At 34.4% G+C, this 70694-nt stretch overlaps 7 protein-coding genes across 11 annotated transcripts; 4 read left to right on the top strand and 3 right to left on the bottom strand.

Moving 5' to 3' along the window:
- Positions 1 to 4056: 4056 nt before the first annotated feature.
- On the top strand, positions 4057 to 5986 carry LOC126683396 (uncharacterized). The gene is made up of 4 exons (XM_050379272.2): positions 4057 to 4360; positions 4502 to 4645; positions 4728 to 4933; positions 5659 to 5986. The coding sequence occupies exons 1-4, from the start codon at positions 4119 to 4121 to the stop codon at positions 5820 to 5822; spliced, it is 756 nt and encodes a 251-aa protein (XP_050235229.1). The 5' UTR covers positions 4057 to 4118; the 3' UTR covers positions 5823 to 5986.
- Positions 5987 to 6421: 435 nt separating this feature from the next.
- On the bottom strand, positions 6422 to 9909 carry LOC126683464 (uncharacterized). Its single transcript, XM_050379371.2, has 6 exons — positions 9797 to 9909; positions 9608 to 9692; positions 9342 to 9413; positions 8847 to 9013; positions 8398 to 8509; positions 6422 to 6843 (listed from the first exon to the last, which is right to left on the bottom strand). Exons 2-6 carry the CDS (start codon positions 9647 to 9649, stop codon positions 6622 to 6624), a joined length of 615 nt encoding a protein of 204 aa, XP_050235328.1. The 5' UTR covers positions 9650 to 9692; positions 9797 to 9909; the 3' UTR covers positions 6422 to 6621.
- An 18199-nt stretch (positions 9910 to 28108) lies between these two features.
- LOC126680936 (sister chromatid cohesion 1 protein 2) lies at positions 28109 to 39574 on the bottom strand. 4 transcript variants are annotated; one of them, XR_007641301.2, is made up of 15 exons: positions 39238 to 39571; positions 38087 to 38351; positions 37961 to 37998; positions 37829 to 37875; positions 36963 to 37027; positions 35980 to 36773; positions 35629 to 35740; positions 35234 to 35370; positions 34493 to 34983; positions 34359 to 34395; positions 34235 to 34256; positions 33762 to 33894; positions 32426 to 32546; positions 29624 to 30980; positions 28109 to 29535 (listed from the first exon to the last, which is right to left on the bottom strand). XR_007641301.2 is itself a non-coding variant. In XM_050376240.2 (14 exons), the coding sequence occupies exons 1-14, from the start codon at positions 39350 to 39352 to the stop codon at positions 30952 to 30954; spliced, it is 2406 nt and encodes an 801-aa protein (XP_050232197.1). In that variant the 5' UTR covers positions 39353 to 39571; the 3' UTR covers positions 28109 to 30951. The 4 variants fall into 4 exon arrangements, 3 of the variants coding, with proteins under 3 accessions (XP_050232197.1, XP_050232198.1, XP_050232199.1); XM_050376240.2 differs by having other exon boundaries at positions 28109 to 30980; XM_050376241.2 differs by lacking the exons at positions 28109 to 29535; positions 29624 to 30980 and adding an exon at positions 32622 to 32687 and having other exon boundaries at positions 32423 to 32546; positions 39238 to 39573.
- Positions 28167 to 30949, top strand: LOC126681936 (probable LRR receptor-like serine/threonine-protein kinase At3g47570). The gene is made up of 3 exons (XM_050377493.1): positions 28167 to 28206; positions 28316 to 30906; positions 30938 to 30949. The coding sequence occupies exons 1-3, from the start codon at positions 28167 to 28169 to the stop codon at positions 30947 to 30949; spliced, it is 2643 nt and encodes an 880-aa protein (XP_050233450.1).
- A 1163-nt stretch (positions 39575 to 40737) lies between the features above and the next one.
- Positions 40738 to 44177, bottom strand: LOC126682205 (transcription termination factor MTERF5, chloroplastic). Of its 2 annotated transcripts, none has more exons than XM_050377803.2 (4): positions 44030 to 44177; positions 42713 to 42762; positions 42377 to 42589; positions 40738 to 42292 (listed from the first exon to the last, which is right to left on the bottom strand). In XM_050377803.2, the coding sequence occupies exons 1-4, from the start codon at positions 44101 to 44103 to the stop codon at positions 41187 to 41189; spliced, it is 1443 nt and encodes a 480-aa protein (XP_050233760.1). In that variant the 5' UTR covers positions 44104 to 44177; the 3' UTR covers positions 40738 to 41186. The 2 variants fall into 2 exon arrangements, with proteins under 2 accessions (XP_050233760.1, XP_050233758.1); XM_050377801.2 differs by having other exon boundaries at positions 42377 to 42595; positions 44030 to 44176.
- A 62-nt stretch (positions 44178 to 44239) lies between these two features.
- LOC126682207 (uncharacterized) lies at positions 44240 to 46395 on the top strand. The gene is made up of 8 exons (XM_050377804.2): positions 44240 to 44530; positions 44744 to 44887; positions 44963 to 45078; positions 45167 to 45258; positions 45469 to 45490; positions 45580 to 45648; positions 45989 to 46054; positions 46146 to 46395. The coding sequence occupies exons 1-8, from the start codon at positions 44335 to 44337 to the stop codon at positions 46227 to 46229; spliced, it is 789 nt and encodes a 262-aa protein (XP_050233761.1). The 5' UTR covers positions 44240 to 44334; the 3' UTR covers positions 46230 to 46395.
- An 815-nt stretch (positions 46396 to 47210) lies between these two features.
- On the top strand, positions 47211 to 49500 carry LOC126683069 (probable adenylate kinase 7, mitochondrial). Its single transcript, XM_050378895.2, has 4 exons — positions 47211 to 47637; positions 47882 to 48022; positions 48138 to 48299; positions 49073 to 49500. Exons 1-4 carry the CDS (start codon positions 47257 to 47259, stop codon positions 49223 to 49225), a joined length of 837 nt encoding a protein of 278 aa, XP_050234852.1. The 5' UTR covers positions 47211 to 47256; the 3' UTR covers positions 49226 to 49500.
- The last annotated feature ends 21194 nt before the right edge of the window (positions 49501 to 70694 follow it).

Below are 70694 nucleotides of genomic sequence, written 5' to 3' on the forward strand. Positions count from 1 at the left end.
TTAAATGTTTATTTTGATATATATCGATATATTTCGAATATATATTCGTTTATAAACGGTTACCGTATCGAATCGAACGTAAACGTATTAGTTTTACGTTTCGAACGTGAATATGGATAGATTGGAATGTGTATACGTGTTAGGGGCGGAAAAATGGAGTTAAAGCACGTCGGAAAGCCCGGGAAATCAACTTTCCCGGGGCTGTGCACTCGGGTGCACGAACGTGCACCATTTGGTGCACGAACGTGCACCATGAGAGGGTGCACGAACGTGCACCCAAGGTGCACGAACGTGCACCCAAGGTGCACGAACGTGCACCATCTGGGGTGCACGAACGTGCACCAATTGTGCACGATCGTGCACTGCCCTGGGGTGCACGATCATGCACCCAAGGTGCACGATCGTGCACCGTGCCGAGACGCTGACGGATAGGGATTTGTTTTTGGGGCTTTTTGCCCTAAGAACTTGACATAGTTTCGTTGATTCGAAAACGTTTTAAAACGATAACTTGTGTTAGAAGAAAGTGAAAAGGTTTTATAACCTAAACCTAAAGACTTTTAAAAGGAGATTTTAAAAGTTAAGTTAAACGTTTATAATGGACTTTAAAAGAGTTAAAGTCAATGTTTAAACGGTTTTAAAGATTTAGCAATCGCTTTTGCTAAATACTTAGTATATGACCGAGAATTGTTTTGACAATTAGGTCTATACTATAAATGGTTTTCTTTAGGTATTGTGATACCTAAAATAACTTCTAGAGAGAAGTTAGAACGTTTTCTCAAAACGAGAATTTATAATATGGTTTTAAAAGAAAACAGACCATAAGTGTTACGTGTTTATATGATTATATGTTTGACCTAGATCTGGGTTTAAGGACCTAGAAGTTTTATAGGAAACATATATTGATGTGTTTTATCCTGTTTGCTTTGTGTGTTTAGTCCGACCAGCTAGCCAGCAGTCTGACCACAACCACAGGATTAAGTTCCAGACCTAGCGGTGTTTGTGAGTTCATTTGTTTACTTTTGAATATTAGTATTCAATTGTTTTTAAATCATAAATCGCACTAAGTATGAAACTTAGCCAAGGAAGATCCACTGAAACGAGCTATCTATTGGGCAACAATAGGACTGTGTGATCACCGGTGTTAATGAACTAGATGAGAGGTAAATATTATAAGCATACATATTGAGATTAGGTTTTAAGCCAGATGCTTATAAAGCGGCTTAAACCTAATGGGTAGTCCTGAGGTGGCAGTGATTTAAGTTCCGGCCCAGCAACCCAATACAGAGTCAAGATGGCTGTGATACATATGTATACAGCACATCCTGTATTAAACAAGAGTTGTGCATATGCATTATATATATGATAGCACTATAACGTAATCAGGATTAGGGTTTCATTTGGATCGAGGACTGGTAATATTTTTATATATCGACATTTTGTCTATACGCGATTTTGGTATTTAACTGTAAACCTATCTACTCACTCAGAAATATTTATATTTCTGACTCCGTTGTTGTTTATCATTTTCAGGTACCTAGCTACCGGGTCTGGTCGAGCTTCCATCCTTTTCCATCAGGGAAGCTTATTCTGTTGTTATGTAAATAACACTTTAAACTCTTAGATGCTGCAATAGTGTATATAGGTTTGATATGCCTGTAGCCACGTCATGGTTCCTCTGTCTATATACTCTGATAGGAACCTGACTTTGTCTAGCTCTAATAAGTGGCTACTCAATAGGCATATGGTGTTTTATGGTGTCCCCTACGGGTGGCCAAGCTTCGTGTCTTTGGTCTGCAAAGACACTGTGTGTAGTTTCAGCTGGCCTTACGTTTGTGTGCCTGCTGTGCATGTTTTTAAATATGTTTGATACAACGCTTTGAAAAGGAAAGTGTTCGATATATTTTATTAAACATATTGTTCGGGTGCGCGGTTTGAAACAGGGCTGCCTGCGAGGCAAGGCACGTGAGCTAAGTCCCTGTACCACCGCACCGGTTTTCAGCAATGCGCGTGGGTCAGAATAACTAGGGTTATTCAACCAGCATTTCTGAAAGCGCGATATCGCCTATATGAATATTTTCAGAATGTGTTTTCCACGTTAAACGGAAAAATGTTTTAACGGTGTTTTCTGAAAACGGGTCGTACGCGATGTACGATATATATTTATATTTAAGAGGCGAAAAATTTATAGAGGTTTTAGGCTTGCTACGGGTTTCGGAACAACCATTCCCATTCCCTAGCGCCGGTCTCGGCTCGAGTTTCGAGGTGGAAATCGGGTCGTGACATAATCATATGATAATCAGACGTTTTTTTCTATAAAAAAACTTATTTCTCTTCAGTTTTATGATAATGATATGATAATGCAGTGATAATTATATGATAATCAGATGCTGTTTTTTTTGCAAAAATCGTTTTTTTATGCAGAAACTCATTATTTTCATCATAACATTGTTTCTTATGCAGATTTTTAGATCTAAAGTTAAAAAAATTCAAGATTATTTATAGATCTGAAAATTAAAATAAATCGTATTTATCACCACGAATTAAGAAAAAAATCGCTAAAATCAAATATGAAAGGACGACGAAACGATGACGGGACGACAGAGAAACAACGAAGAAAAAAGAATAAAAATAGAGAAGAAAAGAAGAAATAAATAAAAGAAGAAGAAAAAAATGGTGAAGAAAAATGAACCAGAGAAGAAGAAGAAAGAGAGAAGAAAGAGAGAAGGAGAGAAGAAAGAGTGAAGGAGAGAGAAAAAAAGAAGAAAAATGACAGGTGTTGCTTAGAGTAAAATAAATATGATTAGAGTAAAATAATAATAAGGAGTAGGTATAATTATAATAGGCCGAAGGTACAAAAAAACCCCTGAACTTTTCAAGAAAGTACAAGACAGCCCTTTTACTTTTTCCTGGCTCAAATCGACCCCTCAATTTTTTTTTCGAACAAAAAACCCCCTCCATCCAAAATTTCCGTTAAATAATGACGTGGCACATAAGAAAAAGGTTTAAAAACATTCTTAATCTTTAAAAGACTTACCAAATTTATATTAATGAACCTTTTTAATCATTTTTACCCTCTTCTTCACTTAAAAACTTCTAAAAAAAACTTAATTAATTGTAACAAAACACTAATAAAACTTAATTGAAAAAAACGAATTAATTTTAAAATCGCCGCCGACTACCGAATCTACCGTCAGAACCCGCCGCAACCATCCAATTCAATTTTGTGTTCATCCTCATTTGAGGATGAACAACTGTTCATCCTCTTTTGAGGATGAGCAAGATCTGCTCATCCTCAAGAGAGGATGAAGAGGATGAACACTGTTCATCCTCTCAAAGAGAATTAATTTTTTTTTAAAAAATTGATTTTTTTCGGTAAAATTCTAAAAAAATTAGTTGAATTCCGTTTAAGTTTTGACGTATCTAATTATATTTCTATTGGTTTAAATGGACTTCGATGTGTTTAATTAGATTATTACTTGTTTTGATTGTGTTTTGAAGTGTTTAATTAAGTTTCAATGTATTTAATTAGATTTCTATTTGTTTTAATTGTGTTTCGAAGTGTTTAATTAGGTTTCAATTGGTTTAATTGAGTTTTAAGTGGTTTTAACTTATAATTTTATCTAATTATAGATATTTAAAAGCAAAAGATGGTGAAATGTGTTAAAAATATTATAGGTATAAATTTGGTAAGTTTTTCAAATATTAAGGCTGCTTTTGAACTTTTTCTATATGTGCCACGTCATCATTTAACAGAGATTTTGGACAAAAGGGGTTTTTTGTTCAAAAAATAAAATTGAGGGGTTGATTTGAGCCAGGAAAAAGTAAAAGGGCTGTCTTGTACTTTCTTGAAAAGTTCAGGGGTTTTTTTGTACCTTCGGCCATTATAATATAAATATGTCTTAGAGTAAAAAAATAAATATATTAAAAGGGTGAGGTATTTTCTTTATTTTTTCCTTATTGAGGTAGAAAATCATATTATTTTCAAAAAAAGAGTATTTTTCCTAATTTTCTCTTAAAACAAGGCCCACTATTACATCTTAAAAACGAAAACAAAGCAAAAGGAAGAAGATTTGAGAATACTCAAAAAAGCTCAAAAACCAGAAGAAAAAGAAGCAAAAATGGGGGATTATCATTTTATATATAAAGATGTAGAAGGAGCATCAACACAATGGGATGATATTCAAAGAAAGCTTGGCAATTTACCTGAAAAACCACCTGCTTTCAAGCCACCATCCTTCACTCCAGCTCCTGATCAAGATTCCATCCCCAAAGATAAATCTTGGATTAATACTAAAACTGAAGAGGAGCTCGAAGAACTCGAGGATGATCTCGATGACGATCGATTCCTCGAACAATATAGGTGAATTTTGTCCCTTTTTATTATCAATTTAGCAATTACATTAAATTTCTTGATCCTTTGGATAATCTTTTATTAGGAATCAAGAAAATTAGGGCATACCATTTAATTATTAATCTGTTTGTATGTGTTATTTATGAATAGGAAGAAGAGGTTGGCTGAGATGAGCGTACAAGCTAAAGTTTTGAAATTTGGATCAGTGGTTCCAATTTCAGGGTCTGATTTTGTTAGGGAAGTTTCACAAGCTCCACCTGATGTTTGGGTGGTTGTTATTCTCTACAAAGATGGGTACTTTCTAGCTTTACATTGACTAGGGTAAAGATTTTACTTGTGATTGATTCTGATTGTATTTTGTTTTTGTTTTTGATAGGTATCAGGAATGTGGAGTGCTGATGCGATGCATGGAAGAATTGGCGACTAAGTATCCGGCTACGAAGTTTGTTAAGATTATTTCTACGGATTGTATACCGAACTACCCAGATTGTAATCTGCCCACTTTGTTGGTGTACAATAATGGTGCAGTGAAAGCAAATTATGTGGGCTTACGTAGTTTTGGCCGGAGATGCACTCCTGAGGGTAATTAATTAATAAAATGAGCTCCTTTTACTTTGTTATATAGCGTGATTGATGTTTTGCGATTCTTTACTTTTCTCATTGCATCTTATTGTGCTCTTTGTTTCCTAAGCTGAAAATCATTATCGAATCTTCTTAGTATGTCTCGAGACTTGTATGCAAGCATTAGTTTAGCAAAACCTTGTTAATATATGGTCTCTGCTAGTGTAAATATTCAAGAGTTGTGTTCTGGTCAGTGTATGATTCCAAAATGCTGAAATTTCATGATTGACTAACAAACCTGAATGAATGACTAGATGTTTTTGCATGGTTGACCATGACATCTCCTGTTTAAAACGGCATGAAGTTCTTTTAGGTCATGCTGAGGAATGTTGTACTAGCATGTTTCAGCTCTGCAGAAACAGTGGTTTCTGCCTTTCCAATGTCATCTGATCTTGATCTATTTAACTTGTTATTTGGTTAACCTTATATTACTTCAGACATGCATAATATGTAAACTATACATTGGGAGATTCTCTTGCCACAAAATATAGCTCCAATTTGTATTTCTGAGTATGTTGTTTGAATTTCATGCTTGACTGTTATTCAATCCTTTATCGAAAAAACCATAAATAAATAAACGAAAAGGTAAAGAAAAAGCTATTACGACAGTTCTTTCCAACTCTTTTAATCACCAATATGTTGTTTTGGCAAGTTCTTACATCTTTCTTCTTAAATTTTCTTATTAGGTGTGGCCTTAGTTCTCTGTCAATCCGACCCTGTATTAAATGATGGTCAGAGCGGAAGTGATGCATCGAGAGAAGCTGTCATGGATGGAATTCGGAGGAGGCTCATAGAAAAAGTTGTCAAGCAGCATGAAAATGGCAATGATGATGGATCCTCAAGTGATTAGAATTCTGGTAGTTCTTAATCAGAATTGCTTCGAAGACAGCTTAAGTGTACTTTATGTAATCAGAGTTTTTCTTTTTCTTATTTACTTTATTGTGGTTATCATGATGCTGTTTGTGCGAGAATTTTTATTATTTATTGGTACTGTATTGGATTGTTGTTGCTAAATCAGTTGTTTAGGGGGAGGGTTTTGTTAATTTCGTCATCATAACTGCTGCTGCTTGGGTTAAAAAAACTAGAAAATTTTGTTGCAATTGGAATCTAAACATAAAATTTTTGTAGTTCATTTTTTTTATCCAGCATATGTGGCTACTTTCTCTACAAACCAGACCAAATGATTTAGAACACAATGTGCACGAGGAACTAAAGATGACCAACGCCAAACTAACATCATATTCTTTAGAGATTATACTTTTTTCTTTCTAAAATTTTCAGAACTTGCCAATTTGCCAGTTATAAATTGTACATTTTGATACCTGAATAATATGCTTGTCGCAGATTAATAGGCAAACCCATTTATGAGGCCCAAGTGTTGTGTTGCAAATTGATATCCATGGACAGCATCTAGCATTGCATCATAGCAAAATAATTAGCTCCAACCAATGACCTAAGCAAATGCATTCACTATATGTTTGCAAAACTAAAAAGGAAATTCAAGAGAGGAATGTTTCAACTTCTAAAAAGGCTCCGTGACTGTCCTTATGGTTATTACATATTGACAATATAAATCCATCAAGAGATGCACGTTAGCTCTTTCAGTTTTGCGTTTTGTCATAAATTTCTTTTCCATCATCTTCCAATTTTCACTGTGCGGCTTCTACTTCAATTCCTTTCTTCTTGCCTTTCCGCGTATCATTAGAACCCTGCTGTTGCTGCTCAGCCTTTTTCTGAGCTCGAATCGTGGCTCGTCTGATACGTGGCCTCAATTCTCGAACTGATCTAGGAGGCATTATGTATGGTTCAAGGGGACGATCACCAAATGGGTGCTCACTCCCAGTAAATATCCTCAATTTTAGATCTCTATCCTGCAATCATAAGAAATCAACACTAAGAGAATCTCATTCTGGACTTGAAGCTTTATACCTAAATTAGAAAAGAATAGTGATTTTTTGTTGACAAAAAAAAACCTGATAATTTTTAAATCATAGATTTCAGAAATGTCAACATGATCAGGTCTTAGTCTAACAGGTAAAACAAAAGGAATGAAAAGAACATCCAATTGCAATTGCACATAGCATCACCAAATTAGAACTAATTTCATGGCCAGCAATCCATTTATGTCAAAGAAGAAACGATATGCATGAATATGTTGGAGGTCAAATCTAACAATTTTAGCATAGAAAAAGATAACGCTTTACATTTCACAATCACATTCAAAATACATGAGATGTGAAGATTTGTCTGTGTGCCTTGAATTCCATAAGAAATGCCCGCCTGCTTTCTATTCACTTGTTTTGATCCAAAAACTGAAGGTGGGGCAACTGGAATTTTCTGTGGGGTACATAGAGAGGGAGCAAAACAATACAAATTACAAATCTTTTCACCCACTTGAGTCAAGATTGAGAAATATACTCAACTTCCACTTTAGGTTTCACAAAATGTTATGAGAACTGTTCTGTTCTGCTCTCTTGACATTTTCCTTGTTTGTGAGGTCAAATCTATGAATCACCGATGTGGGTACGGGCACAGATACGGACACTGGTATGAGTACAGGGAACGGCATCTTAAAAAAAAATCCAACATAAATTCAAGTCATTCAAACTAATTCCAATAGGGTCTAGTTTAGGTTATTATCTAATTGTATTTGGGTTTGGGCTCATTTAGTTAAATTTCTTATAAAAAAACCCATACCACAAAAAACTTAAAATTAACTAAAATTCCACTAGAAGTGACCCCGGCATGTCGCCGCCATGTCCCGCCCTTTGACCAGTCAAAAGTGTCGGGACACGCCACGTGGCGAGTCGGGTACGTGTCCCCGTCGTGTCCCCCTAAATACGGCACTCCGGAGGTGTGTCGGTGCTTCATAGGGTCAAATGTAGTAGGAATTTGGAGTTTTGACAGGTTCTCCCTATTTGATTTACAGGTCAGATTTGTTCATTATGGATATCAAATCTCTTTCACCCGTGCAAGTAGGCAACTATCTAACCAAAATTTTGTGTTCTATTCTATTTTTCCATCTCTACAATTAATTAATTGTTTTGCACCAACAAAACACAAGATTTAGTCTTCGAACATATATGTGATGCTCAATAAAAAATTTGTATACTGTTTTTCTTTCAATCTTGCATCCTATGTTACCTGTGGCAGTTCTTCTAAAGTGGGGTGAACAAAAGTAAGAGGTTGATTATCAACTACTGATGTAACTACAGTTCAGCTTAGCCAATCTTACAAACCCAGGACATACAAACTACAATATTATGCAGTGTGTTGCAACCTGCAAAAGTAGATGTGAATATTGTCCTAATCTGTGCGGGCAAATGGGGCACTCGAGTCTGATGTCTTTATTGATAACTTTCTGTTCATTGTTCAGAGATTAAGTGCAGCATTTCAAGGCATATAATAAATAGTAAAGTACTTACATCACGTAATTTATTTCTAGGAAGCATGCGTAGGACAGCTTTGCGAATGACTTCTGTAGGGTCTTTTGCCATCTGGTCTTTTAAACTCCTTTCTTTGAGATGGCCCACATACCTGCAATAAACAGATAAATTAGCATCCAAATAGAGTTTCAATAAAAGCACAAGGTTATGGGCTAGGTTCCAGTTTGCATCAGATCATTACAGCACATTTCTCGTAGAAAATAATTAAAAATAAGTAAATGAACATCTTCTCTTTCTGAGACATAACAGTTCTGCATTCAGAGAACAAGATAGGGGTTTTGTGAGGAAGTATTTGAGAAAATGCCCCATTAGGGAAATGACCAGCTTGAAATACTAAAGCATCTAATTGAAATATTCCCTAGCAATATTCGACATTGCATAGTAAAAATGGTTATCATGATGCAATAAGTAGAAAAGATGACACTTGCCCAGTATGCCAGCGATAAAACTTATCCATCATCTTTCTCCCTGTAACAGCTATATCCTTTGAATTAAGCACAATGCACATATCCCCATCATCACGGTTTGGAGCATATGTAGGCTTATCCTTGCCTTGAATTACAGTTGAAATTTGAGATGCTAATCTTCCAAGGACCTACAAAGGAAACTATGTGATACTTATAGTTTGATTTAAGCAAGACAAGTATAAGTTAAAAGACTACATAGAAAACGTATAAACTTTATAAAACCATCCACCCACTCTTGGGTTTCGTTTAATTCGTAAACAACTAACTAAGTATTCTCTATTTTTCATTTTCCCGTATCAAAAGGAGAACAGCAGTACCATCATTCACATCTAACTAAACATAAAAGACTCTGTAGGTTCACTCCATTAAATTATCATTGAAGTTGGCTAGAATAGAAAACATTTCCTAAACTAATAGTCTATCGAATGAAAGAGAGGAACGGAAAGAGTTACCAACCTGTCCTTTGGCATCAAAAACCCTCCATCGCAGACCATCCAGATTGATGCGTTTGATACCAGCAAGAGCTCTCTGCAATCACAAAACGAAAATTTCTGATACTGATTAAAATCCATATTAATGAGTCATTGTGTAAATTTCACAAACAGTTGGAGTGCATGATATAAGAGTCTGCATATCACAGTGAATTTCCAGTACATGAATCTGATTTCTATCAGAAATGATAAAATGGAACAAGCAATGAAACGGGTAACTAAAGATCAAACCTTTATGTTGCCATTAAAAGAGGTAGCTGCTTGGTTTGCCATGTCTAGTGAGTTTTCTTTTGTTTTTTCTCCAAAAATCACTCACCTGTGGCAAACACCCAGATTAAAATTCTGAATATAGCAAGTTAATGAACAGTATAAACAGCATTTGAAAAGAAAGAAAAATAATTAAAGGTTTAAGATCAGGACCTTCGAAGAGTAGGGTTTGTTTGGGCAGTGGGGTTCAATGAAACTCTGCGGTTCGGGTTTAGCAACGATGGAATTGAAGCTAACACCTACCTGTGCTGCGTTAAGGTTACTATGCCCAAATTAAGGCCCATATAAAGAAGGCAAAACTCATTTTAGGGTTTTTTTAAAAAAAAAATATATAAATTAGTGATGGAGTCTATCTTCCGATCCGGTGATGTAACCTGCATAACAGGATAGAAGCTAACTGGACGGTGATTGTCTGATTAACTCTCTAATGCTAAAGTCAGTATTGAGTTTTGAGCAGCGTTTTGAGTATCTAATGTAGTTGTGTATTTATGCATATCTCAAGCTCCTTTTATAGATCGTATTTCTTGTAGGAATGTGAATCCTATTTTGTAAGGTTTGACCCTAATTAGGAGTGATATTCCTTATTCAGACATGAATCCTATTTAGGAACGTCTTCCTAAATACTCTTGTCTTCCTAAGTTGGAGGTTATCTTCCTAAGTTGGATTTTGTGTCCAAATAGGAAAGATATTTCGAGAATATATGCAGATTTGACGACCTGTCCGAATTCTGGGGAAGACGCGCTTTGTCCGGATCCTCAGGGATTCAGTCTTTATCCTTGCAGATGATATTATATTTCAGTCGAGGCTGATCCTATGAATCAGCCGTCGGTTTCGTCTGGTTTAGCCATTTGGGCGGGAGTCCGATATCGTCTGAGAGTGGATCTCATTCGACTCGGCTCTATTGTACTTAAGATAGGATTCGGTATCCATCAACCCCCTCCCCCCCCACGCACAAGTGAGCTGAAGTCTTGGTATTTATGCCTTGGTAAATTTTAGCTCTTTTTTGTAGGCGAGTCGTTTCATGTTTTGGCGATTCGTTTCGCTTCTTTAGCAAGATTCCTATTTTTCTCTTTCTTTCACGTGCCGTTTGTTGATTTCTTCGTTATATTTTAAGACAAGTGTCTGTTCATGTCTTCTTTAACTTCATATTTAAACTGTAGAGTTGTGTATTAGTTCCGCTTTCGCTTTCTTTGATATTGCATCTCTTGAACACTGATTTTGCTCCATTTCTTAATCTTCAAACTTGAACTTCCAAGTAATCCTCGTAGTTAACGTAAAGGTTTTCGGTTATATATATTTCCTTGTTCTGAGTAGCTTTTTCGTGCTTTTTACTTCATCATTTTCAATTTTCTGAGTAATTTCCTCTTGGTGTTCTGGGTTATTTCCCTTATTTGATCCTCTTCCTTTTTCAATCGTCTGTAATACTTGTTCCTATTTAAAATGGCAGCTAGGAGGACGAAGACGGAATATGCCTCAATGGTTATCACTGATTCCTGTCTTAGCGAAGATGAAGTACAATATCTATTTCAAATATAACTTCCCGTCTGAGTATAGAGTCAAGCTCTCTGGCGAGAAAGAAAGGAAGGGCTCGATCGAGCCCTTCAATTATGAAGAGGGGCTCGACCGAGCCCCATGAAGAAAATAGTCCACGGACTTCTCCAGAGCTAAGGCTCGATCGAGCCCTCCCCCATAAGTGAATTGCTCGATCGAGTCACATGAAAAAGGACCCAGAATTTTAATCTCAAGACAAGGACAAGACTCAAGGCTTACTTTCATTTTTGGCCCAACACTCTTTTAGTGGGTGTCTTTTGTTTCCTCTTTTGTGACACCTATAAATACAACATTATCTCATTTTTAGGATATGCAACATTTTAGCAAATTACTCTCTTAGTTGTTGCCTCTTTTTAGCTTAGTATCTTTTTAGGGATTAGTTCCATAGTTTCCTCCATTGTTGTATGCTTGGAAGCTTTTAATTTGGTTGTAAGAACAAGATTTCATTATTGAATGCAACTTATTGATTACTCTTCATTATCTTATGATTTATTGTTCTTCATATTCAATTAAGGTAACTTTTCTTTACTCTTTAATGCTTAGCTTAGTGTTTATTGCTTGTGTTGAGAACTTAAACATGAGTGGCTAAGCCCCTTGTTGGGGGGTTGGTATGATAGTCTAGGTTTGTATGATTGGTTGGGTTATGTTGTTGTTCACTCATGTTTCAATCTTGTTGCTTATTGCTTGTTTAGGATTAGCTACCTTATTCATGTTTAGAGTGTGATTAATGCACCGAGAGGTGGTTAATTAGATTGACTAATATGATTTAAAACCTAGGTTAGAGCACCTTGAGAGTGGGTTTGAACCTAGGTGGCCTTAGAATTGATTGATTAATTGTTAGTTGATGATTTGATTGTGCCTTGTAACACGAGAGTGAGCTCGGCATTGATTAGGTGAATAGGTAGCGGTTTTGTTATTCTTTGAGGCTCGAGAGAGCGGGAATGACGCATGAGGCTTAACTCGGCCCTTGAATTACTCCCATTTAACCAACTATGAATGCATGACCTAGGTGTAACTATTAATCTCTTAACGTTTTCTTTTATTGATTAAAACCTTTGTTAATTAGTTGTTTTAGTGAATTTGCGTAATTGATTAGTCGTTTTACTTTAGTCCTTTTAGCTCTTAACTACCAAACCGTTGCTTTTGTTGCTTTCCGAATTGAAATTCAAAGTCAATTTCGTTCACTTTAAACCTCTCATCTTCATGGGATCGATTACGTACTTCCGAATTATTGCAAGTTGGGTTTTTCCCAACAATGACCTAGCCATATACTATGTAACCAGAACAAATAGAAGTGGAGATATTGGATCTCTCTACCTAATTCCACAAATCCTTCTAAAGATACCATTAGGCTCACCATTAATCATAACAGAGTTGTTGGAAAATATTAAACATGGGTGTTAAAATGACATAATTATTTGTCATTTTAATGTTTAATTTTGAGATGGACCTACTGTCCGAAAGTATCGAATCTTGGTGGTTTTGTATTCTCTACCGTGAGTAGATCAAAACCGTATATTATATGCTCAAAATAGTTCAAAGGGTGAATGAGAATTGATGCTCAAAAGTCACACCTTGAAAAATGAATTTGAAAAGGAAATTATGCATTCCCACATTGGTTGGGAAACTTCACTTGATGTAGTTTATATTGAATTATTCATCAGCTTAGTTACAAGCTAGTGAGCCTAAGGGCTCACAATTCAATCAACCAACTTCAATGGACAATGGGTATGCGCTCGATCAGTGCACGTGAATGCAACGATAATACTAGCCTGTGCAAGTTTTGTTTTGCATTTTTAATTTTCTTTTTAAATTACATTACAACCCGTTGTTTTATTTTTTTTAACTTATCAATTTAAGTTTTGTAACTTGCTATTTAAAACTTGCAATTTAAATTTTGTAACATGTCTCCTTTATTATACAATAAAAGAGATGCATGTTATGGAATTTTGATGGCTATATAAAGCTATCAATTCCAATGCAAAAGAACATTCAAAAAAGTTTTAATTTTCCTCTCCAAAATTTTCATTCTTTGTAATAGAGTTCGGACGATAATTCTGCTTCGTTGAGAACAACGCTTCGGTGTTGTTGTGTTTCGTTTTATCCTGGGAAACAGTTGCAATTCACATACGGTGAGGGCAAATCTGTTTTAAGGAAAGCGTGTGATACACGAGACTCGATTCGATTTAGTTACATTTTCTATTTTCAATTGATTTTACTATTTTTATTTATTGTTTATATTATCAATAAATTAGTATTTCTGTCTGCGTATTATTTTGCCTAACAATCTTAAAACAGATTTTTCATCCATCGTTTATGGCGATTTGCTAAGCATACGCGTGTTAAATGATTTGTGTGCCGGTCATACGCAGTTACAGAAAATTGGCAGAATCAATTTAAAAACAGGATTCCATTTGTCTTGTTTGTTTGACTAACAAATTTATTAAGCTATTTTGCAGGATTTAAGTTTATATGAATTTTGGATAAAATAAAATAAATATTATTTTATGGACATAATTTTAGTATTATGGCAATTTCATAATTGAAAGTTATTTTAATTAGAATAATAAAAAGAAAAATACATTTTTTGAGGTACAAATAATTTCCTGAAAATGCAGAATTGATAAAAAAAAATTGCAGAATTATATTTTACTTTTATTTTGGAGATTTAATATCTTAATTAAAAAAAATAAATAATGGACAGTTTATTAACATAAGTTGTAGACAATTTTATGGTTAAATTATTATCTATATCTATTATAATTGAGAGGACCAACGAAGCCCTCTCATTGATTCTCACCAAATAGAGCATTCTCATAGTCTCCACATTTATTAAAATACTTATTTTATTTTTATTATTTTTAATGAGTTTTTGATAAACTACTTACCTTTAATATTTATCTTTTTCGTTCTAGGATTACTACGTTTAAAGTCTTTATATTCATATAAAACATTTAATTCTATCAGTATACAAACTCTCTTTCGATTTACACTTTATATAATTCTAAACTTTTTCAATAATTCACTTAAAGAAGTGAATGGTTGGAATTGGGGCTTATACCCTGCGCCACAATCAGATTATGAAATTCGTAATCTGATTTTAGTGCATATGTTCAATATAAATTATATATTTTTGTGGCATAGATTGATTAATGTTGTGAATTTGATAATTATTCATACAATTGTCTGTTAGTTTCATTAACAGCTTTATTAAGAGGTCCAATGCATCATGTTTTATAAAATCAATTTTTTTTTCTCTATTATGATAAGTTGTATTATCCCATTAGAAGGTCGATGTGATTCTCAAAATAGCTGACTTTGGTTTGTCAAGGTAAATTGTAGTAAATTTTTAAGTTGGATCATATATTTATTTTTAATTTATATTGATATGGCAGAGTTTTAAACATACCAATGTATTTTATCTGCATATTTTCTTTTTCTTTGTGATAGAAGGTTGTAGTGTAATACGAAATGATGGAAGTTGCAACTATTTGAAGACAGTTTGTGATTTTCCTTTGTATATGGCTCTAGAAATTCTACAAATCCAAGGTTGTGTAATTTGTGTATAATTACTACAGCGTTTTATTAATTAACCATGTATTTGACATGGCCGAAATATTTTGTTTAATTACTCTAAAATTTGCCTTCATGTTCTATTATCATGTTATATAATGAATACAATTGTATTTTGTTTAATTACTCTAAAATTCATTGTATTAGAGTAATATTAATTGTATTAATTAACCAAATTAACTACTCTAAAATTTTCATGTTATATAATGAATTTTAGCTAGATTAATTGTATGATTAATCAAGTATATGAGGTTAAATCAAACAAAAATCAAATTATATTTTATATACGAGTTTTATGCTAAAATTGTCGAAAGTTTGCATAATATGATGGATTGCTATAATCCATATGCTAAATATTTAGAATGACAAGAGATCGATTTAAATCAAATGAAATAGTTGATGTTTGTTTGCGATTTACTAATGCAACATTTAAAGTGGTTATTTATTAGCGATATTATTAATAAAAATATACGTAGAGACATTATTGTGGAATGTATAAGAAAAGATTTGCAAATACAAAAAAATTATAAGAATATTAAATGAAAAAAAATTATATATTATATATTATAGATATTTATATACTCTAAAATAATTTATTACAATATTATTAGAATACATTTTTATTTTATTTAATATTATTTGTTTACATACTATTCATCATTATTTTTTAGCACTCTATTAATTTTTGCAATAAATGTATTATTTATATAGAATATGAAATTGATTTCGCGCAAATGCGCGAGCTTACGACTAGTTTTTTGAAATTTTTAGGCAGTTTCGAATTAAATTTCAAAATGGTTTTATAACAGTTCTTATACATTTTAGAATAGTCATGGGGCTGTTTTGAGGAAAAAAAATCTGGATGGTTTTTTTTTTTTAAAAATAATTTTTTGTAGCATTTTTTTTAATTAAAAAAAATTATTTTGACTATTCAAATTTTAGTTGCAGATTATATTTGATTAGAAATTTGAAATTTTTGGACAATTTTTGTTAAGTAAATAATTATTTATTTTTGCAATATTGAATACAATTAAATTTGTATTAATATACGCATTTCTTATTGTTTTCAGAAATGGAATTCAATGAAGAAAATTCTGGGAATGCGACTTCGGGTCAAATTCTAGTTGTTCCCGTAGCACCGGTTTCGATTCCTTGAATCATGCTGAAAAACCGGAGAAATTCAACGGATTGAATTTCAAAAGATGGCAACAAAAGATGTTGTTTTATCTGACCACTTTGGGTCTGTCCAGATGCTTGATGGAAGATGCTCCAAAATCTGATGATGACAGTGACAACCAAATTCGTATGGCTGTTGATGCATGGAATAATTCTGATTATTTATGTCGTAATTATTTAATGAATGGTTTAGGTGATTCATTGTATAATGTTTACTATACTAAAAAGACAGCTAAAGAATTATGGGATTCATTAGACCATAAATATAAGTCTGAGGATGCTGGCGCCAAGAAATATATTGTTGGTCGATTCCTAGATTATAAAATGGTAGATTCTAAAACGGTGGTTAATCAAGTTCAGGAACTTCAGGTGATAATTCATGAAATTCATGCTGAGGGGATGGCTTTGAGTGAATCTTTCCAGGTGGCGGCTGTTATTGAAAAATTACCACATGGATGGAAAGACTTCAAGAATTACCTTAAGCATAAGCGAAAGGAAATGAGCATGGAGGATCTAATTGTTAGACTTCGAATTGAAGAAGACAACAAAGGGTCTGAGAGAAAACTCAATGCATTTGTGGCAAAAGCCAATGTGATGGAGCTGGGTCAAAACTCAATGAAGAAAGCTTCTGGAAAAAGGTTCAAGCTTGGGCCTAAAGGTGGAATTTCAAAATCAATGAAATTTCAAGAAAAGTGCTACAACTGTGACAAAACTGGTCACAAGTCAGCTGATTGCAGATTACCTAAGAAGAATAAAGGTAAGAAGCATGAAGCTAATGCTGTAGAGGACATCACTCGGGATGTGAGTGAAATAAGTCTTTCTGCTATGGTTTCTGAGGTGAACCTAATTGGGTCGAATCCGAAAGAATGGTGGATTGAAACTGGGGCTACTAGGCATGTATGCTCAAACAAATCGATGTTCAGTTCATTTGTACCGGTGGAAAATGGAGAAAAGTTCATGGGAAACTCGGCTACATCTGAGATTGCTGGCCAAGGCAAGGTGATCCTGAAGATGACTTCTAGAAAGGACTTAACTCTGAACAATGTGATGTATGTTCCAGATATTCGTAAGAATTTGGTGTCTGGTTCATTGCTTAATAAGCATGGTTTTCGCATTGTAATTGAGTCGGACAAACTAATTCTGTCCAAAAGTGGAATGTATGTGGGAAAAGGTTATGAGACTGAGGGGCTTTTTAAGTTGAATGTCATGACTGTAAAAGCAAACATTAATGAAATTAATAATTCTTCTGCTTACTTGATTGAGTCTTCTAATTTATGGCATGGTAGACTAGGACATGTTAATTATGATACATTGCGTAGATTAATTAATATGAACCACATACCCAATTTTAAAATTGATTCCAAACATAAGTGTGAAACTTGTGTAGAGGCAAAATTAACAAGGTCATCCTTTCACGGAATAGAAAGGAACACCGAACCGCTTGACCTGATACATAGTGATGTATGTGACCTAAAATTTGTTCAAACTAGAGGGGGTTACAAATATTTTATTGCTTTCGTTGATGATAGTACAAAATATTGCTATGTATATTTGCTAAAGAGCAAAGATGAGGCTATAGAAAAATTTATTCTCTATAAAACCGAAGTTGAGAATCAATTGAACAGAAAAATCAAAATGATTAGAAGTGACCGTGGAGGTGAATATGTAGAACCATTTGGTGAATTTTGTTCACAACATGGTATTATACATGAAGTCACAGCTCCATATTCTCCTCAGTCAAATGGTATGGCTGAACGTAAAAATCGTACTCTAAAAGAAATGATGAATGCGATGCTAATTAGTTCTGGATTACCTCAGAACTTGTGGAGGGAAGCCATCTTATCGGCAAATTATCTTTTAAATAAGATACCTCGAAAGAAAAATGACAAGACCCCTTACGAATTATGGAAAGGAATGAAGCCTTGATATAAATACTTGAAAATATGGGGGTGTCTTGCAAAGGTTATGGTACCGACACCAAAAAAGGTGAAGATAGGTCCAAAAACGGTTGATTGCAATTTTATTGGATATGCATATAATAGTACTGCTTATCGATTTCTTGTGTATGAATCTAAAAATCCTGAAATTCACAAGAACACGATTATGGAATCTAGAAATGCATCGTTCTTTGAACATATATTTCCTAGTAAATCCATAGAGGAAAGACCGAGTACATCCATACGTACTTATGAGTCAATGGATGAAGGCGAAAATGACCAGGGTGAATATAACAAAGAAAATGAATTTGAGGATGAACCTAGACGCAGTAAACGTGCAAGAATAGAAAAATCTTTTGGTCCAGATTTTCTAACCTATTTACTAGAAGGTGAACCTCAAAACTTCAAAGAGGCCGTGAATTCTTCTGAAGGTCCTTTGTGGAAAGAGGCCATTAAGAGTGAAATTAATTCTCTTTTGCAAAATCATACCTGGGAACTAGTGGATTTACCTCCAGGATGTAAACCATTAGGTTCCAAATGGATATTCAAACGAAAAATGAAAGCAGATGGAACAATTGATAAGTATAAGGCCAGACTTGTGATTAAAGGTTATAGACAACGTGAAGGCCTTAATTACTTTGATACGTATTCTCCCGTGACGAGAATAACTTCCATAAGAATGATACTTGCTATTGCCGCACTGCGGAAATTAGAAGTACATCAAATGGATGTGAAAACAGCTTTTCTTTATGGAGATTTAGAAGAAGAAATCTACATGAAACAACCTGAGGGTTTTTCTGCTTTAGGGCAGGAGAAGAAACTCTGTAAATTGGTGAAATCATTGTACGGTCTGAAACAAGCACCAAAACAATGGCATGAAAAATTCGATAATGTCATGCTAGCCAATGGTTTCAAAATAAATGAGTGTGATAAATGTATATATCTTAAAGACACGGAAAATGGCTATGTCATTTTATGTCTTTATGTTGATGACATGCTCATTGTTGGTAGTGATGGAAAAATGGTCAAATCTACTAAGGATATGTTAAGATCAAGATTTGACATGAAAGATTTGGGACTAGCAGATGTGATATTGGGAATCAAAATCACAAGAATATCAGAAGGTCTCATATTAAGTCAGTCACATTATGTTGACAAAATTCTTGAGAAATATAACAAAGATGATTCTAGCATTTCTAGTACACCGTTTGATATGAATTTACATCTAAGAAAGAATAGAGGTGAACGTATCTCTCAGGTAGGGTACTCAAGAATAATAGGAAGTCTGATGTACTTAATGAGTTGTACTAGACCAGACATTGCCTATACGGTTAGTAAACTGAGTAGGTATACGAGTAATCCAAGTATTGATCATTGGAAAGCAATTACCAGAATACTAAGGTATTTACGGAACACTCGTGAATTTGGGCTGCATTATACCAGATATCTAGCAGTTCTTGAAGGATATAGTGATGTAAATTGGATATCTGATATAAAAGACTCTAAGTCTACTAGTGGATATGTGTTCACACTAGCAGGGGCAGCAGTGTCTTGGAAATCCTCAAAACAAACCGTAATTGCCAGATCCACTATGAAATCTGAGTTTATTGCGTTGGATAAATCTGGAGAGGAAGCCGAATGGCTCCGTCAGTTCTTAGAGGATATTCCGAGGTGGCCAAAGCCAGTGCCAGCAATATGTATACATTGCGATAGCCAATCAGCTATTGGTCGGGCACAAAACTTTATGTATAATGGTAAGTCTCGACATATACAACGCAGACATAATACCATTAGACAGCTACTCTCAACTGGAATTATTACTATTGACTATGTAAAGTCAAAGGATAATATTGCGGATCCGCTAACCAAAGGGTTAAATCAGAGTTAGTTGATAAATCGTCGAAGGGAATGGGATTAAAGCCTATAGTAAAACGGGTTAATACAATGGAAACCCAACCTAGTTGACTGGAGATCCCAAGATCTAGGTTCAAAGGGACAACGTAAATTATAAAGACCCAACACGATCACTGTGGGGGTTACCCCAACCTATTCATATGATGCAAAACAGTGAAACCCGTAGGGAAAGGATAAGCTATTAGCTTTTAATGATTCTTGTATCAAATTCTTTGGGATTCGAATGAGTAGAGTAAGCGGGTTACTCATATGAATACTCAAATACGAAATCACCTATTTGAGAGAGAAGTGGGGCCGCTTTAGAGAAGAATTGTTAAAGGCTCAAATCTTCAGAAACTCTTGCAGAACCAGGCAGATGATTCATGGCCAAAATGAACATAACCATGAGAACCGAATCATGTTAGGAAGGATATTGTATGAGATATATTGTCGTTTACACAAACGGTTAAAATAGTTCAAGGATAATCAAATCTACTATTCCGCCAGTAAGCTAAGTATATTCTCTCGAGGGAAGGTTCAAAGGATAACACCTACCTATCCTATGCTATATCCGAACGTTGAACTCTATCATTTCCGTGTCAGTTTTCTACTTCATCAATTTCATTCATGTGGGGGATTGTTGGAAAATATTAAACATGGGTATTAAAATGACATAATTATTTGTCATTTTAATGTTTAATTTTGAGATGGACCTACTATCCGAAAGTATCGGATCTTGGTGGGTTTGTATTCTCTACCGTGAGTAGATCAAAACCGTATATTATATGCTCAAAATAGTTCAAAGGGTGGATGAGAATTGATGCTCAAAAGTCACATCTTGAAAAATGAATTTGAAAAGGAAATTATGCATTCCCACATTGGTTGGGAAACTTCACTTGATGTAGTTTATATTAAATTATTCATTAGCTTAGTTACAAGCTAGTGAGCCTAAGGGCTCACAATTCAATCAACCAACTTCAATGGACAATGGGTGTGCGCTCGATCAGTGCACGCGAATGCAACGATAAAACTAGCCTGTGCAAGTTTTGTTTTGCATTTTTAATTTTCTTTTTAAATTACATAACACCCGTTGTTTTATTTTTTTTAACTTATCAATTTAAGTTTTGTAACTTGCTATTTAAAACTTGCAATTTAAATTTTGTAACATGTCTCCTTTATTATACAATAAAAGAGATGCATGTTATGAAATTTTGATGGCTATATAAAGCTATCAATTCCAATGCAAAAGAACATCCAAAAAAGTTTTAATTTTCCTCTCCAAAATTTTCATTCTTTGTGATAGAGTTCGGACAATAATTCTGGTTCGTTGAGAACAACGCTTCGGTGTTGTTGTGTTTCGTTTTATCCTGGGAAACAGTTGCAATTCACATACGGTGAGGGCAAATCTGTTTTAAGGAAAGCGTGTGATACACGTGACTCGATTCGATTTAGTTACATTTTCTATTTTCAATTGATTTTACTATTTTTATTTATTGTTTATATTATCAATAAATTAGTATTTCTGTCTGCGTATTATTTTGCCTAACAAGAGTATGTTGGAGTTCTAACACAGGACATAATCCAATTTATGAATTTTTCAAGGAACTTAAGCCCAATTAGTACCTTTTTAATACATTCCCGATAGATGGAATCATATGCTTTCCTCAAATCTCTCTTTATATCACAATCTCCTCTCCCCTTTGCCCTATGATAATTGTAGACCAATTTATGAGCTAACATGATGTTGTCTCTAATTCTTCTGTCAAAATTAAATGCAGACTGAGATTTATCTACCAAATAGCACAAATATTTCCTTAATATTCTAGCAATGATCTTTGTTATGCACTTATAGAGTACATTACTGCAAGAAACGTGCATGAAGTCATTCAACATCGTAACATTCTCAATCTTTGGAATAATTGTTATGGTAGTGGCATTGATTTGCTTCAACAGTTTTCCAGAGTCAAAAGAGGCCCTAATGGCTTCACAAACATCACTCCCAATTATACTCAAACTCTTCTTAAGAAACAAACTACTATACCCATATGCTTTAGGGGCTTTACCATTCCCAGTATCAAACATAACTTCCTTGATTTCATTATCACTAACATTATCACACGGAAACATTTCATCCTTAAAAAATACATATTCACCAACATTCAACACATTATAATCAATACCGACATCCATATGCTTATACCTCCCAAAAATGCTTTTATAAAACTCGACAATGCTATTTGATATCACCTGTTGATTTCTGGTAATAACCCCATCAATATTTAGTTGTGTAATTTTATTACTGGATAGTTTCTATGAAAAAAGTTGGCATTTAAACCCCAAGTTCAATCCGTTGGATCCTAGACTTCTGTCTATAGAAATTTTCTTCCCATCTTAAAAGCTCTTTAAAGTCAATATTGACCCTCTATTCCTCCACCATTGGGCTCTGATTCATCGGGTCATTCATCTATTGTCCTTGAATGCAATTTAAATTCTCTCTCTATTCACTAACTTGTGTGGAAATATTACTCAACTTATCTCTATTAAGAGTTATAAGCTCTTTCTTCAACATTTTTAATTTGCTAACAATGTGAAATATTTTATGACCCCGAACTTGATTGTTCCAACAACTGCTAACAATCTCTAGGAATTCACTGCTCCCAGTTCAATAATTGAAAAATCTAAAAGATTTATTCATAATAATGATAGGTTCATTAAAAGTAATAACACTAGGGGAATGATCGGAAATAACTTGATGAAGTACTCTTGCTTCAGAGTTGTCAAACCAGTCCTAAAAAATCAAGGCTCTATCAAGTTTTCTCAAAACTCTACTATCTTCACTATGATTATTAGACCAAATATACAGGTTCCCAATCCACTTTAGATCAATCAGATTTGCCTCATCAATACATTCATCGAAGTCATCATAGTCGCTTTGGATCACCATATTACCCCCACATCTTTCACAATTGTTCAAAATATCATTGAAGTGCCAAGGATTATTGATAATTTTAGAGATCTCCTTTGAATTGTTCCATAAATATTTCCTATTAACAACACCATTGGCATCATAAATATAAGAGTATCAAAATACATTTTCAAACAAATACATCCAGCGAGAGACAAATCTGTCTTTAAAAATGGCGATGGACGCGACTTTCCATCGCTAATTTTTCAGCTACGCAGACTGCTTCCATTGCTAATTGTCGCTAAACTGTTTTAGCAACGAATTTTTCCATTTAGCGACAGAAAAATTCTTCGCTAAAACGTTGTTTTCTAGTAGTATTATATCTTGTCCCTTTTAGTTAATTACTAGATACTTCACTGCTATATATTAAATTAGGTAAACCACAAAACTACCCCAAAAATTCATTTAGTTTATAAAATATGTTTTAAAATCATTTATTTCATTAGCACATGAAAATGAAAAAAAAATACATTTGTACTCTTTAAATGAGAGAGTAACACGTCATCGCATGTGTTGGTCGTGCGTCAATTTTGTGTTAGCCTCGCCTCATTCTTGTTTCAGACTCGCATCAACTCTGCATCATCTCAGTGTTAGCATGAGTTAGCATATCAATCCTTGTATTAGCGCGTCAGTTTTTGAAATGCGTTAGTGCACCAATATGTCAACGCAATTGTCGGTGCATTAGAGATACATTAAGCAAAATTATGTGTATCATTTATAAAATTTTCATGCATATAAAAGGTATCTTTTGTTGGGTTTTCTAGGTTTATAGCGCAGCGGAATTTTAAAAAATTTATCTAAAACCCAAACCAAGATCCATATAATTCGAATAAATAGATTAACAACAGAATTAATACTTACTTGTATGTCGAATTCAACAGCAATGTCGGAAGGAAGGAGGTGGTTCACTTTGGTGATACCTGGCCTCAGATCAGAAACGCCTCCAAAAGCATGCGTCCTCTACGAGTATCCACACGAATAGACCTTAGCCAAAACTAGTGCTTGTGTGCTAGCACTATTGCTTCACAAGCAATTTCGAATTTTAGTTATTTAGTGAATAATGAATTTCGTGATCCTCAAAACCATTCCTTAATGTGTATTTATGGTCATACAACAATACTAGGGTTTGAGACAAATTCATATTTCAATCTCATTGTAACTCTTACAAGTTTATGCTTATCAAAAACTCCTTTTTGATAATCATCCATATATATTAATTATTATAATTATTATCTTCAAAAAATAATAAATTAAGTAAAATACTTATCCTTAAATTTTGAATTAATATATATTTATTATAATATATATATATATATATATATATCTGTATATCTATATATATGTATATGTATCTGTATATCTATATTATGTATATGTATATGTATATGTATATATATGTATATGTATATGTATATGTATATGTATATATATGTATATGTATATAATAATTAATCACTTAATCACATTGGGCTTGTACAACTCATAACTATTTTGAGCCTGTTCTTAGTGTGCGACCCTGTAGGTTCATATAACGTTGGCAGTAGGCCCACAATCCATATTTCAGCTCACAAGTCATAAGTGGCCTCTAGCAAGACATTATGACTACCCAAGTTATACGAATATCGACAATCCAATTTAACCATTTACAATAATATTTTAATCCCTTTGTCTCTCGATATCCAGATTGAATATAAGGCATAGTCCTGTCATCCTTATAATATTCAATCATTAGTTTTCTGATTCTAAGTAGACTGAAAATGATAACTCTTTATCAATTCATTTAGCATGGCCATGCATTTCCTTCAGTCTATCTTCTTCAAGGGGCCCATAGATATCTTACTCAAATAAATGAGGGACAAATTCCTTTTCAGTCACTCACATTTCTCACATAGTTACTTACATATCCAATGACAATCTATTCCATTATCCTGTTAAAGATAATATAAGACTGTATCAAAATATGAAATAGCTATGTAGAAATCCATGATGATTTCAAGGTCAAATGATTATACTAATAGAACTGTAATGAGAATTACTTATGACAATGATCTATGTAGTATTCTCAAAGTGGGTCATCCAGTGTCTTATTTCTCAAATAGCACCTATGATTTGACTTAATATCTCATATACATGATTAGTAAAACATAATCATCAGTCAACATCATACTAGTCTCAATGTTCTATTAAGACTATGGATAGATGGAATATAATTCTTTTATAAAATCTAAGGGTTCTACTAGTCACATACTTGATGACCTTGAAAGAATTAACCATTCAAGTATTTTAATCATTAATATAAAATGATAAAAACAGCCAATTAATAAATAACAAAATGATAAATTCAAAAAATGGTCAAACTTGATTGACCTAGTGCATATCACTAACATCTTTAAATACATAGTCCTGTCATCCTTATAATATATTTTAAGTAAAAAGATGCATCACATATTTCAAAAATATAAAAATTGTATATTAAAGATGAATCTAACATGTATCATAATTATATAATTATCTTTTCAACATATAAACATTTTAAATTTTATTATTTTATATAAAAATATTTAGATCTCAGAAACAGTTCAAAGACATTTTAAAAGTATCTCATACACATTTCAAAAATAAATACATGTTGAATAGAAAATGTGATGAAAATTTCACATTGAAGAAATATGAAATATATAAGTGGAAAGTAGGGGCGGGCATGGACCGGTTAACCGGTACACGAAGGTAATTTGTAAACCGGTCAATAGTAATACGGTTTTAAGATTAAAAATCTAAACTTAAAATTTTAGACGGTTAATCATTAAATCGGTTAATCATTAAATCGGTTAATCATTTAAACTGGTTCGGTTTTTCGGTTTTGCGGTTTTTAACCATGTAACTATTAGAAAAATTAGATACGAAAACGATAAAATTTATAAATAAAATTTCAAATATAGTCTAATAATTAAACTTTAATTTTTATTCCAGGTAAATACTTTATTAAGGAAGATGAAGTTCTTTCAAACCATTAACCATAAAAATTCAAAATCAAAACCTAAACCTAAATTTTTGGACCGATTAATCATATTTTCCGGTTCAATTTTACGGTTTTAGTTCGGTTAATCGATTTGATTGGATTTTTTGTCCACCCCTGATGGAAAGGACTGACCAACCCATTTTTTTAAGTTTTAGATACGCTATGGTGTTTGATCCACAGTTGTGGTTCCCATTTTGGGCTCAAAAATGTATTATCTCATACATTGTGCTCATTCTTGTCAACAATTGATATTAGAACCCGGTTCGGTTAGTGTTGCTAGCCACTCCGGTATATTAACAGTTTATTTTGAGTGAAGTTTAACGACTTAATGTGAAAGCATTTCACACTTGAAGGAGAAATTTAAGAAAGAAACTCCACATTGGAAAGATATGAAAATACATGGAACATATAAGAGAAGGATGGACTAACCATTGCCTTAAAATTTTAGATTTGATGTAATGTCTGACCCACTATTGTATTGACTCATAAATGTATTTTTATATAAATTATATTCTTTTGTCCAATAATATATATTTAGAAATTAATATATATAAACCCTATATAAGATGTATCAAAATGGGATAATTTTCATTAAATGACCTAAACTTTCGTCTTTCTCCCCCAACCGTACATGAACTTTAATTCGTATCACAGTTATCCCTGAACTTTAATATCATATCTCAAATGTCCCTACCATCAGTTTTATAGTAATTCTGTCCAATTTATTGACCTGAAAACTTGAATAGGCGCTTAGGTGGTGCAAATTAAAAATGGTGAGATGACGTTTATTTAGAGAAATAAAAAAATAAATTGGACGGAGTTATTATAAAATTGATTTTAGGGATTTTTGAGATATGAAATTAAAGTTCAGGGACGACTAAAATACGAATTAAAATTCAGGAACGGTTGGAAAAAAGAGACGAAAATTCAGAGACGGTTGGTAAAAATTACCCATTAAAATGTGATGCAAGACCAGCATCCTGACGCATTTGTAGGGTTAATGTGTGATTTGTGTCATTTATTCATGAAATAGTACAAATATAATTAAAGAGAAAAATATGTTTGAATGGAAAAAATTGAAACAAAACATCTTGGAAAAAAATATACGTGTTTGGTACGTAAATTCTTGTTATTTTTCCTATCAAATTGTAGTAGACTATAGTCATTGTAAGTGGAATTTCAGGGTGTAACATCTTGGGTCAATCCCAAACAATGAGATGGTAGATTTGAATTTCATACCAAAACTCATTTTAGAGTTAAACTTTAGCATAACAATTCATTTGAGTTGCAGAGTATATAACAGTGTGAAACATTCTATATTCTTCCTCTCGATTAGGGTTTATGAAAATTAAGCTCAATGGTCTTCTTAACCATTTGGGCACGTCTAAAGTACTTGCTGAGAAAAACCATACTTCATTAGGATCCTTCCTTCCACATATAATTTTCCACAATATCTTCCTTTTGCATTTATTTAGTCAAATTTCTTGACTTCTAAACAATGTTTTTAAAAGCGGGCCAGAGATTGATTCGGCAACACGATAACTAGATTAGCTAAGATTTTTTAATTTTCATTAATTACAAATTATTTAACTTAAAAAATAGTATAATATAAAATTTTTAGGGTTAAATGTAAAATTATGACCTTTGCACTAAGTTCCAAAAATAATATGACCTTTAAAACGTGTCAATCATAGACACCACCTTTTATTTCTTTTCAATTTCATCATGGGCACATTTTTCGGTGAAATTCCGCCGACTTGGATACCCTATGGATCTGCCACGTATCATGCCACGTCAGCAAAAATACCATTAAGAATTGCCGATGTTATTTTTGAAAAAAAAAAACGAAAGGTGGTGTCTATGATTGACACGTTTTAAAGGTCATGTTATTTTTGAAACTGGGTGCAAAGATCATGATTTTATATGTAATTAACCCAAAATTTTATAAATATAAAATATGGTAAAATATTAAAAAAAGTTTGTGTGAGATATAATTGTAAATGTTCAATATTTAAAAATATGTAGAATAATTATTTTATATGAACGAAAAAAAATTAACTTCTATAATTGTTATAAGAGTACGTCGAATAATTATTTTGCACAAAAAAAAATATTATAAAACTTATCACTATAAAGCTTATCACACTATTTTGTATGGTAGAAAAAACTCTATTTTCTTTGATAAAAAAAAATAAGAGAGCGCTTGTGGGAGGAATTGAACTCACGACCTTGACAGTTTGTTGTCTAGCGCTTATACCATTTGAGCTACAAATAGTTTCACTGTTTTAAAATTGTGAATTTACTCATGAAACCATCTAAATAAAAGGAAAGTTTAAATTATGCTATGTAAATATTTTAAGTGATTATACCTAAAATTATAACTTGAGTAACTATCAAAATCAAAGAACAATGGCATTTATGGTCAAAGTCATATACCAAGGTGGGAATGGTAATGCTATATAAATTGAGTGGAAGCACAAACACAAACTCAATTATCTTCAACATGCATCTCAAACTTTGTGTCAACCCTTTTATCTTCCTCACATTTGTTCTCACAGGCAGTCTTGCTTTTACAAATGAAACCGACATTCAGGCTTTGCGTGCAATCAAATCTAAAATAAGCTCCGATCCTCTTAAATCATGGAATGCTTCTCTTCATTTTTGCAAGTGGCAAGGCGTTACTTGTAGTACACGGCACCAAAGAGTGACTGTTTTAAACCTACGGTCACTCAAATTAGTGGGATCATTGTCTCCTCATATTGGTAATCTTTCATTTCTTAGAGAGATTGATCTTGGAGATAACTTGTTTAATGGTATTATACCGCAAGAAATTGGTCGTCTTTATCGGCTTCGGTTTCTTAATCTTTCAAGTAATTCCTTTGAAGGTGATTTTCCCACTAATATTACTCACTGCTCGAAACTCGAAAGGATCAATGTGTTGTACAACAATCTTGCAGGAAATTTTCCAGCAATTCTCGGTTCTTTGTCTAAGCTTACTCAATTGAACCTTTCGAAAAACCGGTTTAGTTCTAGAACTATACCGCCTTCGTTTGGAAATCTTTCAAACCTCGATGAGCTTTCTCTAGGATATAACAATCTTGTAGGAAGCATTCCTGTTGAGCTTGGAAGTTTGTTGAACCTCGAATTCTTACAATTGACAGGTAATAATTTGACTGGAATGATTCCTGTTTCTCTTTTCAACATTTCTTCCATAGAGTTTTTTTCTGTTAGTTACAACTTATTACAAGGAGAACTTCCTGCTGATCTGGGTCTGACACTTCCAAATCTCGAGCAGTTTTACGTTGGATTGAACATACTCTCCGGACCCTTTCCAGTATCTCTGGCTAATGCTTCGGAACTTAGCTACATAGGACTAAGCAACAATGCTTTCACAGGACGAGTGCCCACGAATTTAGGAAACCTCCAAAATCTAGAGTACTTAGAAATTGGGGGCAACTTTCTTTCTGATGGGAAAATAGATGGAAATGATGATTTAGGGTTTCTTAAATCACTAACCAATTGTACAAATCTGAGAGTGCTACGAACGACCCGAAACGGCTTTCGGGGAGCATTTCCTGATTCAGTCACAAATCTATCCACAAAGCTCACCATACTAAGACTAGATGAAAACCATATATCAGGAAAGATACCTTCAGGTATTGACAGGCTGATCAATTTGGTGTTTTTAGCATTAAACGGCAACCTTCTGTCAGGAAATATTCCATATTCTGTCGGAAAGCTTGTCAACTTGCAAAGACTGTACCTTTCCACAAATACCCTGTCAGGAAAAATTCCAACTAGTATTGGAAATCTTACTTCATTAAATGGACTTGTTTTAAGTGACAATAAGCTACAAGGGAAAATACCAATTTCATTGGCAAACTGCAACTTCCTTCAAGGTTTAAATCTTTCACACAATAACCTGACAGGTGCAATACCTGAACAAGTTATTGGTCTTTCTTCTCTTTCTCTTCTCGTCGACCTAAAGTCAAATGGCTTCACCGGTCATTTACCGGTCCAGACAGGAAACCTAAAAAGTCTTGGTGAATTAGATATTTCAGAGAATGGATTGTCTGGAGAAATTCCAAACACATTAGGCAATTGCTTGATGTTGAAGTATTTGTATATGAGGGAAAACTATTTTCAGGGAAGTATTCCTTCATCATTCAAGCAGTTGAAAAGTATTGAAATCCTTGATCTTTCTCGCAACAATTTGTCAGGACAGATTCCTGATTTTCTCGGGAACTTTTTGTATTTTTCTTATCTCAATCTCTCATTCAACAATCTCGAGGGGGAAGTACCAACTAAAGGTGTGTTCAGGAATATCAGTCTATTTTCAGTTTTAGGAAATCCTAAGCTGTGTGGAGGAATTGAAGAGTTGCGTTTATCACCGTGTCCGAAGGTTAAATCAGATAGAAACAGACAAAGCAAAATCACTAGACTGGTACTTATCATTATCTTTGGCAGTGTCTTTGTTATTCTATTATCAGCCGGTGGTTATGCTTTCTTTTATCGACAGAAGCGGCCCAGAGAGGGATCTCCATCAGGCTTGACACCATTGCATATGGAAATTTCTTATGCAGAACTTTTTAAAGCAACCGATGGATTCTCATTGCCCAACTTACTTGGTGAAGGAAGCTTTGGCTCTGTTTACAAAGGAATTCTGAACACTGAAGAAGAAAAAGTTGTTGCTGTCAAAGTTTTCAATCTTCAAGAAAGAGGAGCTAACAGGAGTTTCTTAGCTGAATGTGAAGCTTTGAAGAACATTCGCCACCGGAATCTTGTCAAGATCATATCATCTTGCTCAAGCATAGATTCCAGAGGTCACGATTTCAAAGCTTTGGTTTATGAGTTTATGCCAAATGGAAGCTTGGATGGATGGTTGCATCCGAGCCCACCGGATCAGCCTCCACAATCAAGCAAACTAAACTTGATTCAGAGACTAAACATAGCAATCGACGTGGCTGCTGCGTTGGATTATCTTCATCATTATTGCCATGTACCAGTTATCCATTGTGACCTGAAGCCAAGCAACATCCTTCTCGACAATGATCTTACAGCTCATGTTTGTGATTTTGGGCTTGCAAAACTGCTTCTAGCTGCAGCTGCTGCTACAATATCTTCTGAGTCACAAACAGGTTCAGCTATAGTGAGAGGTACCTTCGGTTACTTAGCCCCAGGTAATTTACTAATTCTATTTCTCTTCCAAGTCTCGAGTGAATCCTGCATATCAAAAGAAAAAACTTGTTAAGAAAGACTGTTCTCAACATTATCAAAACTGACTTCTATAGTAACTTGTCATTTCCTACATTTTTGCATTTCATTTCCATTTTTGTAAACACTTCTAAAACTCCAAAAATCTATATGTATACAGTATTCTTGAAAAATTAAATATCATTTCATTATTCTCTATTCCAGTGTTTCCCATTTCAACTTTTCTATTTTCCGTACTACATCGTTGGGTTATGTTCATTCCATGTCTTATTGTGCAAAAGTCAAATTTACAATCTGAGCACTCTATGGATTGTTTTCGTTTCAGAATATGGTATGTCTAGAGAAGTTTCAACTCAGGGTGATGTCTATAGCTTTGGAATTGTCCTGCTAGAGTTATTTACAGGAAGGAGACCCACAGACAGCATGTTTAGTGACAACCTCGGCCTGCACATATACGTAACTATGGCTCTTCCTGATCAGGTGTTGCAGATCGCCGATCCCCAACTAATACAGGAAGAAGTAACCGCGACGAGAGACATCGGCTTAAATGCTCGAATGAATGTTGACCTGATAGAAGAGGGCCTAGGATCAATACTTCGAATTGGAGTCGCCTGTTCTGCAGAATCTCCTAGAGAAAGGTTAGACATCAAAGAAGTACTTAACCAGCTTCACGCCATTAAAAACTCATTTCCCAGGCGGAGAAACGGAAACAACTAGGCAGGAGAGGTGGAGAGTCGATTCTCTATTGCATTTGATCTGTATAACTATAGCATATAGTTTATTACTAAAGTGAAACTGCCAATGACAAATGATTATTCTGCAATTTGTAGTACACATTCGATATAATTTAATAAATGCAACAAGCGTAGTTATAATCTTACTTTCTTTCAGTAAACAACACTATTAAGGCATTAAGGTGAAGATAACATTCACATTCCCGGTTCAAAACATTGAACATAATATATAGTAAGGAAACCAGGATAGGTGACTAAAATGGAAATGAGCTATAAGTCAGCAGCATCTGGTGACTAAAATAAAACACAGATCAATTCACCCCAACCTGATCATTTGCAGCAAATTTTGACCCCTGAGCTGTAACATTAATTCAATCACGCACGTCTCTCAAACTAACAGCTCAGGTGTTAAAACGATCAGATTGGACAAACTATGGATTGAATTATCAGGAAACATTGAGCATGAATTTTTTAAAATTTTGATTTAAGTTGAGTGGATGAATTGATTCTTGTCTGAGTACAATTATCTTGGCCTTGAATAGTAAATTTCATATCATCAAAATTAACGGTCCAGGATTTTCCTTTCATTTCTTTCTTCAAAAAGCTAAACTATATATACGATGGTTGTGAAAAAAATCTATCCTAAACTAAAGATTCTATACAAAATGATTACACGATAAATAGCTTTCGACATGGGTTAGAGAACTATCTATATGGAACCTGGAGAAACTTCAACACTATCTTCCCCACATGTTTGTCCCCAATGAGAGGCTTTCCAGATAAGAATGTCACAGTAGGCATTTTCTTGTTTCACATGTACATATTCTTTGCTTTTCAACACCTGCATATTTACACACCATTAGATTTTGCATCGCATTGTATTAAGAATCATAGTAGTTTAAGGCACTAGGCGCACCTAAAGCGCAAAGGCCTCATATAGTCCAAGGCGCTAGGCGCAAAAGAAGCACACGCCAGAGTGGATCTAGGAGCATATAAGTAAAAAAGATTAATATTACCTATAACAGATATTTAAATTTATATCTAATAATTATCCTCAAAATAAAATGTAAAATAACAAGTCCAAAAAGCTACTAGCCTACCATTAGTTGCAACCTAAAAATATCTATTAGTTTTTTCATTCTACTTTTTACTATATCTGTCAAGGAGTGACCCACACTCCTAGAAAGACGACCATCAAAATCGATCTGATCATTTGAATCAAGGTCTTTAAACATTTTATCTTCAGACTCTGCCTCCTCAACAATTTCCTATTACTTTAGCTAGTCTAGAACTTGAACTCCTTGCAACTGCTTTTAATTTTACATTAAATCTTTTGTTTCTCCCTTCTCAACCCCTTATGTTGCTGCAATATCTTTCCATGCCAAGCTAGCATTACCATTGACCCACTCATCACCGTCAACAAGCCACTCATTAGTAAAGATCAATTTCATTTAGAGAAATAGGATCAGCCACAGTAAAAATAAGGCGAGTTAGGTCAAAAGAATTGTTTTCCCTCTGCATTTTAAAAAATCACTTCCTCTGACATATATCTAATACAGAAATGAGAGAGGGAAACAAAGGGTAAACATTGATTACTTAAAATGCAAAATAAACAGTAATTTTTCATCTAACATCAGGGGTGATAGAGATTATTCCTTAAAATAATTTAGGCGTTCCTGGAAAATTTTCCTTCAAGGAGATTTAAACAACTGCCATTGGCTGTTTCAGAATTAGTTATAATGTAGACTTAAAACATTTAGATGCAAAAGTGGCTTGCATGAAGAATCAACAGGTGCAGTCCATAGTTGCTTCTATTTACACAGGAGAATAGAAAACACAAATTGAATTATATGATGAAAAATAAAAGGGGTAATGTTATACAATTGAGACATTTTAGAGTTTATGAATTTATTTAACATTATCCCAAAATAAAATAAGGACTTCAAGCTATTTCCATCCAAAATTGATTTCTCTGAAACACATTGTAGGCCAGTTTGCCTCAAATAATGGGTAAACTGAAAACAGATAAACAATTAAAAGCTAAAAGGAATTATACCAGTATCTCATAGAAGAGCCTTGCACTTTCCTTTTTGGTTCTTCCTTCCAAAAGTTGCAACAGATTTACTATTTCTTCCTCTCCTCTCTTCTTTTGGTTTAGAAAACTTCTGTGCAAACATCTCACCGCCACTCTACAGCACATAATTAATGAATTCAACAGAAAGGTCGAGAAGTAAGCAGTGTTTTAAAAACCGAACCGGTGGCTAAACCAGTGAAGCCACCACTTCAACCGGTTCAATGAAATTTTTGAAAAAAAAAGCGAAGGATTTTCCGTCGCTAATTCTCTTCATCCGGTTTGATAGCGGTCCAACCGGTTCAATGACCGGTTCGTCCGGTCCAAACCGGTTCAACCGAATTTCCTGTTTTTTGTGTTTTTGAACCGGACCACTGGCCGGTCAGGTCCGGTTTTTAAAACACAGGTTATTTCAACTGAAAGAAAAGTTTATGAAAAAAAACCCTTATCCACCTTACCTCGTTCTCTCTGACCATCCATCTGCAATCACAAACATGTAACATAAGAACCCTATTTTGCATTGAATTCGAATGATTCATCAAATTAGAGAAGAATTTGAAAATAACTTAAGATGGTCCTTACAGTTGTTCTGGAAATCCCCTTCACATGAATTAATCTCCTGGAGAGGGGGGAAAGAAATTTTTTTTATTTTTGTAGCCCTTGAATGTGCCTGGAAATTTTATCATGACAAGAAAATTTAGAAGGTTGCTGTTTACCTCATTCATCATATCGAGATCAAGTTCATGTTCCTTATTGGGAGATATTTGTTGTTCTGCTCGTTCAAACTCCAACCTTGGTCTATCCAAATTAGAAAATTCAGGTGCTTCAGGGCTTTCAAAAGACCTCAGCATTTTTGTATGCAGAACAGGTGTTTCTGGTGCAATTGTCACTTGATCCAAGGATCTAACAGCAATAGGAGACTCTGGCATGCCTAAATTTTCTGGAGGCTCCACGGTTTCGCCTTGTTTATGGACAGAAGGAGATGCTGACACATTTAGCCTTTCTAAAGAGTCCATATTCTCAACACATTGACCATCAACCCAAAGTTGTGACTTGTCTAACTTCTCTGAAGGCTCAACAGTCTCCACTGATCTACTAACTGTGGGACTCTCGGAAGTGAACATTTGTGGAACTTTCGCATTATCGAGTGATTCTGAAATCTTTAATTTCTTCCCGCAAAGAAGAGATCTAAGCTCTGGTGAAGAACCTGAAGGAGACGAGAACAGTAAATTAGAAGTTATGTACGAATATAGCGCTCATGACTCTGGACCTAGCCTCTCATTTCCTTCCAAATGGATAAAGCTTCTGACAGGATATGCAAGTTCTTATAAACTAAATAAAATAAAGGAACAAAAGCCAAGTTCTTGTTCTATCGAGACAATATCATTGCATTGCTCCTCTTTCCCCCTATATAAGTATACACACATGAACCAGCATACTGATGACAGTGAACTCACAAGGAATCAAGGACTCCAAGAAATTCTGAGGAAGACGAGAAATTTGATAGGCTCTCCAGGCGGCAACATCAGTATAAGGAGCTTTTCTTCGTTTGGAGACCAAGTCACTTGAATCTTCTATAAATTGTTTAATTACACTATAGAATTGAGAATGAAACATTAAATTCTCTGATACATGTCACATTGCTAGCATTTAAAGGTTTAAAACATATCACTTGTGTAATAAATTGAATTTCCAACTTAGCTCGCATGAAATTTTAGTACCAGTTGCATAACAGAATAAAACAATTTATTATGATGTTATAGATAGTAATTTTATGGTTATGTTATCATCAATGATTCAAAAACTGATCTCTGTCATGCCTTTAATTTGAGATGAGATAATTACCACATACTTGTTAGGAAACACCATCATATCATCAAAAAAACATCTCCTTTTCCTTCGATGACGAGCACCCTCCTTAGCAGCTGGGGTAGGAATAAGCAAAATATCTGGTGTGCTAAATCCTGCGTGGAGAGGAATTCTGTTAAATTTTATGACTGACAGATGCTCGTTATGAAAAAGCTAGATAATTCATCCTTAATGCAATAAGAAAAATGAAAAGTCAGCAAAGTAAATTTTTGAATATCCTCTCACAATTAAGAATGAGCACTAAATTTTGCTTTGGAAATTAATATGGATATACACTATAAAATTAATTAATGTAGAGAAACTGTCACAGGATACTTTTCTAAATGCTGTTTACCTGAAGCTTCATGGAACCTGGACTGAGGAGTTGTATCAATTGTTAAAGATAATGGATGATCTTCTGTGGAAGTCTGACATGTGCCACTTCCTGGAGTCATCATTTCAATTGGAGTTTTCAGGTTTGTGGTGCTCTGACACTCTTCACCAAATGGTCTAGTATTTTCTGGAGGCTCGTCAACCTCTAACAACATTTGATGATCTGTGTTACTCTCCTTTTTTTCATCAATTGACCTATTTTGTTCTCTTGGCTCCTCGACCATACAGGACATTTCTATGTTCCTACATTCTCCCAGGGTACCCACATTTTCACGAAGTTTCTCCATGGTTTCTTCATGGTTATTTAAATTACCATCTTCTTCATGATTTCCATTTTCTGATTGTGAGATATCTGGAACCTTTATCTGGTTCCCATCAGTTAGATGATGTAAACCAGGTGACTTACCAGCGTTGACAGGTTCTTTCTCAACTTCTCCACATATGAGAAAGCTCAAACCAGCTTCTCCAAAGATATTAGTATCCCAGATATCTTGCATGCTTTGTTCTTCATGCAATTCATCTGATTCCATAACTATTAGATCCCCTAGCTGCGCTGCTTCGCTGCGGGGATCTTCTACTGATAATGGAACAGCGCAAAGCGGTTGTATCTCAACAGCAGGAAGCAATTCAAGGTTCATGGATTCATGTAAATTGGACCTATTTTCCTGAAACTTCTCAGTGCTTACTTTTAAGCTGCTCAAATTATGAGATGGGCCTCCCATGATATTACAGTCAATCAGGGGAGACAAAAGAGAACTGCAGAAAAAATTTAAAACAAGAAATATTGATAATAGATATAGACATAAATGCATAGAGAATCAGATTGATTGAGAGAGAGAGAGAGAGAGAGAGAGAGAGAGAGAGAGAGAGAGAGAGAGAGAGAGAGAGAGAGAGCAGGATATTTAAACATCAACGGAAGGAAAATCTGAAGTTCAAAATCCGTACTCTTCATTCAGATTAATTTTTGCAGAGCAAATATCCTGATTGGCAGAGACTTCCTCATTATGACACTGCAAGAATGTAAATATTTGTGTAATAAATAACTTTAAGTGATGAATGAACAACTTTAAGAGAAGTCCTCAGTGTACAAATCCAACAAGACTTTTGAAGTAATAGCAGAACATCCGTCCTCAAAGTTAAAAACTGCGGCGGAATGCTGACGAATTTAATAAATGCAAAAGGTAGATCGATCATCAGGTTGGACCTCAAATTAGTAAGAACGACCTGTTGGCTTTCATGAGTAACTAAATTAGGTGGTTGACTAATAATATGCTATTGCTTGATAATTGTTTGATTAAACAAATCGGATGCATAAAAAACAAATAACCAAGGGCAGCCAAATAATGAGTAGGTGTATATGGTTTTACTGATATCTTTTCTGATAAGACGATATTGCAACACCAGTCTGCTCAGCTGAATACAACATCACCACTTCGAGACTTATGTTGGATTCTTGAACTTGCAATAAACAAACTAAGCAATGAAATTTGCGAATAATTCTCATAGCGCAGGCAGCATAGCTTTCATCCAAGTAAATGCTGTTATACTGCTATAACTTAGGATATGTGCAAAATATGTTAACAGTCGTGTAGCATGAGAAATATCAATCTGACACTCACAAGCAGCACTAGGGTATCAGATGCTGATTCAACAAGCTCATGCATGTAGCACAATGGAAGCTTAACGAGTCATTAAAATATTTGAGGGAGAAAATGAACAAAGAAAGCATGTCACAAATCAAATATGGGTACCCTATGCACATTTAGTATAGAAAAGAATTCATTAAGATGACATGACTTCATAATAGATACCGTGTCCACAGAGTATGGCACTATTGCTCCGGCTTTCCACATGCTATCTGTTTCATTAAAAAGCAATCACATAAAACAATGCAAAAAAAAAAAAAATAGAACAAACTTTCTGAATGAAGATAATCTAAATACCTTTCATAGTGATGTCTTCAATTGGCATCAAATTGACTCTAAACAATGAAAACAAATATATTAAGGAGCAATTACTAGAACAATGAAATACTTAACCAGTAACCTTCACAAACTAGAATAACTTACCCACTAGTATCTTCTAGGATATCTAGATTAAAAGCATCAAGTTCAAATCTTTCGGGCAGTGTGATAGAGAAATTAGGAGCACGCAGGGTTTGTACAAGTGCCATTTCTTTATTACTAACCACAAAATCGTTGATTTTAAGTAGCACCTTATTGCAGTCATCGTACAGATATTCAACCTTTTTGGAGAATATTCTGACAACACCAAGAAGAAGGTACGCAAGTACCCTATATGTGAAAACATCAAGTTCATCTTGCAATATTTTATCTGCATTAGGGCCAAGTAACAAATTAGCAGTCAAAGCAGAAAGGAACCCCATGACTAAAACAAAAGCATGCAGTGTGCTATTTAAAAGATCAACTCGATTCCTATGTCAAACAAACACGAATAGATATTCCACAACAACAATTCTTTAACATGACCGAGTTCTTATTTCTGTCGTATTACAAACGGAAGCGTAAATGCTGAATGTAGAAACTTGGAAATAGGTCAAACGAAAATGTATCTTTTCCAAAAAGCTGTTTTTCCAAAATGTTTGCAGGAGGAAGTTTCATCTCATCATTGACTCAGGCCATTGCCATTGAGAAATAAAGACCACGATGGAGAAGTAGAAAACTTGGCAACATTTTGGCCAAGCTTCTCCAAATAATACAGCACACAAATTTCACAACCAGGGCAGACCTGGGAAGAGCGTATGATGGGCAATTGTCCACCTTATAATTTTAAATCCTTTTAAAAATTTATTAATGTGGAGTTGAATAGTATAATTTTACCATCTTAAAACTCATAGTTGCCCACCTGAAACTGAATAGTATAATTGTACCATTTTAACATTCATAGCATGCCCACTTTGAGATTTATATTTTGCCCACCTTATAAGCTTTTATAAAAAAAAAATCCGGGTCCACCGTTGAACAACACAAAAGTGTAAATATTGATGTAGAAGGGCAGAAAACCTAGAAGAATCTGTAATCATAAGCTGCAACGTAAAAAATACCTAATTTTATACTGCATTAGCAATTATAACCTAATTCAGCAATAAAAAGTAAAACCTAACAAGCATTGCAAGAAATTCAAGGTTTAACTAACAGTGTGTGAGCAAACAACAATATTATCGTCACTAATAATAAATAAAAAAGAAGAAGAAACGAACCAACAGAAGTGGGGATGTGAGTTTGAGTGACCTGAGCTTTCTTAAGTTTTTTAAAGAAATAAGCAGCTACCCATATGCTGCCCAATGCTCCTTTTCTTGACTCAGAGTAAAACATTTCTTCTTGGCTTCAAGTTTTGAGTTGGGTTTTTGCATTTGCAGGGAAATAGTAGAAGAAAACGGTCGAGAAGTTTAGCAAGGAAGGAAGTGTTATTTATTTGGAATTATGTAATAATAAAGAGAGGGACACAAATGAACAAAAACTTAAACAGCAAGATGTCAAGAACAATTGACAACACAGATTCTTTGAAATTCGTAAATTCTTGAAAGATGGAAGCGGTTAATTCTTTTTATTTTATTTTTTTGAGGAGGAAGCGGTTAATTAATTGTTGATATATTTTTTTTTATCAAAGATGGAAATCGACTTTTTCGAGTCTCAATTGTTAGTTTGTTAGTTACGGAGACGTGGTTCGAACTTAAAACCTCTTGATGCACTTAAGGGTGCCTTAGCCATTCAAATTAGACCCACATTGGCTTGTTGATATTGATAGCTAGCAATTTTGGTAAGTTTCTTTTGGCAGCAAATGGAAATAATTTTAATTTTCTTAAAATCGTAGATATTGCCATTGGTATGGTGTGGCGTTATGGAGAATTAAATTTTGTTCACTCATCATTTCATTAAATTTTCACATAAAATAAAGATTTTTTTTCTATATTTCGTAGGATTATAAACCATCCTTGAATTGGGCATAAAAAATAAATTTTTAATTTTTGATAAAAAAAAAAAATTTGATATGCATTTTGATCAATTTATCCTTCCAATTGATCTGGCAGCCTAGCAGAAAATTGTTAGAAGAAAATTTAAAATTTTAAAATAATTAAAGTGTGATATACAAATTGGAAGTAAGATGATAAATATCTATTTGAATACATTTCTATTCAGGATTATAAACTTAATTGATCTTCTGTGTTAAATGTGAGATAGTAATATTTTTATCTATCGCAGTTCTATCAATTAAAAATTGATAAATTAAAGTAAAAAATTGCATCATCAAATTACATAAATAAAAAAGCAATTCATTTGAAAAAAATACACAAAATTGAAAATGTATAAATAAAAAGGCAGAAAAACATGATTATCGAACCCAAATTCAAATAATCACCTTATTCCGCCAACAAAACAAACTTCAAATAAAAAGTCTAGGAGATTCAATCCGCAACTTTTTTCAGGCCATGATTTATCCGGTTTAAAAAATACTTAATAATAATAATCGATATTTGTCAATCTCCGATAACAACTAACATAAGATAATTCTATCTCTGATGAACAAAAAAAAAGATAAAAGGAAGATTTCTCGAGACAGAAACTCTAGAGAGAGGCACCGCTTGGACAGTATTTGTGGTAAGTACTGACTCAGAAATGAAATTACTTTATAAAGAAGTTACCATTGCTAGCTTAAAGATTTCAATACTAAAGATAACTTGCAAAAACCTGAGTGACAGTAAACTAGAATTAAAGTTTAATTGGCATTAGCATAAAGCAGTAAAAAATGTGACATAAAAAATCTTAAAAAACTAATATCTGCAAACTAAGTTAACTCCAAATCCATTATCTGCAAACTCGATTCATTAAAGTTTACTGCAAAACCAACATGCCCCTGTTGACAAAAGCTTCTTCAGCTGGGAATGCACACCCATTTTTCAGCAGCTACATATTTGTATTTTCATTCACATTATATAATTGCATCTGCTCCACCGAAATTCTGAAACGGGAAACGCAGAAACCTAGAATACCGAAACCATTACAAATATAGAGTTTCGGAGTTTAACAAGTATTTCCGCAAAGGGAAATGCGGAAACTTAACTTTCCATGCAACATCAATACCGTTTCAGTTTGGCAATTATACCACCAGGATTTGTTTTCGAAATTATTATAGCATCAGTAATCAGTCTCATTCTTCGATTCCCTGTGGATGATCATCAGAAAGCATTTTCTTTATTTTCCTTTTCAGAACCTTATCAAAATCATCATATGATAATGATAAAACTTGGTTCAGCAGCAGTTTCACGTTAGCCTCCTTTACTAATGCATACCTTGGTTTTATCCTCTCTTCCAAGCTGTAACCAAAATATTGAGGAAATTTGACAAGCTCCTCTTTTGAATAATCCATGGTCAAGAAAAACTCCCATTTTGGTATCACATTTCCTGACAAACTAAAAGTATATAAGGCTCCATATCTTTGAACCATTGTTCCCACTTCCTCTATACAGTATCCCTTTTCCAAGAAAAACTCCGTCACAGGTTTCAAATTGGTCTCGATGCTGAGACCAAATGTCTGTGGACATCGGTGCAGCAGAACAGCAACATCAACCCCCATCATGCGGAAATACTCAGCTGTTGGCCTAAGTTTTTCCTCCACACTGTAACTTACAATGTTCGGACAGCGAGTTAGAATCTTGCCAATGCTTTCCGCTGAGACGCCCATCTCATAAAGGAAATTTACAGTTGATTCGACCTTTTGCCTGCTATATGTAAGAACTGCTGGAAAACGGTATATAACTTTAGCCCATTGTTTCTTGTCCACTCCCAGCTCTTCTAAGAATGCCATTGTCGGAATGAGATTTTCCGAGAGACTAATTCCACACAGTTGGGGCCTTTTGACAAGAATGGTTGGAATTTCTGACTTGCGTATCCCGAGATCAAGAAGGAACTCAACAATTGGCTTAATTTTGCCCTCCAGGCTGTAATAAGCAAAAGCTGGAAATCTGCTCGTAATTCCCTTGATCCGCTCGAGATCCAGACCAAAGTCCATGAGATACAGAACATGAGGAGGAAGCTGCCCAGCAGGGCCTGTCTCACTTACTCGGGAAATAGCTTTCAATTTCTTCGAGTTGGCAGTTATATCAAGTGGACTAACAGGCGAAACTGGTTTTCCTTTACTGAGCAGGTTTGGAAAGTTCTCCACTAAATCTACCAGAACACTTCCATGCTCTTCAAGTAAGGATTCAAGGTAAGGAGTGAGAGCCTCCCTGATTTCTAGAGTTGTGAGCTCTCGTCCTAAAACATTAAAAGAAGATTAAAAATGATCAATTTAAAATAGAAAGTGAAAATTTATTTGACACCAAACAGATGCATTCGAACCTACTAGATACCGAGATTTATGAACAGAATGAAGCCTAGAGATAAGGTGGTCAATAAACAGGTCTGATGACTTGGTAGTTCTTGCCGCGACTACATTGCTTAGACCTCGTTTCTTCAAGAATAATGTCAAAACAGCCTTGGCTTCTTCTTTTTCTGCTGCCAATAGCGTTGGAGACAGCACTCTTGCGCTGAATGATCCGTCTATCCCAGAATCTGCTTCTATAAAAGAAATTGGTTAATGTTTAAACAGATCACAATACATGAAACTACAAACTTTTTATTCATATGGAAAAATAAAAAATACTAAAAAGTTGTAATTACAAAATTAATGCTTACCAAACAATGCTTGGCAAGAGAAGAGTTTCCTAGGAAAAGATAGCCAAGGCCTGTAAAAGTAAACCAAAGTGAACACGGAGATAACAAGGTTGTATATACATTATAAAAATAACACAATTCAAGCACCTTCTCAAGCTAAACGGGGCAGAGAGATACTGGAGGAAGAAACATAAGTGATTCTACTGAATTAAATTTTTACTTTTTTTCATGTCAGTTAAACCAAGTTTCACGGGAAACATCTCCGGAGTTTCTTTGCTCCGGGTTCGATTACTTTCAACTAAAGAAAACAGGCTATAAGATGATCAATTGCAAAAAGAAATTCCTCAAAGTCACCCAATCACAGATCAAATTTCTTTTTGCACATGTAGTCATTAAGATACTTAACAAGCTACTAGAAAATCTATAAAGAGTATTCGAAATTGAAGAAGAAAAAGGTTATACTTTACCGCTTTGCATGGCAAGCTTCACATTAGTTATTAGGTATACAGAATAAATAGGTATGTCAAGTACTGGATAAAACTTTGGCAAATGCAAAAGAATCAGTGAATTTGGTGCACTTGCTTATAATGGTTATGTTAATTCTTCTAACTATCTTAACTTCTATTCCACAGTCCTCTCCCAAATTCCACGCGATTAGCCAATTGAGGGCACCAGAATTTGGAGAACTTAAGACACCGTAATTCGAAATAAAGTGTTGGAGAAACCTTTAATAATGCAGCTTGGGTGTACTTGGGACTTGGTAGTCCTAAGAAGTTTACCAGAGTTTGTACCCCGAGTACAAAGCACAGATGCAAACTTAATAGTTGAATCATTATCTCGGCACAAAGCACCGTTGACTCGATATCAAAGACTCAAAACTTGCATCCTTGAAAAATTAACACTTGACAGTCTCACATACAGGTAAAAATCATTCTAAACCCTCTCTCATTTCCATCACATCACCACTAGAGAATATTTTCCAAGTGAAGTAAAGCACTATGGGTAGCTTGCTACTTTTTCATATCCCACATATCTGCTTGACAATTCTCACTCACTAGCCCTCTTAATTCCAATCCAAGATTGTCTGTATACTCACTGTCATTAACAAAAAACTCAACTCAAGTTGTTAGGTATGGTTTTGTTATCTCTAAATTTAGTTTCCAAATTTACAATCTTTACAATTCATGCTAAACAAGTCCAAAACTTTTTTCTCCAAAACTTCAACACCCAGTTACCCACAACACTGAACATAAAAGAAAAGGCATGTTCCAGATCATAAAGATTTGATAACAAATAACCCAGAAAGAAAACACACAGATTAGTGTTAAAAGAAGGTACCTTGGAACTGACAAAAATTGTCTAGAGAGATAAGTAAGCTGAGGGCAGCGAATTGCAGTGAATGCTTTCATCATTTCTTATGAGATGTTTAGTTAAACAATCAACACTGGTTTTTAAACTTGATTTTTTAATGTCTGGTGTAGAAGATATCACTGGATGCTATCTCTCTCCACATACCTCAATACGACGTCGTTTTTGCTCTATTTGCTTTAAAACATTTCATAAACCCTGTCCCTCTCAAAAACCCTATTAATCTCCGTCACTCTCAAAACAAAAACAAAATCAAAGAAAAAAATCAGAGGAAAATGGCAATGGTTTTTTTGAGACGATCCATTGCTTCAAGAAATACAATGGCCATGCTAATTAGAAGCTATTATACTACTAATTCTAATAATTTTATTTCTATTCAAAGCGGCAATTTGATAGAAATTAAATCTAATTTTACAAGCTTTGATTTCTTTGCTGAATCTCGTCGAGCCTATGCCAAAGGCAGAAAATCAAGTAAGCCCTTCAATTTTGAGTTCAATTTAATATTTTTGCATAATGTAATTTCATTTCTGTTAAAATGCTGTTTTTTTCCCAAAGAGAATTGGATTATAATGGATCAAATTGTTAAGAAATTTATTTATTTTAATAAAGAGCCGAAAGGGTATTCGGTTGAATTGGAAGAATTATACTCAAGAAAACTGATGTTAGTTTATATGGGGATATTAGGGGATGATTCTGATGGAGATACTCTTCAAGTTGCGGCTAGTATAGGCCCTGCTGTTAAAGAAAGCGCCGCGTCTCAGATGGATACGGCTATAGTCGCGTTGTCTCGTGAATTGACTAAATTACGAACGGGACGGGCTTCTGCGGGTGCGTGTTTATGTGTTGACATGTGTATTGTTGTTTGCCTTAATTATGAATGAATGAATGTATGTGGTTTGACAGGAATGCTTGACCACATTCTTGTGGAGTATGATGGTGTCAAAATGCCTTTGAATCGGATTGCTGTTGTTTCTGTTTTGGATCCTAAAACGTTGTCTGTAAATCCTTATGATCCCAATGTAATGTCGGAAACCTTGTCTAAATCTATATCTATCCCGTACTGTTTTTTAGTTTTTACTTATTTATTTTAATAATTTGTGCTTGCAGGCACTTAAGGCACTAGAAAAGGCTATTGTTTCATCTCCTTTCGGGATAAATCCTCAGGTGGATAGTGAGCGGTTAATTGCACCTATACCACCGTATGTACTTATTAACTCGTCTTGTCATTTATTCCGACGTAGTCAGTTGTTTCATTTATTGAGAGTAGAATACATTTTATCTGTCACAGTTATATGTTAAAATCTTAATTTTAGGGAGACAAATGAAAATATTGCCGCTTTTATCTGATTCTAAATGCTAAAAATAGTGAGATTTCCCCATTTCTGATTTTTTCACTTTTCTTTAACCAGATTAACTAAAGAGCATATGCAGGTGCGTATATGATTACTCATGTTTTGATGTTTCTCTCTTGCTGCTGAATTTGTGATTTGACTGATGCCCTACCTGAAAATTTGTATCAGGCTATGTGTAAGGTGGTTGCAAAGTCTTGTGAAGACGTTAAACAAAGCATAAGAAGGGCTCGCCAGAAGGCAAGACAGTAAACTTATTTTATTGCGATTTCATGGTTATGATTTAGCAATTCATATAGAAAAATTTATTCAAATATGTATTTCCTTATTGCCAAATGCCAATACAATGAAAAGGTGGAGTTTCTAGATGAATTACATTATTGAAATGTTACGGCAGCTCTCGTAGAATGTAATTAGCAAGAATTCTTACATACTCAAATTTAATAGATAAGCTTCATCTGAAATTGGTAGTTTTTTGTACCTTTGATTTTGTGCTCCTATAACCAGTGACTACCTAAACATCAAGTTCTGTGGTTCGTTTATAATTCTTATATTAGCAGCTTATCTATTGAATTTACAGGCACTGGATACAATAAAGAAAGCAGGTTCGAGTTCTAAGGATGACGTGAAGAGATTGGAAAAAGAGGTGAATTCAGAATCTTTGTTGTTTCTTTTGTTTCATTGCGGAAAAACTTGCATTGAGTTGAATGATTTTTGATGTTTGATCCTCGTCTCAGGTTGATGAATTGACAAAGAAGTTTGTCAAGTCAGCAGAAGATATCTGTAAAGCAAAGGAAAAGGAAATTACTGTGGGTTGCTAAATGAGTATTGAGATAGTGCAACTGTTAGATCAGGATTTCACATTTTAAATAACCAAAAGAAATACAACGGTAATATTATTCATTGAATTGTTTTGTACAAGTTTTGTACAACTGTTAGATCAGAAATCCATATTTAATATTACCAAATAAAAAATACTTGATTGAATTGTTTTTGTACAAGTTATTTATGAACCATCATTAGTATCTTAGGGCCCCTTCGGAACAACTCCAATTGTCAATTGGAATTCATTTATAAATGAATTATATGGAAATCATTTACAAATAAATTATACCGTTTGAAATGAAAAAATATAAAATTGGAATGAATTCTAAAATTGAATTCTTGATAAATTTGTTCCCAAATTAACCTTATAAACATTTTATTAAAAATATCTTAAAATTGGAATGAATTCTAAAATTGAATTCTTGATAAATTTGTTCCCAAATTAACCTTATAAATTAACCTTATAAACATTTCATTTCAAGCAAGTTTTAAGTTTTAAGATCCTTATTGCTTTACAATATGCTTCAAACTTGCTTGTTTTAATGATTCTATAAGCAGTGGCTTATGTAAAGCAATAAGGATCTAGGATCTTGCCAAAAATCTAAATATGGGTCTTACAGTTTGCACCGATTTTACAAGTTTGAGGACTGAGATGGAGCTAAGTTAGAGTTTAAGCGTCGAAAATGTCATTTAATTAAAGGTTTAAGGGCGTATCTGCTTTTTTTTTCTTTCAAATAAGAATAATGGTTTTGACTAAATCTTCCATATTTAAAATCCACGTGTCGTATATCAAACAGAACAACCGCCCACGATTCATGGTTGCCCTTTTGCTTTGTCGAAGAAGCCAGCTATAATCATCTACAACAAATCCTATGATAGCAGAAACTTACTAAACGAAGCTTCCAATAATGGCATAACCGTAATTATAGGGTCCAGGAAGTACCAATTTGGGATCGATCACACATTTTAATAGTTAAAACCTCTCAAGACTCAATAGAAACCCTCTCTTGATTCGCCGTCAGCATGGCAGGGCTGAACCGACTCGGATTAGCCTCCGCCGCTGCCGCACAACCACTTTTTAACAGACTCCGGCGACTCTTAACAAGCCGTACCTACGGATCGGCGGCGGCTGCTATCCAATACGATTACGAAGATTACTATTCAGAAGCAGAAGAAAACTTAGAGAACCAACGCCACCGACATTCACGGTTGCCGGAGACGATATTTGACTCGGCGGAGGCGGCTAACTGGGGAAGAGGAGTGCAGTGGGTGTTGATAGGAGACCCAGGTGCTAAAAAGCATGTTTATGCTGAGAAATTGTCGAAGCTTCTAGAAATTCCTCATATTTCTATGGGTACACTCTTGAGACAAGAGTTAAACCCTAGATCTTCTCTTTATAAACAGGTTAATGGGTTTTCTTTGTCTGCTTTTTTTTATTACTGGGTTTTGATTAAAGTTTTAATGTTTGTTGTAAAATTTAGTAAAATGAGTGTTTAATATTTAGTAAAATCGATAAAAAAATTTAAAGTTTGTATGATGTAGATTCAATTCAATTTTATTTGCCATTTACTTGTCAATCTGATTTTGTACTTACTTTTGCCAAATAAGCCCTTATTACTGTTTTTTGGTTTAATTTGGGAAAATTTAGATTGCCAATGCTGTAAATGAAGGAAAATTAGTACCTGAAGAAGTGATCTTTGGGTTGTTGTCGAAGAGGCTCGAGGAAGGTTATTGTAGAGGTGAAAATGGCTTCATTCTAGATGGTATTCCTCGAACAAGGATTCAAGCTGTACGTATCGTGTTTTATTTAATTATGTGAATTCTCTACATTTCAAATTTATGTTTTTATCATTAAACAAAAAGTTTTGGCATGATAATAACATGATCAGGTTATCCCCTTGCAGGAAGTTCTTGATCAAATTGCTGACATTGATCTAGTTGTGAACTTCAAATGTACTGAAGAGAATTTGGTGAAGAAGGAATTTCTTACATTTAAAAATGCTACTTCCTCTGTTACTGCTGCTGGAACTGCATGGAAGGAAAAATTCCGTATATATGCAGAAGAGGTATGACTTGCTCTCTTCGCGATTTATACCTTTAAATCAAGTGGCAGCATACAGAATAGTTATTATCAGCTTGTTCTCGGTATTTGTGTTGCCAAAAATGCTTTTAGTTATTGCCATCTTCATCTATGGTATCATGCTTCTGATAATTGTTGTAATTTTCAATCTTCAATGTAGCAGTATAACAATGTGATATAACTAGGGGTGCGCAAAAATCGAATCAAAATGAATATCCAAACTGACAAATTTGGTTCGATTTGGTTGGACATTGTAAAGCAGTTTTTCTTTGTCCGGTTCGGTTTCAGAAGTAATTAACTTTCAGTTAAGTTTTTGGTACAGAACAAACTGAAAAAACCCGAATCACAATTGAAAAACAATCAAATTTTTGTTTCGGTTTGGTTTGAACAGAATGCACATCGTAATCATAATAACATCATTAGACATTCTGTAGCCTTTTTTTTAATATTGGTCGCAAATTTGCTCTGATATATGACTTTGTTTTTATATTACATACATCTGCAATCTTTTACTCTTTATTCCTTATTTCGTTCTTATATGTTAATTGTCTTTCTTGCACAGTACGAAGAACTATGCTGCTTGATATAATTACTGCTTTCAGTTATTTTAAATTTTCTGCTTTTTGATGTGGTTCAATAGTCAATTCATCCTCTCTATTTCTTTTTGTGTAGAAATTTTGAAGCCGACTAGCTAATACTTAAATCTAGACGGTTTACATAATTCGAATTTATGCTTATTGATCATATTCTCTCCCTCAGGGTAAGGCAGTGGAAGATTATTACCGGAGACAAAAGAAACTTGTCGACTTTCAAATGGAAGCTGCACCTGGAGAAACCTGGCGAGGGTTGTTAGCTGCATTGCACCTCAAGCATCTAGGTGCTGTTAATTCTTCACAGAAATTGGCTGCTTAGCTTGCTCTACCATTTGATTTTTGGTGACAGTCTTGATACAATTATCAACATTGAGGTGCGGTAGTAAATATGTATAATATGAGAGAAACATGAGTTTTGGCTTGATCTAGTCAATTTTGATAATTTCGGACATCATGAGTTTAGGATATTTCAGTAGTACAATTTTGAGGCTCTAAATCTGTAAGGTAATATTTGAAGAGGGAGAAAAAAAAAAACTAAGAACTTAGCATGACATGTAAGACTTATCTAATTCAAGCATGATATGTTTCTATCAATTGGTGCCGTCCTGTGTTTCTTGTTCTTGATTTATGCACGTATGGCATTCAATTTCCTCTACTCACGGAGCAAAAGTATTCATGTGTTACATGTTTTTATTTTCCTCTTGATTTGTGCGTTTATGTGTATTCCTGTTTGATGATTGATGCCTGTATGTGTACTCCTGTTTGGATGATGCCTTTATCGTCGAAGCGAAACGATAGAGGCGGAGGAGATCCATTTGGAATCTACGCTAGCTGCCATCTAGATATTTAGTGCTATTGGGTGGACCTCTCCAATATGTTTTTTCGCCCATGTCGACCCACTCTGCTATAGGAGATGGGAGCTGGACTGGAACTAGTTACTCTTTTGTAATAATCGTCTGCGTACCTGGTTATCACATTGCCATCCCTCCGCCATCCGCACTGGAGCGCGGATGCTTGTACGGGAAGATTCATATTTCCACAAAACTAGGATTGACCTCTATCTCCGTGCCAACAGAACCAATAAATAAAAGATTACATTTGAAAGATCATATCATTCAATTTCCTATACCAACAAATATAATTCAATTGAATTCCACAATTAGCATTGACCTTTATCTCTGTTTGGTTCACATGAATTCTACAATTTTTATGGAATTCAATTGATTTTCTACAAAGTATGTGTTTGGTTCAAATGAATTTTTACAATTTAAATTTATATTTACATTTAAAATACAATATTCAATTTATTTCACTTAATTTAATATTATTTTTATATTTAAAATTTAAAAAATTAAATATAAAAATTTATTTTTCAAATAATTTTTATATAGAATTCATTTAGAAATAAATTGAATTGAAATGATTTCTACACTAGAATTGATCCAAACAGGTCCTTAAGTGAATGTAAGGAAACGTTGGATTCTCAAACATGAGAATGGAGCATGTCAGGCCAGATTCTTTTTCATCTTGGCGCTAAAGTGCAATACACATTGATTTTTAGTCTTAATTATCAATTTTCCCCCTGAACTAAGATCAATGGGCATTTAACACAAAAATAAACTCTTAGGCTGATTATTCCATCAGTTTGCCAATATAATCCGTCAGCTCCAAATTCGAACAAAAAAAGATTGGAATTGGATTTGGAATATAGAATTTGAAATATTGAGTTTTAAATTTTAAATTCATGAATTTTAAATTTTGTGTTTGCTAACTAAAAAAATTATACGCTCAATATAGTATTTAAGCAATGATAAAGGATTTTTTTTTAAGTTTATAAACTAACATAATCAACTTTTTTTTTAAATCGAATTGAATTGAACCAAATCATTTTTTAACTATTATCAAAATAAAAATAATTCAAATTTTTTGAAACAAATAATATTTCCAAAGCAAATGAATCATTCTATTCAATCTGGTTTTTAGTTTGGTAATATTAGAACTAGTCGTATGTCCTCAAGATTGTGAGGGATCCTTTAAATATAACTTTTTTATTTATAATAAAATTTTAAAATTAAATTTATTTCAATTAGTTAAAAAATATTATAGTAAAAACATAATATAATGAATAATATTTTTTTGTTGTAAATGTAAATAGACTGCTAGAATTTCAAGTGTTAGTAGTTAGAAATTTAATTCCACTACGTTGTCATTGGGGTTTTACGTACGTCGCTTAAGAAATTAAATCTTAACCTCATGAGAGAGCCCCCACCACTGGGTCACACTAACTGGTTATATGGATAAGATGGATTATTTGTATATATATTACTAGATGAAAACTATTAAAAGAAGTTTAATATTTACATCATGGACAAATTAAATTATATTTTAGATTCCGACGCAAAGGAGTTGTTAACTTTTCGAATCTTTAATGATGTTAATCTGCAGAAAAATGAATGCCAATTCAATCACTAAATTTATAGCAGTGGACTAGACAATCAATCTTCTCTATTATTCTACAAAGCATTCTAATTTTTTTTTTAAAAATAAAAAACTTAAAATCCATTAAAAAATTTAGGATTAATTACATATAAAATCATCACCTTTATACAAAATTGCAAAAATAACTCGACTTTTAAAACGTGGCAATTCAGGGCACCACCTTTCATTTCTTTTCAAAAATAACATTGGCACATTTTTAGTGGCGTTTTTGCTGACGTGACATGACACGTGGCACTCCCATTGGGTGTCCAAGCCATCAAAATTTTATCTAAAAACGTGTCTGTGTTATTTTTGAAAAAAAGAAGAAGAAAGGTGATGCCCTGAATTAACACTTTTTAAAAGTCGTGTTATTTTTGAGAATTCGTGTAAAGATGGTGATTTTATATGTAATTAACCCAAAAGTTTATTATACAATTTTCTAAAAAAAAAATATAATAATATTATTTTCATGTAATAAGAGTTCTAAAAAATAAAACTTATAAATTGATGTCATACATTTCTCTTTCTTAATTACTAACAACTATAAATCATACAAACTTCTATCAATTAGTATTTTATTATGAAAAAGAATTATAACTGATGGAAACCGAATTTCAGAGTAAGTATTATGAACCGAGTCGTACACGATTCACTCATCCGAAATTCAAGGACTCGCCCAAAACGAGTGCTCAAAGATAACAACACCGGAGTCCTAGTGGCCTCGTCGTGACTGAAAATTGCTCAAGAGGGATTCGCCTGAATCGTCAGCGAGGCCCAATCCTCTAGGATCCGGTAAGATGCCGAATCAAGTCCAAACCGCGTCGCCAAAGGACCTGATTACACGGAAACGAAATAAACATTCTAGAAGACCAGATCTTGTGGAATCACTTTCCTACTTGAAAACATATTCCTATATGGGAAGATAATTCTATTTTGAAACACACTCCTAAATAGAACTCCTATTGAATAAGAAATTATTTTCCCATTCAAATTCATACAACAAAGTAGGAATCCTTTGCTTTTCCATTTCTTAAAGGTTTGCACATGCTCACTGTATGAAGACATGAGGTATGATGCCTACAAACATAATTACATTCAATATGCAAATACACTGTTTGAGCTCAATACAGATTTAAGCATTAAAGAGTTAATCAGACAACCACCGTCAGATTGACCATCTACACTGCTTTGCAAGTTTAATCTAGGCAGACTCCATCATTTGCCGTCGTCCACGGGAAAAGCTTGAAAACTTCAAAGAATTGAAGAAGTTTTTTCTGAACTCAAATAAATCCCATTGAAGGAATGAACTCTAACGGATTAAACTCGAAGAACAAACAACCAATTGATCCAAAGAATTTAGATAAAACACCTCCGCAAGTTTTAAATACCGGAGCCAACACCTCAAACGCCTCTGATGTTACTGCGCTGACGGTATCAACATCAACGGAGTAAACACAACTACAGTATGAGGTTCACGTTCGAACCCCCTAAACCTAACACCTCAATATCAAACACAACAGATCAGGGGAAGCAATCCATTTTTTTTCTCTAATATAGACGGAACCAACAAATAAAATCCAAACGTGGTTTGTCCAGAAATCTATCACGATATGTTGAAAAAGATGTTGGGAGTATTCCATGCCAACCTGGATAAGATGGCAGAGGAAGCCATGAATTCAACAAGTGCTCACGTTGAGAGAATGAATCTAATAAGAACTCAATTCACAGCCCCGCCCAATTGCCACAGGAAAAGGGTGGGAAAGGAAGAAAGAAACCCTGAAAATCAAGGGAATATAGGAGAAATCAACGAAGCTAATAATAATAATAAAGATGGGCGTAAAACCCCCTGAAAACGAGGAAGACGGAGGAAACGAGGACGAAGGACATGAGGAAAACCGAGGGAATACCACCCGAAACGGCGAAAACCAAAACGAAGCCAAGAGCGGGCTAAATTCAAGAAGAGAAAAACGATGGGAAAAAGAAGACGCTCCAACAAGATGCAAAAGGTAAGAAACAGGGATAAAAAGGGCCCAAAAAACCCAATCAAAAGAAAAAAAGCTAAGAGGACAAAAGCGAATCCTTCGAATCTCCGCAATAGTAATACTACGTATGTAGCCGAAGAGGACTTAAAAGAATAAATAGCCAAGGCGCTAAGAAAGCTCAAGGCAGAGGAGATAAATTTAGATGATCTAAGGCTAAAGGGCTCTCTCTTGTCCGCCAAAAGAATGGAGGAAACAATTCCCCATAATACAAAGTTACAAATCCTACCAACTTTCAATGGCGAAGGGGACCCGAAAGACCAAACGTCTAGATTCTCAACAACGATGGGACTATTAAGCGTATGAAACGCCATCCTATGCTGGGTGTTCCCCACCACCCTGACCGGGACAGCTCAGAGGTGGTACAATAAGCTAAACTCAAGATCGATTAAAATTTTTACGACCCTATAAAACGAATTCCTGAACAGATCCTCACCAACATACCAACCAAAACCACCACCAACATCATGAGATCATGCATCTAGGAGGAAGGAGAAATGTTGATAAGCTACATAGAGCGATTCAACAAAAAATATATGAAGATCTACAATCTTAATGTCGATATGGCTACTGAAGCTCTTAGAGAGGGAACTCGGTTCGGGAAGTTGGTGAATAAGCTGTTGATCAACAAACCCACGACTTTCACGAACCTGATGGGAATAACACAGAAGTACTTCAAATTTGACGAAGGACGAAGAGCCATAAGAGGAAAAGAGGCAAAAACAAAAGAATAAACAGAAAAATCAAGAGATAAGCCAAGGTCGAGGATACAGGAGAAAAGTCATCAACATGAAGAAAACAGGCAATTCTCCCCACAAAGCAAATATGAGTCAAGGAATGATCCCCGAGATGATGAGCGAACTACATACCGCTCAATAGGAGCAGGACTAACGTACTAATGTGGATCAAAGAAAATGTGCGAAACGTGAAATGGCCGCCAAAGCTAAGGGCTGAAATAAGAGACACCAAGAGATTCTCCAAGTTCCACGATAAGCACAGACATGACATTGACGAGTGTCAGGATCTCGAGGTAGAAATCAAAAGAATGATTGATGCAGGCGAGCTCAAGAAGTTCGTCGGCAAAAAGGGGGAAGAAGTGACCAAGGAGAGAAAAGGCACAGAGATGAAAAATCAAAGGAAAAGGAGGAAGAAAGATCCTAGGAACGATCCATATGATCAACGATGGTGGCTCAAGCAATTCTTCCATCAGGAAAAAACAGAAAAAGAAGTAATGAAGGGAAACTCACATGCCCCTAGTCATCTTTGATGTCGAAGACTACAAACATGTCAAAGCACCCCATAATGATGCTCTAATGGTGACAATGATCATAAAAAATGGGAATATAGAACAAATTCTTATAGATGAGGGAAGCGTTGTCAACCTCATGACAAACACAGGTTACAAAAGTCTTGGCGGAACAACAACCAAGCTGCACCGAGTCCTGATTTGCTATGGATTTTTTAAAAATTTAATGATATGTTTATAATTAGTTTAGTAAAGTCAGATCGAAGTATCAAAACCTAGTCGTTTTCATTGTTTCAAAGTGATTTGGATGGTTTTTTTAGAAGAAATAAAATGGGTACATGTCTATATGAGTTAGACATGTTTTAGGAGGTCAGAATAGTCGTTTTGGGCTGCTTGTGTCTCACCCAAGCTTGGGCGGGACGTGCTTGGAGTCAGCATGACGCGACCAGGCCATTTCTGAAGGCTAGGGCACGATGTACCGTCGCCCATAACAAGGGGGCACGACGTGAGAGGAAAAGGAACAGTGTACCCCTCCCTAATTAGGCTGGGCACAATGTTCCCTTCCCCGATGGAAGTTCCCAGGGTCCGAAAATGAAGAAACGTATGTCTTAATTAAATTAAGAGTATTCAAATGATGAGAAAGGATAACGATAAAGATGTGATTGACTTGTTAATTATGAAGCAAGCTAAACAAGTTAAGATTACTTAACCAAGTAAGCGTTATACGTTTTGAGGCTTAGTGAAAACAAAAGAAGCAAGATAAAGAAAGAAAAAGATTATATTGGTTTTAACTTTTGACCTAGGGCTTACCACTAGGGTTAGCATTAATGCATTAAACACATTTAACATTGCAATGTAACAGAGGATCTGACAAGCTACAAGACCTACAAGCTTGACTATCCGGGAGACGAGTGTCGATATGCCAAGTCAGAACACCAGGGTGTTTGACTAGAAGGCTAGCAGAAGCATACACTTTTGGGGGACATCAGTTTTGTTAGTTTACTTTGTGGTTTTTACTTTTGAATATTTATATTTAAACTGTTTTTAAATAACAAATCGCACTAATATATCTTGACCATGAAAGATCAATTGGAACAAACTTCCTATTGGTTGTCAATATGACTGTGTGATCACTAATAGTACACTAGATAAGGGTGTGCACGGATCCTGGATATCTCCAAAATCAAACCGAAAACCAGACCGAAAATATCCAGAACCAAAAAATATCCGTTGACCATTGACTTTCTCCGAACAGAACCTTACCGAAAATTTTATTGGTACGGTTATGGATCTTTTATAAATAACTGTACCGAGAACCGAACCGAAGTACCGAACTTATATATATATATATATATATATATATATATATATATATATATATATATATATATATATATATATATATATATATATACACATATATATTAAAAACAAAATTACTTATATATTTGAATGAAAGTTATATGAATTTGTCAAATATTTAATAATTATTAAAAGTTTTTTTAAAAAAATTGATAAGAACAACACATATTCATTAGTTTCTATCATTGACCAAATTACATAATTTTAACAAAAATGATATAGTTTTAAACTTGAGAATAGATAAAAATACCCTTATCAAATAATCAAAAATTTAATATTAAATCGAACGACAATATACATGTTGTGCTTTTTTATTTTATTAATGATTATTTATTTGTGATAGTTGAAAATATAAAAAAATGAATGAATGAGTAGCTAATTAATTTTAAAAGTCAACATAATATATTATAATATAGTAAAGATCATATTTTAAATAAAACAATATCCATGGCTCTAGTGATATTCGTACCGAACCGTACCGAACCATTAGGACCGAATCTCCGTACCGAACCATACCGAAAAATAAAATCTCAGAACCGAACCGAACCGATTATTGGTACGGATCCGGAGATCCAATTTTTGATATTCCCGATTTTTCGTTTGGTTCCGGAGATTTGTCAATCTCCGAATTCTCCTGAACCGTGCTCACCCCTAATACTAGATACAAGACTGTGTCTGATATAGAGGTTAGTTAAGTTATTGGGTGCTGGAAGTGCTAGCGACCCTGATATAACAGTCTGAGACGGTTCAACGGTTACGGTTACATGTAACAATATGATGGCAGTTTCACGGTTACGGTCCAAACACTCGGCTTAGACGGCAGTGGATTCGGCTCACGGTCTAAGGCCTATGTTGTGTAGGTTGAGACCCATACAATAGTCTGCCTTGTAGGGTTTCTTCTGGAACAAGTAATTGGTAATATTTTATATATACAATTATTTTATATATATATATGTGATTTGAATATTCAACTGTAAAATTGTGAACTCACTCAGAAATATTTATATTTCTGACCCCCTCCCCAATATTCACCTTTTAGGTTATTAAGAATGAGGTCGGACTTACACAATAATTCTGGAAGTCAATGTCAACCATACCTCTAAAGCTGCAAGTAGTTGGGTACCAGGAAGTATATCTTTCTATTTACAGTAGTTCAACTTATTTTGATAAACTCTGATTTGATTGTATTGGAAACAGAGCAGGTACGTCATAAGAGATGATGTTTGCGCTCTGGTTTCTTGAAATACAATCAGAGTCTTAAGACTTAGTTTTTATACTGTTGGCATTGTATCAGGACAGGGGTAATGTGTTATGTGAAATGACAATTATGGCCTGATGCCCAAAGATACAATCACAGTTTACGAACGCGTTTTAAGAAAAGGTTTTAAAGTGTTTCTGCAACGAGGTTGCGAACCTTTTTATATTTATAAAATGGGAAAAATTTATAATGGTTTTTAGGCTTGCTACGGGTTTTGGAGCAACCACTCTCATTCCCTAGCACCGGTCTCAGCTCGAGTTTTGGGTGGAAATCGGGTTGTGACAAAGCTAGTACCAGAGCAATGGTTTTCAAACTCGAGAATCTAAAAACATTGCTGATACAAGAAATGGAGTATGTGGTAGGTGTCATAGGTACTCATAGGAACTGCTACAACACATAGGATTCGAGTCATGTCTTCTACACAGATTCTTACGTTTCACAGGTTCTCAGCTTTCCCTTCTAGGATATAAGACTGCGATTTACGCGTGCGTGTGGTCTAGACGACTCGATATCAATGCTTAAATATCAAGCATGGAATAATGTGAAGATGTTGTCGAAGTCATTCGACAATAGTAACATGAGACAATTGACGAAAGAAGTACAGATTCAGAAAAGTGAGGTAGTTGTGGAGGAAATTTTACTAGTTACAGAGTTTAGGGTCAGAAGGAAACTTACAAAACCAAATGATATAACCTGCTATCAGTGTTTTAAAAACCGGACCAGACCGGCCGATCGGACCGGTTGAACCGCGAACCGGTCAGTGGTCCGGTCTGAAAAGGCAAAAAACTGGATTTTTTGGTTGGACCGGGTTGGACAGGATTGAACCGGTAAAAATCGGATGTTGAACCGGAATGGACCGGATTGAACCGGTAGAAAACCGGTGAAACATAATTTTTTTCAATTTTTTTAAATATATTAAACCGGTTGAACCGGAAACCGGTGGCCTCACGGTTCGGTTTCTAAAACACTGCCTGCTATGGTTATTCATTTAAATGACTTTAAAAGGCATAATTGTGCTCAGATTTAGCATCGATGCATGTTGCAAAAATCGCTATAGAAAAGCATATCCAAATTATATATATATATATATATATATATATATATATATATATATATATATACATATACATAAAATGATTTTTATAGGACATGCATCATATACATTGATATATATCAAAAGCAAAGTGGTTTGTAATAGCAACTCCTTGGTGATGAGAGATGTCATCACCCTGTTGCACAATTATGCAGACGTTGAAAAAGTGAGTTTTTGAACAAATTGTTTTGAAAGGGCCAAAAGATGATTGAATTATTTTAAAAAGATTTGTTTTTATTGTTGTAACAAAAGAAAATACTCGAGATCAAGTAGTAAGCGATTCTCGAGTGGGCAACATAAGCATAAAAGAGTGGAAGATGGAGAATACAATTGTGACTAGAAAGTACACACCTAGTTTTAATGAAACAAACTAGAACTTGTATGAGATAGAGATATATATCCGAGTTAGGACAAGTTAAGGATAGGAATATCCTTAAACAAGATGTCCAGGGCCTTGCACCCTGAGACACTAGGAGTAAGAAAGAAGAAATAAAATCTACTGATCGAGCAGTGATTAAGACGTAAGAGATACACAATTTATCACTAGTGATTAGTATAACTTGAGTGTATAAAGACTCAAGGTAAGTAGAAGACACACGATTAAAGCTGGAGTAGATGGAGATGGGGTATTGATGAAATGAGTTTCAGATGATGTCTGAAAATTTACAGGGTGTAGTAAAACCCTGATAACTTTTGATTGAACCGTTGTATCGGTTCAATATTGGAATTTGATATTCCTAAGACGGTTCCCTAGAGATTAACCGTTGCAATCGTTAAACGGATGTTAGTAGTATGTGCCCTAAGCCATTTGATCATGTATATTTGTAGAACCTATCCCAATGGCAAAGATATATATGTTCTATTTGAACTAAGTGTATCATTAACTAAGTGTTCCATTATTATATATTGTCCTTATCACATTGTGATATAATCTATTTTTAAGGTAATAAGAATAAGAATGAAAAATTCTATTATACAAGTGATATAAATAACCGTTCACGATCGATGAGGTCCTACGAATAAGGGCACCGCATTATCCCAGAAAGATCGTTACCTCTATTTGTTCTCCTGATTAGTAAAGAGTTACTAATTATAGGAGGTAGTGAGTCTCATACTACTTGATGAGGATCAGAATAAATATGTAGACACTCAAGGTATTGATTGAGTCGAACAAAGTGACGCTAGATGACTTATACATAGTATTTCATCAAAGTCAATTTAATGTCATCTAGTTTATAATTATACATATGTCCTTTGACTTGCAGTGATACTATCTTGTATATAGGTGATTAGAGTTTGATACTCCTTAACCCTAGATCTTTTATGAGCTAGGGCCGCAAGATGTGTTGGCTCTAGTTAGTTGTATATGGAGATAGGGGTTTAGCCTAGAAATGATTCATCACTCTGGATGAACGGAGATAAGATTCTATGCTATCTCGAATTGTTCTTTATGGATGATAAAACCCGTGCAGAACTTACTTAGAAAGTTGTTTCTAGTGGAAGTCATATTTATCAAGAATTAGAATTGAGAGATGAGGTCATATGCTCAAGACAAACAGTGTTTGACTTAACCATGACACTAGTCGAGATTAGAATCTTAGATGAAGGAAATTTTAAGTGTACGGTATTATGAACATTGGTTCATAAAGAATGCATCAAAACATTCATCTCTATTTGGGGGCCGCGATATGTTGCTAGACGTCATTCTCGACCTATGAGAATTAATAATTAAATGGGATTTAATTATTCAATATAAGAAAGACGTTTCTTATGACCCTCTTTGCCATATAGATGTGAACCTAGTTAGTCACACCCAATAGAGTGTGCAATCGATTGAGTTCAAGAGAGATCAATTTTATATAGATATTAGCATATCTCGGAAATTAATCTAAGATGAAAAATAAGTACAAATTAGGGACTAATTTGTAAGAGTTGTTACTAGTAACCTAATTGTATTTATCCAAATTAATTAGCGACTAATTTATAAGAGTTATAAATTAGTAGGAGCTGAATTATATTTTATCAAAAATTTATGATTAGAAGGCTTAAGTAATTAATTAGTGTGATTAATGATACTTAAAGCACTAATGTTAAATTAGTGGAATGATTATGCAAGATATAGTGATGTCATGGAAATGATGTCACAAGTGACACATATGTAGCTAGGTGTCGCATGGTGGCAATACCTTAACTACATATGCAACACTTGTCGTGCCATGTGTCTTAAGGACACTAAACCTCCAAGCCTATATATAATTCATCGATGTTAACGCAAAACATACACCATAGGCAATATCTCACTACAACACCAAGTTGTAGAGAGAGAAAGATACTTGAAGGAGTTCAAGTAGTCATTAATCACGGAAAAACTTGGCAACGTTTTTCATACATCTGAGCCACGATGTAATCGCGGCAAGAGTTTAAGCTTAGGGCTGCTCGCCAAGAGGAACTCTTGCGGATTACTTCAAGGCGAGGATTCAATCGGACGAATACTCGTGTGGATGAGGTTGAGGTCTCCTTTCTTTCGGGACTACAAGAATTGTTGGAGAATCGACATAGGTATTCTTCTTACGATTCCTAGATGCGTGCTTTAGTTACTAAATGATCCGACGATCCATTTGTTGTTGATATGATCAACTTTAGGATCCGTATTGTTGGAATTTTGATTTTGAATTGAAATATACGACTCCAGACCCTCGCGTCCCGCTTCGCCAACAACGGAGAGGTAGACGATTGTTGTTTTTGAAAGTAATGATGAGAAACTTGCGTGAATTTTGGCAGTAAACCAATAGTGCAAGTGATGTAATTATGACGTATCGAGTTTAATTAACTTAATATTATCAATGTAAGATCCATATATATGTAAATGAAATTGAAAACTATTGTGAAATAGTAGTTTTAAAGCGTGAGAATGTCGATAATCAGGGCATGTGACTATAAAGTCTAGGCTGGCCGGTGACGGAATATACATGTAGAGTACATGTATTTTGAATGTCGGACTAAAAATGTAAAAAGTATGGTTGACTAAAAGTGGAAAGTGTGAAACATATATTTTAAATTAATATGAAATGTTTTAAAAGGAGCGAGAAATTGATAGTCAGTTAATTAATTGTACTAGTGGCTATAGAGCATTGAGAATAACTCTTACCTCCGAGCAAAGAGGCTATATGTGTATAGTCAAGATGCGATACATGGTGGTAGTCAGATAAAAAATATAAGATCTAAGAATGTTATGCATTAAAATGAATGAAAGATTCTGAGTAAGCATAATTTGAGATAATTGATATTGTTAAGAGTAGAGATATCCGGTTAAGAGCTTCGCGAAAATAAAAAAAAACTGTAGACCCGTGAAGGGACACAATAAAGAATTAAAGGATAAAGAGTTGATATTATAAAACGAATTTAAATTTTTTTGTATTTATTTACGAAAATGCAACTCAACATAATAAATCGATTTTCAAATATCACATAACCTATTTCTAACACATAATCACATATTTCAAACAATTTGACTCAATTACGAACCTAAATTGTCAAATTAACTTTTCTATTACTGTCTCTTAAATCAACGGGACTAACTTTCACCTACGACCTTAAAATTTACTTCCGTAAATTTTAGGGTATTACAGCAGGTGCCCATACTTGGCCAACATTAGTATCTCATGTTTCGTATGATGAAATACTAATAATCAATCTCATAAGATGAATACGATTATCTCTTAAGTCAAAGATAAGGGCTGAAAATAGATATTTTATGTTAAACTATAATTAGGCTCCGGATCTAATTATAGTTTTAACATAAAATATCTAATTACGCTCTTATAAAAATATAATTTTATTTCCACGGCTAGATTGATTAAAAGACAGCTAGCCTCATCATTAACTACTAAATTAATAAGTCAGTATATTGTGATTGTTTAGAGAAATTATTAGGTAGACTCAGTCCATCACGTCATTTATGAACTAAACCTATCACATTATGATACGTAATTAAAATAATGGCAATACCATAATATTACTATTTAAAAGTGTAAAAAATTAATAAACAAAATTACGATAGTGCCACTATTTTAATGACGTGTCATAATGTGATAAGTTGGTCCACAAATGATGTGGTAGACTGAGTCAACTTAAGAATCTCTCGATTGTTTAATTTTTTTCTCATTTTTTTTAGAAGCCTTCCATTTGTCTTTGCTTTTATATTCCTTAATATCGCTTAATATTTTCATTCATATTATATTTAAGATTACTCATTCCTCTAAAGTTACAAGCACATGATACATAAGATTACAAGTAATTATATAAAGGTCTCTCCATATCCTTCGATCAACGTCCACGCTCACCATCACCTACATCTATACCATTTACAAGGTTCTTATTACATGCAAGTTAGGTTTATTGCATTTTTAATTTCACCATAAAGTGGAAGAATTTCTAGAAGACGATCTCATGAAAAAATTTCATAAGCTAAAATTCATCTATATACATAAACACTTAATATAAAATCGTAAATATTTTAAGTAAATTTCATTAGAAGTAGTACCAATGTTACAAATCCTGATATCATTGCCCACCATTAGTTAAAAAAAGCAAAAAAAATTATTCTACTACCTTAAATGTAAGTAAACTCAAATTCTGACATAAATTTCTGATTTCTTTAACACAATTTTTTAGCATGTATATTCATTATGCTTTTGCAAGTTACATATGAGACGCTTAATTACACTTATCATAGTTGTATTTTTCATTTGACTGAATGGGTGCTTTCTATTACTTTACACCATTAAGATTCAAAATTCAAAGGCTTAATCACCAAAACAACCCTCACCTTTTTCAAATGCACCCTGACGTTGTAATTTTGTCAGTTGCACCCTAATTCACACCTTTGGTTTTCAATTCCACCCTCAAGTACTAAATTAATCTCCTTTTTCATTTAAAAAAAGTTAAAATAACTCATCCATTTTTAACTTTTTATGTGGAAAAGAGTTCAAACGAGTACTTTATAAGAGTTTTTATGAATTTTTTCCGAGTGAAAAAAGTCCAATTTGATTTTGAGGGTGGAATTGAAACCCAAAGGTGTGAATTAGGGTGCAACTGACAAAATTGCAACGTCAGGATGCAACTGAAAAAGGGTTAAAAGGTGAGGGCTTTTTTGGTGATTAAGCCAAATTCAAAATTTTCATTTTGAAAAAAACTGAGGAACAAAATCTAATGTTAAACACAACTAGAAAAAAGAGAGGACGTGATTTCAAAGATTTTTATTGGCTAACAGAAATGAAATAGCAAGTAAAGAGTTTTTTTAACCGGATTAAATTGAGATATGAAAAGAATCTCAATAATGAAAAAAAATTAAAATGACCAACTTTTGCTTTATAGAAGATGATCCGTAATGTATCTATCAATATTATTTAACTTTAAAAACCTATTCTAGTAAATCTAGTACATTACCGTTTGGTTCACGGTTGATAATCAGAATGAGAATAAAAATGAAAATAAATATGAATAATAATTTATATATGTGATTTAGTTAAATAAATTAGTATAGGAATGGAACGGGTAGAAGTGTGTAAAAAAATATTTATTATTTTATTTTAATTTTTTTTATAAAAACACATTTTTATTTAATTTTTTTTATTATTTTTAAATAAATATTTGATATTTTTTTTTAAATAAATAGCTAGGTAGAGAGAAAAGAAATATCAGATTTAAAATAAATAGATAAAGGAATGAGAATTGATAGAGTTTGCCTTCTGAACCGGTGAATGTACCTGTAAAACAGGGTAGAAGCTAACCGGACGGTGGTTGTCCAATTAACTCTCCGATGCTAAAGTCAGTTTAGAGCTTTGAACAACGTTTTGAGTATATGAATGTAATAATTGTGTTTCGGGGCATACCAAATGCTTCTTTTATAGTAGATGACCGCATACCTATTTTAGTAGGAAAGTGAATCCTACTTTATAGGGATTAGTCCTGATTTGGTGTAATCTATCTTATTCAGACATGAGTCCTATTTAGAAACGTCTTCCTAAATAGTCTCGTCTTCCTAAGTTAGAGCTTATCTTCCTAAGTTGGAGTTTGTATCCAAATAAGAAGGTACTTCGAGATAATGTAGTAGATCTGGCGATCTATCCGAATCCCGGTATCAGCGCGCTTTGGCCGAGTCCTAAGGGATTCGGTCTCCGTCTTGTTGAATGATATAATGGCGAATCTTATGGCTTCGGCCGTCTTCCTTATATGCATTTTTTCTGATGGGAGTCCGGTATCACTTGAGAGTGGATCTCCTGTGACTCGGCTCCATGATAATTAGGGTAGGATTTGGTATCCATCATTAGCCCCCCGCAAGTGAGCTGAAGTATTTGGTATTTATGCCTTAGTAAATTTTGGCTCTTTTGGAGCTGAGTCTTTTCATATTCTGGTCGGTCGCTTCGTATTTTGGCGAGTCACTTTACTTCTCTAGTAATATTCTCTTTCTTGCCACGTGTCGCTGTTTAATGATTTGGTGTCATCTTGTTCCTCGTATTTAAACTCTTTATGTTTCTCTTTTCATTTCAACTTATTTCTGGAAGTGCTCTTATTCTGCTATTATATTTATCTTTCTTTTGAGATTTCTTTCTTCTCCATTTGCTTGCGGCTTTTCTGCATTTGTTTATTTTCTTTCGAAGATTCCAGGTATGTTTCTTATGCTTTTTTGAGTTTCAGGGATTTAGAGCCATTTTTTTGCTTTCTTCATCGTCTGTAAATTCTAATATTCTGAAAATTGCTTTTGTTGTTCTTGGTGTTCTTCGATATTATCCTTGTTTGATATTTTATTTTCATTTGTGTTTGTAATTTCCTGTTCGAGGATGCCTCTTAGTCGAGCAGAAGATGCATGTGCTGCTATGGCCATCACCAGATCGGGGCTTCGTAGGGACGAAGTCTTAGATATTTATTTTAAGTATAGTTTTCCTTTCGACTATAGAGTAATATCACCCGGTGCCGATATGGATGCTTGTGGGTCTCCAGGCTCATCTTGCAGGGCGATTGTTTTCGAAGAACAATTTGCTGCCGATCTTAGGTTTCCGTTGGACCCCTTCTTAGTAGAGGTGTGTAGGGATTTAGAAATCGCCTTAGGGCAACTCTATCCAAGTATCATTAAGGTTATTCTTGCTTTCGTGGAAGCATGTAGGTTTTGGAGTTACGCCCCTTCCCTCAATGTCCTCCATTATTTTGTTGATTTTAGAAAATGCGACGGTTGCTTCGCCTTTGCAGTTGGTAGAAAGGTCGATCTCGTATTTATCTGCCTTGTTTAAATAACCGTTGGCGAAGGCGTTTTTTCATAGTGTATCATAATTTCGCCTTTCTTTATTTCCCGGATGGGTTTTCCACTCATCGAATTCAAAACTATCCATTTCCTTTAAGTTTGTCCGAGTCCATTCTCGCTTTTGACTTATATTTCCATAGTATTTTTCAACGTTTTGTTTTAGAAGTTCTGATTAGTAGTCATTTCCGATGTCGATGGTTTCATTTGGAAGATCCTTCACGTGGCTTGGCGGATCTTCATTATTCCTTTCTTCAAGGTATTTTCTTTAAACTTATTATTTTTTATTTTCTTTTGTAGGATGTCTTCTTCTTCTGACGACTTGCTTTCCGGGTTTCAAGTAGATTTGGGTGTTCTGATGGGCGGTCATGAAGTAGATATTGCCGAGCCTATTCCGGAAGATGAGGCTCAAGTTGCTGAAGTTCCTGCTAGGGCGGTTTTACTTGCTGATGGGGTAATTGTCATAGCAGAGGACGGAGCGGTTGAAGAGCCTTTGAATGATGAGGCTGCGGCTCAAATCCCCCCTCTAGCGCCAGTGAATATCCCGGGAGAGGTTGGGGAAGTAAATTCGGGTGAGGTAATTATTATTGACTCAGAGAAGATCTTACCAAGTCGAGATGTTGTGGATTCGCCATCCAGGAAGAGGCGTCGGGTTGACGACGAGTCTCCTTCAAAAGAAAATCTTCCTGGTAGTTCTTCCTCTGCCCCTAGCTTGGTGCAATGGGTTGAAGGTGATGATCCGGCCAGCTTGCTGAACCCTCGTGTTTTGGCGGAGTACATCAGGACTCTGGCGATTCTTGATGACATTACTTGGTTTGCGTCCAAGGCTGATCAGGAGCTTTCGGACATTGCTTGTTTTCACGGTTTTTCGATAAGTTAATTGTTATTCCTGTAAGTTGTTTTTTGGAGTTGCTCTTCGTTTTTCATAAGACTTATTTTTCTTTACGTTGAATTGTAGGCCCTTTAGTCTGTTCTAGTGCTGAATGATTGTCGTCAATGTGCCGAAGAGGAAGTCGAGCGTCTCTCTTCTCTTCTGGCGACGTCTGAGTCCGAGAGGGCGAAGTTGAAAGCTTAGTTAGAAGAGCATGATTCGCTCCTGTCGCAACTAAAGGTGCAGGATGCGATTAATGATCGTCAGGTCAAGGTGATCGAGAAGAAAACCAAAGACTTGACTCGGGAGATTGAGGAGCTTATCTGGGTTAATACTATTGCTGGTGAAGAGCGAGATAAGCTGAGGGTTGAGGTGGAGGGTCTTCATATTCGTCTGCTTGATACAAAGACTTTTTATTCTGCTTTGATCAGTGAGTATCGTCTCGCCATTGGGAAAAAGCTTTTAGAGAAGAACCCCAATATTGATTTGTCTGGAGTTAACGGGTTGGATCCCCAAGTCATCGCTCGTGATCTTCTTGAGAAAATGTCGAGGGATCACTTGAATTAGAGTTTAATTTTTTTCGTCATTATTTGTATGAGACGTAGTCTCATTTTTGTAATTTTGATTTATGAATATATATCTTTTTCCTCAATGTCGGATCAAATGTCTGCTTTTATTTTTTGCTCCGTCTTATTCTTCTATAACTTGCATGAATTGGTTTTAATATTTTCGGAGTCGATGTTTAATTCAGAGTTAATTTGAACTCTGCGTTTGGCTTTTTGCCTTGAGAGTTAATCTAAACTCTTGTTTTGGTGATCTCGCTTTGGTCGAGTTAATCTAAACTCTTATTATTGTGAGTTTGCTTTATTCGAGTTAATCTAAACTCTTGTTATGGCGGTTCGCCTTGCTTGAGTTAATCTAAACTCAATTCTTATCATTTTTCGCCTTTGATTTAGTTATTCATGATGAATCTTGATTTTTGTTTTTTGTTTCTCTTTTTTGATTCGTTGACCAATCATATAGAAGGAAAATTGTATTGATTTAAAGACTGCGTACAAAATATTAAAGATAGTTGTGACACCATCGGGTAAGACATAAAATCTTTACTGGCGATGGGTCGTTTTTATTCTATTATTCTTTCTTCTCGGACTTAGTTTCTTAAAGATCCACGACAGACTCGTCGTAGAATTTCTTGGCTATACTCTGATCGCCTCTTAGCGTCACCACTCCCTTCTCGGTTGGTATTTTCAATTTCAGTGCCCTAATGCTGGTTACTGCAGCTGAATCATGGAGAAAAGGTCTTCCAAGGATGGCATTGTACGGTAGCTCCATGTCCACTACGTTGAATAGCAACATAACCTTCTTATTGATTCCTCTCTCCGGGCCGATTATGACCTCCAACGTGACCCCTCCTAGCGGGTTGATGGAGGGGCAGCCGAGTCCTGATAGTGGGATACTCGGCGCAACCTTGATGTGGTTCCTCCAAGAATTTTGTATGCAACATTTGTCATGAGGTTTACGACACTTCCTTTATCAATTAGGATTCATTCCATATTCCAATTCTCAATGATAGTAGTCACCACCAAGGCATCGTTGTGGGGTGCTTTCACATGCTCATAGTCTTCAATATCGAAGATTACCGACGGCAATGTGGGTCTCTCTGATGTTCATCACCTCTTTTCTTTGCTTTCTTCTAATTATTGAACTGTTATGTCCTCCTCCATTGATCATATGTATGGTGCCAATATTTTTGATGGTCGTTCGTCCTCCTTCTCCTTTGCTTTGTCGTCTCTGCTTTTCTTTTCACCTTTGTCATTGCTTTTCGCTTTGTGAGCTGCAAATTTCCTTAATTCGCCAGTATCTATCATTCTTTCGATTTCGACTTTCAAATCTCGGCAAATGTCTATCTTGTGCCCATAATCTTCATGAAACTTGCAATATTTCTTTGTGCCTCTGATTTCAGCTTTCATTTTTGGTGGCCATACCACATTCTTAACATTCTCTTTTATCCACATGAGGACATTAGTTCGGCTGGTGTTCAATGGTGTGAAGTTGTTTTCATCGTCTCGGGGGTCATACCTTGGTTCGTACCTTGTTTGGGGGGGCGAATCGTCTACTTTCCTACGGCCTTCCTCTTCTATCTTCATATTTTTGATTTCGTACCAAACCATATTAACCACATAAAAAATCAACTATGAATTTTTGTTTGGTTTTTTAGTTTGGTATTTTTCTTGATAATATCATGCTCGAATCGAGTAGATTTTTTGCAGGAGATAAAATTTTAACCCCATGCTTTAGATGTTTACATGCATAAGTATAGTTTGAATTTAGTGTGGATTTTAATCCCTCCTAATCCAATCCAACTCACTTTGTCTAATTTTCAATGATCCTGCCTTCAATTAGTCTTTTTAATTTCCAAAATAATTTGCATCTGTGATTGGTTGATTTGCTTTAGTGACTTAGGATATTGGTTTGGGTGCAGAGCCGACATAAATTTTGTAAAGGCGGTGCAGAAACTAAAAAGATAGGTTTGAATTCAGATCTAGATCTCATGACTAGCATAACTCGTTTGTGAAAAATAGTTAATGGGATATATCAGAAATGTTATGTTGCATTTGTTGGGTAAAGGTTACCTCTAATTTTGATAATATATAAATATTGAACAAGTAAGATTTAATGTGTGTTGTTTATAATAGGGTTAATGTTAAAAAAAATCACGAACTTTACGTGTTTTTTCATATTAATCACGAAGTTTAAATTTTATCATTTTCATACACGAACTACCACTTTTTCTAAAATTCACACTCGGCGCTGAGGTGGCACTCATTTATTGGTGTAAAATGACCTCCATCTCAACAAATTACACCAATGGAGCTGTGACACCTCAACACCATGTATAAATTTAGGAAAAAGTGGCAGTTCGTGCATGAAAATGATAAAATTTAAACTTCGTGATTAAAATGAAAAAACATGTAAAGTTCATGATTTTTTTGACTTATCCCTTTATAATATTACAAGTATACTGAAACTAATTTTGATCGAGTAAGCTAATATGATTTGTAGTCAGAAATGAATTCAAGAAGACCGAATATGGGTTTTCAGCAGATAGCACCTTATGTAAAAATTTGTGGACTTAATTTAATTCCAAATATCAAAATTCAATCAAAATGCATTGTTCTAGATTTGTTTCCTTGCGTTAAATCTCTTTTGAAATGATGACATCACCAAATCACATGTGCACACAAGGTTACACATTTTTGAAAAGGAAAACATTCCCTGATTTTTATAACCGTTTTTGTGCACTGGCTATTTTCCTCTCTCTCCTTTTGGAAGCTTTTATTTGTTGTTCGTTAGCAAAAACATATTTATAAAAGAAATCTTTTGCAAAATATCTAGAGGGCATTTTAGAGAAATATGTTCCCTATAAATAGTACATCATCTTCTTCATTTCAAGTAAGAGATTTCAGAGCAAAAATCTTCTTTATGCACCAAACATTTTTCATACATTTACGATTCATTTTTGAAAAGGTTTCATGAGCTTAAATATTTGGTGTTCTATTAAACTCATTTTACCTATTAGCTTAATATGTATTTTTGAAATTTATCCATTTCACCGGAAAAGAACTTCTATTTTTAAGGTTTTGTAAACGCCTAGTTGATAAGTTTATTGGTTGTAAGTTTATGGTTCTTGGTAAAATCAGGGTTGGAAAATCAGACTAGAACATGTAGGTTTTAGTATTGTATTTCAAAGTTTTTGTTTCTTGCCCCAAAAAGAAACTGGTTTGTGGAAATTCCAAGAGGTGGTACCTTGGGTAGTGGATGTATACAATTACACAAGCACTATAAAAACTCGGTGTTCTTTACTTTATGATTATTATGTTTATTTCCAGTTTAGCTTATGAAACTTTTAAATCAGTCACTTAATCATTTTATAAGATATTTTTATATTCAGATTTTAAGTCTTTAAGTTTTTAATTCATTTCCCCCCTCCCCTTTTTGAGAAAGCCATCTGGACCAACACTTTGTATTAGAGGAGGCTCTACACTTTGTATTAGAGGAGGCTCTGCTTTCTTCTTGCTATTTTAGCATTTTCAGAGTTGATCTATGACTACTCATGGTGATCCTATTTCGGTGCTTCTGGGCT

Source organism: Mercurialis annua, linkage group LG5 (genome assembly GCF_937616625.2).
Source record: "Mercurialis annua linkage group LG5, ddMerAnnu1.2, whole genome shotgun sequence".
In the NCBI taxonomy this organism is placed as follows: Eukaryota; Viridiplantae; Streptophyta; class Magnoliopsida; order Malpighiales; family Euphorbiaceae; genus Mercurialis; species Mercurialis annua.

Excerpts from the sequence above, each read along its gene's own strand:
- LOC126683396 (XM_050379272.2), top strand. The coding sequence starts at position 4,119 with ATGGGGGATTATCATTTTATATATAAAGATGTAGAAGGAGCATCAACA. Across the intron at positions 4,646-4,727 it reads GTTATTCTCTACAAAGATGG|GTATCAGGAATGTGGAGTGC; the intron begins GTACTTTCTAGC and ends TGTTTTTGATAG. Across the intron at positions 4,934-5,658 it reads CCGGAGATGCACTCCTGAGG|GTGTGGCCTTAGTTCTCTGT; the intron begins GTAATTAATTAA and ends TTTTCTTATTAG.
- LOC126683464 (XM_050379371.2), bottom strand. The coding sequence starts at position 9,649 with ATGGCAAACCAAGCAGCTACCTCTTTTAATGGCAACATAAAG. Across the intron at positions 9,414-9,607 it reads CTTTTAATGGCAACATAAAG|AGAGCTCTTGCTGGTATCAA; the intron begins GTTTGATCTTTA and ends TTGTGATTGCAG. Across the intron at positions 8,510-8,846 it reads TTTTATCGCTGGCATACTGG|GTATGTGGGCCATCTCAAAG; the intron begins GCAAGTGTCATC and ends TGTTTATTGCAG.
- LOC126681936 (XM_050377493.1), top strand. The coding sequence starts at position 28,167 with ATGGCATTTATGGTCAAAGTCATATACCAAGGTGGGAATG. Across the intron at positions 28,207-28,315 it reads CATATACCAAGGTGGGAATG|GCAGTCTTGCTTTTACAAAT; the intron begins GTAATGCTATAT and ends TTGTTCTCACAG.
- LOC126680936 (XM_050376240.2), bottom strand. The coding sequence starts at position 39,352 with ATGTTTTACTCTGAGTCAAGAAAAGGAGCATTGGGCAGCATATGGGTA. Across the intron at positions 37,876-37,960 it reads TGAAGACATCACTATGAAAG|ATAGCATGTGGAAAGCCGGA; the intron begins GTATTTAGATTA and ends TTAATGAAACAG. Across the intron at positions 36,774-36,962 it reads AAAATTAATCTGAATGAAGA|TTCTCTTTTGTCTCCCCTGA; the intron begins GTACGGATTTTG and ends TTTTTTCTGCAG.
- LOC126682205 (XM_050377801.2), bottom strand. The coding sequence starts at position 44,103 with ATGATGAAAGCATTCACTGCAATTCGCTGCCCTCAGCTTACTTATCTC. Across the intron at positions 42,763-44,029 it reads CAATTTTTGTCAGTTCCAAG|GCCTTGGCTATCTTTTCCTA; the intron begins GTACCTTCTTTT and ends TTACTTTTACAG. Across the intron at positions 42,596-42,712 it reads CTCTTGCCAAGCATTGTTTG|AAGCAGATTCTGGGATAGAC; the intron begins GTAAGCATTAAT and ends TTTCTTTTATAG.
- LOC126682207 (XM_050377804.2), top strand. The coding sequence starts at position 44,335 with ATGGCAATGGTTTTTTTGAGACGATCCATTGCTTCAAGAAATACAATG. Across the intron at positions 44,888-44,962 it reads AACGGGACGGGCTTCTGCGG|GAATGCTTGACCACATTCTT; the intron begins GTGCGTGTTTAT and ends GTGGTTTGACAG. Across the intron at positions 45,079-45,166 it reads TAAATCCTTATGATCCCAAT|GCACTTAAGGCACTAGAAAA; the intron begins GTAATGTCGGAA and ends TTGTGCTTGCAG.
- LOC126683069 (XM_050378895.2), top strand. The coding sequence starts at position 47,257 with ATGGCAGGGCTGAACCGACTCGGATTAGCCTCCGCCGCTGCCGCACAA. Across the intron at positions 47,638-47,881 it reads GATCTTCTCTTTATAAACAG|ATTGCCAATGCTGTAAATGA; the intron begins GTTAATGGGTTT and ends GGGAAAATTTAG. Across the intron at positions 48,300-49,072 it reads TCCGTATATATGCAGAAGAG|GGTAAGGCAGTGGAAGATTA; the intron begins GTATGACTTGCT and ends TCTCTCCCTCAG.